The sequence below is a fragment of the Euphorbia lathyris genome, chromosome 5, assembly GCF_963576675.1.
Source record: "Euphorbia lathyris chromosome 5, ddEupLath1.1, whole genome shotgun sequence".
Classification (NCBI taxonomy): domain Eukaryota; kingdom Viridiplantae; phylum Streptophyta; class Magnoliopsida; order Malpighiales; family Euphorbiaceae; genus Euphorbia; species Euphorbia lathyris.
The window spans coordinates 21,719,028-21,791,116 of record NC_088914.1 but is presented as its reverse complement, the minus strand read 5'-3'; the positions used below and the strand labels follow the sequence as shown (position 1 = coordinate 21,791,116).

General features: G+C 34.7%; 3 protein-coding genes across 3 annotated transcripts; all 3 read right to left on the bottom strand.

Annotated features, from left to right (window-relative positions):
* Window positions 1–3,441: 3,441 nt before the first annotated feature.
* LOC136230669 (ethylene-response factor C3-like) lies at window positions 3,442–4,322 on the bottom strand. The gene has a single exon (XM_066019822.1). It carries the CDS (start codon window positions 4,252–4,254, stop codon window positions 3,595–3,597), a length of 660 nt encoding a protein of 219 aa, XP_065875894.1. The 5' UTR covers window positions 4,255–4,322; the 3' UTR covers window positions 3,442–3,594.
* A 31,394-nt stretch (window positions 4,323–35,716) lies between these two features.
* On the bottom strand, window positions 35,717–37,207 carry LOC136230196 (ethylene-response factor C3-like). Its single transcript, XM_066019179.1, has one exon. It carries the CDS (start codon window positions 36,472–36,474, stop codon window positions 35,845–35,847), a length of 630 nt encoding a protein of 209 aa, XP_065875251.1. The 5' UTR covers window positions 36,475–37,207; the 3' UTR covers window positions 35,717–35,844.
* Window positions 37,208–54,278: 17,071 nt separating this feature from the next.
* Window positions 54,279–55,287, bottom strand: LOC136228720 (ethylene-response factor C3-like). The gene has a single exon (XM_066017177.1). It carries the CDS (start codon window positions 55,240–55,242, stop codon window positions 54,529–54,531), a length of 714 nt encoding a protein of 237 aa, XP_065873249.1. The 5' UTR covers window positions 55,243–55,287; the 3' UTR covers window positions 54,279–54,528.
* Window positions 55,288–72,089: the final 16,802 nt, after the last annotated feature.

Genomic DNA, 72,089 nt, shown 5'->3' with positions numbered 1-72,089 from the left:
TTTGTTCTCAATTATGTTGTTGTTTTATTTTTATTAAACAATAGTTGTTATAGTTTCATCTTTCAGATTCATTTCTGTTGTTACTCAGGCTCTATACCTATCGCTATCTGATCCATGTTTTCTTTTTCTTTTTTGTCTTTTTTTTTTCCAAACTGATAGCTTCAATTGAAAAAATCCGACAGAAATAGAAGATGCATGAACAACTAAAACCGGAAAACACAAAAGTGTCAAAAATTACAAGAAATTCTTATGTTTCTCAAGGTAATTATTCGATTTTTTTCATATGTTGTAGTTATTTTTGTTCTCAATTGTGTTGTTGTTTTCTTTTTATTAAACAATAGTTGTTATAGTTTCATTTTTCAGAGATGAAATTCCATTTCTGTCGTTACCCAGGTTCCATACCTCTCGCTACCTTATCCATGTTTTCTTTTTTATTCGTCTTTTTTTTTTCAAAATGACTAAAATAAAGATTTTGTAAATTTATATTCTTTTTTAGTATATGTTGCTAGGTGTTATCGTTTCGATTGCTAACTCTTAACTAAAATTTAGATTTTCGGCTTTATATGAACTCAATTTTTGGCTTTCTCAATTGTGATGTTGTTTTATTTTTATTACACAATTGTTGTTATAGTTTCATCTTTCAGAGATGAAATTCCATTTCTGTCGTTATCCAGATTCCATACCTCTCGCTACCTTATCCATCTTTTCTTTTTTATTTATTTATTTTTCAAAATGACTAAAATAAAGATTTTGTATATTTGCATTCTTTTTTAGTATATGTTCATAGGTGTTATCGTTTTGATTGTTAACTCTAACTAAAATTTAAATTTTCGGCTTTTTATGAACTCAATTTTTAGTTTTAATTGAAGTTAGATTAATTTTTCTAATTCGGAACATGTTGAAATCCACTTTTTTTTTTTTAGTTTGAGTTTAGCTAATTGATATAAATTGTATTTTTTATTTTTATGCATTTTGGTACAAATAGATATAAAGTTTCACACGATAGTTGTTCATTGAAGTTTGAGGCATATTAAATAAAATATTAAAGAAGTTATGGGAGGTCATGGGTTCGAATCACATCCGGGTCTGGTGGGGATTTTTCTTTCTTCTTTAATATGTAAGCGCATTGCGCAAATTTAAAAAAAATATATATATTAAAGAGATATTGGAATATTATACTTACAATGAAGTTTATTTCAATATAAATTATGTTATATTATTATTGTTATTATTATTATTATCATCATCATCATCAAGAAGTTATTTTTCCCAATTTTCTAGACAATGAGATTGTAAGCGTCTAATACGCTTGATAAGATGTTTATTCTTGAAGAATGCGGATTATGCTAGATACGAATTCAAAATCAAGGTAAATAAAAATAAATTTTGATGCTCAAAATCCTAAAAATGTACATTAATTATGGATATTGAGATAATTGTTTTTGCAATATTGGCTTATATAATTTTTAACTATTATATTATGGTTCGTACAAAATTGTTTGTATTTCAAGAGTTTTTAACAGATAAAAATGAAATATGATCATAGGACAAATTATTAAAAAATATTAATTAAGAAAATATTATTATTTGAATCTCTTCAAATTCTCAAATGTTGAGCATAATGATTCTAATTAATAGAATTAATTTCACATATTAATTATAAAACGTTTTTTTTTGTACTGAGTGGTTATAATTGCGATTTAATTATATTTAACTAAAATTAATTTATGGACTTAATACTTCATTAAGAAAAAATAAAATGTTTAATTAATGGGTAAAAAATATTTTTACTCTCTGATCTTTATACGCTTATGTCTCGACATTCTATCTTATTTTCAAAAAAAAAAAAAAACCCGAGAGGAAGATGGTACTCTCCTAATTATCTTTTTCGTCCCTTCATTTTTTTTCAATTCTTTTGTTTGTTTTTCTTACTTACAAAATTCAAGAATATATAATTATTAGAAAATATTAATGAAGTCAAATAAGTGATATCTGCGAGTATGGCTGATATTCTATATAGTGAAAGAGTGAAGAACAAATTGATCGAATGTCTTGATGAGATATTACGAGATGAAAATAGAAGAAATCATCATCTTAAACTGATTCAATTAGATATATTGGGTTATTGTAGCAGAATGAATAATTGAATTCGAATACTTGGTGGTCATGAAATTCCATCAACCAAAATCATTATCATCAAGATTTGTGACTAATTCTTACGAATTTTATTTTTTTTTATATGTAACATATTGAATTGATAAAGTTTCTTCATATGCAACATTAGAAAAGTATTTATTGTAATAGTTTATAGAATAATATATTGATGTTGCTTCCATTTTAACATAGATTGTAATTCTTTTGTATCGTAGATATAATATTTAATTTTAATTGTAGTTTAATTCAATTTTTGTTTAATCTATATTGTAGTTTAATTCAATTTTTGTTTAATCTATATTGTATTTCTTTTGTATCATAAATATAATATTTAATTTTAATTATAGTTTAATTCAATTTTTGGTTTTTTATTATATTCTAATATATTTTTTAATTAATCTGCTATTTTATTATTATTGTTTCACAGAATATTTGGAATATGAAAATGTATTAAAATTCCTAAAAATACAAATCATTGAATTTTGTAAAAATAAACAAATCATTCATCTTTAGTTAAAATTCTATAAAAAAGTAGTCAATTATTTCTAAAATTAATTTAATTTGAATTATCATTAATATATAAATATATTAATTTCAAATATACATGATATAAATTTTTTTCATAGCATGATATAAAATTATTTAAAAGTAAAAATGTCAATTTATTTATTTATCTAAATTATATAAAAGTTTCATACCCCGTGCATCGCACGGGTTTTCGACTAGTGATATAAAGATAATAAAAACTTATTAACTCGTTTATTTTTTTTTCAAAAAAAAAAAAAAAACTTATTTATTCTTTTTGCTCTTACGATGTCAACTAAGCCAAAAAGGCTCTAAAACATTTCTTCTAAATTCTCTCTGCTTCCGCTATTATATATAGTATAGATATTGATACAAAAACAATTTAAAAATTGTATTTTTTTCATTTTATTTCTAAATTTTATTAGAGATAAAAAAATCCTTATATAGCTCTATGTTTTTTTTTTTTTTTGAATCTTTTATAGCTCTATTTCTAGTTTGTAATTTTTGAAATATTTAATTTCTTACAAATTAAAAAAATCTTAAAAAATCATTTAAAATAGATTAATGCTAATTAAGGCTTTAGAAACAGTTTTTATTATGATATCTTACAAGACTTACATTTTGAACTCTGGAGTCCTAAAACATTCATAAAAAGTCCTAACACTTTTGACACATATTAATCATTAGATCTCTGAATAATGCATAAATAATTTGATATATGATATAGCTAATAAATATTCTTTAATGTTAAAGGTAGCTGATTACAAATACCATCAATGGTTTTGAATTTCTTTATCTTTAGAATACAATAATTGTAGCAGACAAGACAAAACCATTACTTCAAACTTATTATTCCATCTCTTTCAACTTTACAATGGATCAAAAACTGGATTCCACCACCAAAAAATGAAGAAATTATATAATTGATGAGCATGGATTAAATTGACTACCTTCACATGATAAACTCAGAAGCTCTTCTAGAAACTCAGTTCCCAAATCCTCTAATACTACGACGTTTTTCTTTTGTATGCTATCTGTAATTACAGGTTTTCCCAATTTACTGATCGATTTTCTTCTTGATCTCATCGAGTGTTTCCTCTTCAAAGCCACCACCGGAGAACCTCCATCTTCACCGTATTTCATCTCCTCAAGCGATTCTTTCACCAACTCCACCGGAAAATTAAGTACAGCTGCTGAACCTCTCATCGAGAATGCAGCTTGATCGTATGCTAAAGCTGCTGCTTCTGCACTATCGAAAGTTCCTAACCAAACTCTAACTCCATTTCTCGTTGAATCTCGAATCTCCGCCGCATACTTCCCCCACGGTCTCTTCCTGACTCCTCTGTACGGCTTCTCTTTCTTCCTCGCCGCCGTTGAGGTACCGGAATTGACCTCCTCGTCTCTAATTCCGTTAGTATTACTAGAATTAGATTTCGATGATTCTTCATTGGCAGGTTGGGAGAGAAGAGGGTTGGAATCGAAGACGAAAGAATTTGGATCGGGATGTAAAGAATCGGGCCATGAAAATGAATCGAAAGAGATGAGTTCATGTTTTGGAAATAAAAAAGTTTTCATGTTTAGGATTTTGAGGTTTTGAATTGATTTTCGTTCCCTTTATCATATATATACATAGAAAGTATGGACCAACAAAATATCATTACTTAATGTAAATTACACCTATTACCACTCTTAAGTCTTAATGATATCTTGTTCAAAAAAAAAAAAAAGTCTTAATGATATCATACACAATTTTTCATAATACATGTAGCTCAATCAGAATTTTTTTCTTCAAATAGTAATCGCGAACACCACGTGGATTAGTGAAGTAAGACTACAGTCCTATTCAAGTCTTGCACTTTGATTTACAGAACCACGGTTACGGACGATACACCTATTTCAAGTTAACAGTGAACCCTTACCATTGAGTAGCTGTCACGTGGACTCCAGGTCATGTAGGATGCACAATCTAGTCCTCCTATAATTAAAAGATACACAATACCTCGACCTACGCATGGAAGTATGTTTGGGTTCTCTGCATCTAGAATAAAGGAAATGCATTAGCGAAAAACAACTCATCTAAAGTGTGGACTCAATTCAAGAATTGATGAACATTCTCAGGGTCGAGTATGTAATGGATATGGAAACTGTTAGATAGGAGATGAAGGAGGCAAGAGAGGCTAACAAATACCTAAACATGGAGGACTATACTGCTTGCTCTATCAGATATCACATCGTTCGTAGCTACCCACAAAAGAGAGAACTGCCCTCAGCTTCTTAATAGGAAGCACAACGGGTAGATTTAGAGGAAGAGAGACAATCATTGTAATCACATATATCATCATTGCAGGACGCCTTCTAGGGCATAAAAGAGGATATGAGGAGTCATACTCTCCTCCACCAAAACGGATAACACAATGTGTGGGCCTTTATCAAAGACGTAACTCTGAACTCGTCCCTTAAAGAAGCTCATAGGTCCTTTGTATCTCGTTAGTTTGAAATTTCTTAGTGAGGTCGTCATCGATAAACCGATAACACAATATATTGGACCTTGAGTTCACGTACAATTTTTTTTATAGCAAATCATCACTTTTCTTATAGTGACACTTGACCATGAAGTGTATACAACACATGTATATCTTACTATATGATAAGTGAAGTTGTTATGATTTATAACAAAACCTAATTTGGATCTTATCTAATAGGTTAAGGTTTTGGATTAAATGGTTGATTGACATTATATTAGAGCCTCTTAAACCAAATGACCGAGGTTCAAATCTTAGCAATTAATTTGTTAATGGAATTTCAATACGTGGTAAGACTCGTTAGAGATATAATAAAATTATATTGGACATTAACTATTAGATTAACATTTTGGTTCAAATGGTTTCTTGATATGGTACTACAACCTCTTATATAAGGTGAATGAGAGTTCGAAACCTGACAACTCCATTTATTAGTGGAATTTCAAGATATGATAGAATGAGTGTGCGTTGTACACGCTTCAAACTTAGGGAGAATTTGCATGTAGGGTGTGTCGATTATAATTAAAACTATATTTTGGTCTTAACTACTAGCTTAACCTTTTGGTTCAAATGGTTCATTGACATGCATGGTACCAGAGCCTCTTAAATCGAGCGTCGATTTCGAATCCTAGCAACACCATTTATTTGTGGAATTTCAACACATTGTAAGATGAACATATATTGCACAAGCTTGAAGCCCATGAGGTATTCGCATACAACAGTGTGTTAAAAATAATAATGAAAACTATTACTAGGTTTTAACCAGTAATATTGAACTTTTGGTTTATATGGTTCATTGACACACTCCAGAGATAATTATAAAAACTATTTTGGAGTCTTACTTATCAGTTACAGGGACTACGTAGGGTCCATCGACCTCTGGACAGTAATTCTATCGCTAAACATAAAAGTTATGTTAATATCGTTATTTATTTCCATAATTTGTGACAAATTTGACGTCACTGATAGATTTGGCAACAAATATTTTAATTGGTACTTCCTCCGCTCATATTACATGTCTTTCTAACGAGTTGTACATAAATTAATAATATTAGGAAAAAGACTTTGTTACCCCTTAATTATTGATTCTACTGTTTATTTACTTTATAATGTAATCTTCATAAATTTACGTTTTATAATAGAAAGAATGTAACTTAATATTAATCATATTAAAATGACATACATTTCGGACTAAATTTTTATCTATTAAGCCCAAATATTTTGATAGCCATGAAAGTATGCTTATTGCAAGAGAGTCCACTCTCAGCATACACCTCATTTATATAAAGCCATATTGATGTAATTATAGTATCTTAACCTTTTTTTAATCTCTTCCCATGTTGTTCTTGTCGGAAATCTAGTAAATGATCTGTTGTGTTTATCATAACTATTTAATTATTGCTTTAGATCATTTATAGCTTCCTAGGTATATGCATATGATTTCAAATTAAGGAAACATAGATAAACATTTCTTAATTCGGACAGTTTGTTATTTTGCTAAATATTTTTTTGTATACCCAATAAACAAATCCATCACAGCTACATGAAATATTAAATCAAACTTGTAAATTTGAACAACTTGAAGATATGTTTAGTAAATAGCTATGATTACCTTTTTAGTTAGTTGATTGTGTAAATTTGTTTGGTAAAACTTAAGTGATTATTAATAGCTGTTTGTGTAAAATGACAAATAAGAACATGATAAAAAATTTATTTGGGGTTAAATGTTAGTAATTAGAGGTACAAATTTCCTTCAAAAACCATGAAATAATAAGCTAATTGAAAAAGCTCTTAGAACCAATATTTTAAAAATTAGCTTTTTAGATCTAAGAGTATGTCCAATAGGAGAAATTCTACTATGGTCCCGGTCCATTGGACCTTACCAATAGAAATGTGACAATTGTACAATTTCTTTCCTTACACCAATCATCTCCCAATGAGGTAGCATGATTCTCTTTTTTCATTGGTAGGGTCCATTGCACCCGGTCCACCATAGAACTTCTCGTCCAATAGAGGGTGTCAAAAGAGTGTCAACTGATGTGGCATTTTAGTTTGGCATTTTTTAAAGGGTGCCTACTATGGGAGTGATGGTGTGGGTGCCAAAAAGGTTGTCAAACATTTTTTAATATAAAAAAATTGATTTACTTGAACACTATTGGTTTACTTTTTTGATGACTTTCTCTCTCATTTCACTATTGGTTGACAATATTTATAATTAAATAAATTATATATTAAATAATGATTTGTGGGGTCATTGTGGCAACTTTTAAAGTTGTTTTACTATTGGAACATTTTTAAATAACAGTTGACAAGAGTGATGTGGATTACTAAATTAATAAAATATTATATTTTAATATGATGTGTTAATTTTTGGCTCTTTTTGGAGCAACCTCTATTGGAGATGCTCTAATAAGTTTTTTCAAACTCTCCTCACCAAACACTACTATTAAAGGTTTGACTAGTCAAAACCTCTAAAGTGGCTCGACTCTTTCATTTTACCCCGAAAAGCTTTTTATCAAACAAGGGGTAAGTTTAGAGTTTTCACATCTTCAAATAGAATAATCTCACAGTTCATTAGAGAATGAAAAAAATATTTAAATTAATTTTTTTTTTCTGAGGAGATTTATTTCTATTTTAATAGTAAAAAAAAAGTTAAAGATTATATAAATGTATGGATCAGTGGTGTTTACGAATGACCAAATGACTTAGATAAAAATGTACATGTAATGGTTGACTATACATATTTTAATATATAGACTCTCTTAAATTTAAAGCAATGAGTTTATAAAAAAAAACAAAATTTAAAATCATTGAGATATCCAAATTTTAATATCATTTAATTTTAAGTTTTGAAATATCCGATTTTTTTGGTTGAAGGATCGTTAGGTTTCTTTCAATTAAAGCTTTTTCCTACGTACATTATGTTTGTTTAAACGACTTAAAACCCTTAACCAAATAAACTAACTTTGATGGGTATGTTTTGAACTATTTTTAATAGTTTAAAATATGAGTTTTATATAAATATAAATAATTTAATATATATTGATTAACTTAAATTTGAAGTGATAACATGTAGATGAATATACTTTAGTCAATTATTGGTTAAGAGCATTAGTGGTATGTGGTTGAATAATCATATTTAATTTTTGTCAACTGGGAAGCAGATAGATATTGATCAGGTGTCGAGTGTTGGTTGATAGACCAAAAAAAGATAAAAGGGTGGGACTACGGGGTTGGGATGGGTTCGAGCCCGACTACGTCGGAGAATTGATTTTTTTTTTTTTTAAATAATGGTGTCTGATAATATTTTAGAGAAAATTATATTGATTCAATGTTTAAAGGTAAATGAGATGGTTAATGATGCTTACTTTCTCTTTGAGAGGTCTTATGTTTAACTTTCTCCAACCTCATTTTCTTTTAAAAAGTTTTTATTTATTTTTATTTTTCAATAATTATAAAAACATGTTATCATTATTAATTAATTTAAATGAATTTTTTATTTTTATTTTGATAACACTTTTAAATTCAATTTTAACATGTCTTTACCATTAGAACTTCCTTTGGAGATTCTATTCTTTACTAACATTGACTAACCTGTCAGGACGGAAATGCGAGATTGATAACTGCTGTGTCAGATGTGGGGTGATAGAAGAGGATGAGGAGCATTTATTTCTGACCTGCCCGTTTGCAAAATCGGTATGGTCAACATTTCATGGGGATAATAGGATGAACCAAATTGGGTCTATACGGCACTGGTTAGCAACGAGAATCTCCCAAGGAACAACAGACATAAGTGAAGAAGTTATGATTTTTTGGTCGTTGTGGAAAAGCCGGAATACAATGATATGGGAAAAGAGGAAGCTCACACCTACACAATTGGTAATTGGAAATAAACAAGAAGCAAACGAATGGAAATCGGCACAAGAGCTACGGAAACATGGGGTAAAGCGAGCTGTAACCAATTCAGCAGAAAAATAGCAAAAACCATAGGAATGTCATTTCTTCTGCAATGTCGATGCGGGATTATTTGAAGAGGCGGGCTATTTCTCAATCGGCTTCATCCTAAGGGATCACCAGGGTAGGTGCGTGTATGCGCACCATTCAGGATTTGATGGGGTGTGCAAACCGATTGTTGCCGAAGCAATAGCATTCCACGAGGCTTTGTCCTGGATAAAGGCCACCAATCGATCCAATATTACAATCCTATCAGATTGTATGTCAGTGGTCCGAAACATATCACAATCAGCAACTCAACTTTCATACCTAGCTGATATTACAAATGAATGTATCTCTTTAATCCAAGATTTGAGTAATGTCTCAATATCTTTCATTAGACGATCATCGAACCATGCCGCCCATTCTTTAGCCCGGGCGGTTGATTCTAGGTCTGTTCGTGGAGAGTGAGATTACCCTCCTCCGTTCCTTAGCAATATTCTTTGTTCTGATCTCAATTAATAAAGTTATGATTATTTAAAAAAAAAAAACATATTTTTACCATTAAAAAAAGTAAACATATTTCTTTACCATTAAAAAAAGTAAACATGTTTAATTTTCTATTAGTTTAATGTTAGTTTCTAAAAAATGATAACATTTTTTACAATTTTAACGCGTTGGAGGCTAAAAAAATTTTGACCAGTCCTAACGGGCTGGACTTTGAAAATTTACCGTTAACCGCACGGTTAAAATTAGCCCCCCAAATTATTTTGTTAAAAATTATTGAATTTTACGTGATATAATATTTTTAACGTTATAAAAATTTATTATTAAATATTTAAGCCCGACTTAGTTTGAGTTCTGGTTCCGCCACTGGTATGATGCGGGCATGTAGTCGATTAGATGAAAGAAGACGAATGGTGAAAGAAGTTGGACCAAAAGGGTAATACACTAAGGGAAAGGAAAGCCCATTATGAAAAAAAAAACAAAGCTGACACGTCGTGTCAGTATGATAGAAAGTTTCTTATTCTTTTTAATCCATTGACACGCCGTGTCCACTGTTCAAAACGAAGGCCGTCTAGACGCTCAAAATCAAGAATCCGTTGCGATTTTCTCTGATTAGTCCCTATAGGCCTTTTTTTTTTGCTCATAGCCGATTTTTAGCCGCTTGAGCTCCGACCATACCATCTCGACGCCACTTAGACCGCCTAAGTGACGATGAAGAAAAATATTTTTTTTTATTTTGAATTTATTTTTTTCTTTATTATAATTCACTTTTGAGTTGTTTCAATGATATTGTTGTTGAAATGTTGATGTATGCACATTTTCGAAGATATATATTCCAAATATACATGTTTTTCTACATTAAATAGTTTTTAAATAGTATCATTTGTTAATTAACAAATCAAAAATACAAATCCGATTAATCCCCAACTAATCCATGATTAATCAGTGAGAGCTATGTCCGTCTGACAAGCGGCCAACGTTTTTTACAACGTTGGCCGTGTCGGACTCTTTAAAAAGCTTTACAAATCAGACTTGTCCCTTACTCCAGCTCCTTTCTAATTACAACTTTACCATCCCTTAATTACCATCCATGTCACCCATTTGCATATAACCCATTTTATCCCTTTAAGTTTTATATATTTAATTTTATGCATTTAGCCTTTTTGTAATTTTTCATTTTGGTTTTGAGATACTATAATTTATCTCTTTCTTTGTAATCAATTAACTTTCAATTAATAAAAAATTATAGTCTTCTCTTTGAAGCTTTGTTAAGGTTTCTATTTCCTACGGATTTAGTCTGTAAAGCATAGTATAATTAGATCATAAACATGATTAAATGTTTATCAAATGAAATAGATAAATGGTGGCATATCTAAACTGTGGCAGTGGGAAAGGGAGGGTGAGTAAGGAGACGGGGAAGATGAATCATCCCCTGAGGAGCCATGTTAGGATGATAAATCTTATTCCGGAAGCGAAACTAAGAATAAAAAGAGACATTGATTAGTGTATGTGTATACAATGTCATGTAGGTTCATTTATCTTAAGGAGAGAAGTTAATATTACTGTTGGAGGTCTATTTGAGAAATCCGGAGGGTAGCTGATTCTGATTTCAAATACACCCCTTTCATATGGGGTGTACTGTGGGCCTTTTATTCTGGTCGACCATTTGAAGAAGTTATCATCCAGAGGACCTGTTATCATTCAAGATAAGAAGAATCACTACAAGTAAACATAAGAAACCAGGAAGAGTTGAAGACAACATATGGATTGACATACCATCGATGGCCAAAAGCCACCCTGTGCTCTCAATGTACAGTTTCTCCATCTCAGCAATTATCTGTTGGAACAAGCTCAAGGTGATCTATTGTATAATGTAAGTTTTCTAGGTTGAATGGACACTGAACGATTGTGATATGCTTGTTATTTATAGTGATATGATAATGGTGGCTAAGTGAAAGGTCGTGAAAGGGGAAATATCTTAATTAGTGCGGTTAGGGTTATGTGTAATGATGCTATGTATTAATGGCCTGCATTGGGTTTTGCAGATATCAAGACTTTGGGATTATAGGTCTAATAATGACTCCAATATATGGATACATGAATTGATCGATTTTGATTCAGAATTTGGATATATATGTATTGGCTATTTTTTTAGTTTTAATTTAGGAATGTATGTTAAATATGTAAACAGATTATGAGTATTGATATCCAATAAAATTAAAACCATTGTTATACAAAATTTCACGTTCATATTTGAGTGTGTTAATTATTCAGGTAAAAACCAGAAATCTATATGAAGAAGAAGGCAAAAAGTGGCATTTTAATTTTAAAAAATGTCATATAAAGAACAATAAAAAGACATTGAAATAAACGAATCTGTCATCTGGAAATAAATACTTTGACATGATTGATTAAGACCTATGCCATCTAAAACAAGCTATGACGGCAGAAATTATTATATGAACTGTCATCTCAAATTCAATATCCAAATTTCCCACACGTAAACTTGACGGTTTTAATTATTAGTATGTCATGCGATGACATTAAAGGTGACGGTAATAATAAATAAGCTGCATCGTCATGTGTCGTACCGTCACATGACAGAACCTAACCGTCGTCTGAAGAGGCAACATACGGCAGCGAGCCCCGTGACAGATTTATATCTCGCGGGATGAGGGTTTTTAACTGTCGTCTGAAGGGGGTTTTGGCGTAGTGTTGATTGGCCCCTGAACTTTTAAAATATCCCGATAGACCCCTGAACTTGCATAAATTATTCAGTTAGCCCAATGAACTTGCGTAAAATATAATCAATTGATCACTCGCTCGCAAAAAAAAAAAGTAAGTTAAATGCAGAAAATGTATTGTACGTGTCTTAAAAAAAGTAAAACGACCAAATTAGGGGTATGCAGTTCTAATATTAGAGAAGACAAGTTATATAGTTTAGTAAGTAATAACTTTATTTTTAATTTATTTTTTAATTATGTAATAACATTCTAAGATGCGTGTAATACATCTTCCACATTTAACTTACTTTTTTGTGACCGAGTGATCAATTGATTACATTTTACGCAAATTTAGGGGGCTAACTAAACTTTTTATACAAGTTTAGGGGATTATCAGGACACTTTGAAAGCTCAGGGAGCCAATCAAACTTTTTGAACAAGTTCATGGAGCAAATGATGTATTAAGCCATATAATTTCTACCATTTGCTAACAGGAAATTTACAAATTTACATTTTTAGACTTTATCTAGACATGCTGCTAGAGTTGATTGTTCTACTACATTTTTCTAAAAATTCTTACAAACCCCTCATTTTTTCAATCATCTTCTTCTTTTTTGACTCATATTCTTCCCAATTTAATAAGCAATTTAAACTGAAAAAGAGAAAATAACACTCTAAAAGGATCATGTTTCAATTTAAGAACAACGAAGAAAACAGAAACATAAACAGAAATTAAACGCAACAAGGAAAATAGAAACTAATAGAATCGAAACTCGATTTCCGTATAATCTCAACTAAGAAGATAATGAGAAGAATTGTAATACATTTATTGGGAATACATACAAATACTTATAAAAGTTGTGTAATATTGAAAGTTTAGGATAAATTTAATGGTTCTCATTTCATAAAACGACCCAAAATTATAAAATTAGATCCAAAATAGTTTACATTTTATGATTTTGGTTGACATTTTATAAAATGAGAGCCTACATTGGATTCTCATTTTATGATTTTTGTTTGCATTTTATGAAATGAAATTTTTTTTATTACTATTAAATTACGTTTGTGTTTATATTCTAACTGTTAAATATAATTTTAAATATAAATTAAATGAATAACACATTTCTTATATAATTTAAATGAAAAGTTTTTTATTACTTATATAATTTTTTTTTTGAAGAAAAACTCAATATATTAATAACAGAAAGAAGCATTCCGAATTAGAATGCTTCGAATGAATACAGGACTAGTCCAATGAACAAAAGAATTAGTTATATAATTTTAAATAACACATTTTTAATTGTATTTGAAAATTTAATATGTGTGATTATATATACATTTAATCTGTAAAAATCTAAAAAAATAAGAACGTAGCTTTGGGAGAAACTGTATTTTACACAAAAAGTACACCAGACCTATTAAAAGAGGTTATTTATACACATTTAATTTTTAATACTAATCAACTTTTATTTATATATATATATATATATATAGTACTCTACATACTATTAGAAAAAACCTTGTATGAAACTTATAATATGCACAAAACCCAACAAAATAGTCATATGTGAATTCAACAGATATAGCTTTTATTTTTGTTAGGGGTCTCTGGTTGCTCCTTTTCACACTTATGTTTATCTTTTCACTCCCAAATGAAGAGTTTTAGATGTTTGGTAAGTAACATTCTCTTTACCTTTTACACATGAAATGTAGCATTTTACAAAAATAGTGAATCCATACTTTTTGAAAAATCAACTTTTTCCAACATGAAACAGTTCATGCTCATATTTGCATTTCCACTTCAAAAAGAAGAGTTTTAGATGCTTGGTTAGTGACATTCTGTTTGCCTTTTACATCTGGAAAGTAGTCTTTACAAAGCAGAGAATCCCTGTTTTTTGGAAAACAGCAAACATTTCATACTCATGTTTGCCTTTTCATTTAAAAAAATGAGAGTTTTAGGTGTTTGGTTAGTGACCTCATGTTTGCCTTTTACACCTGAAAAATAGCATTTTACAGAAACAGTAAATCCCTACTGTTTGGAAAATACATTTTTCCAACGACAAATAGTAGGTAAAACAAACAAATCCTTAATAAAAAAAATAATAGGAAAATAATAATTAATTGGATACTTAACAAGAAAACATTAATGTAACAAAAGAAGAGAAGAAAGAATTGGTGCATTAGTAATATTTTTGGGTGCTTTTTATGTTTATTTTGTTTTTGACAAAGTATCATTACTTGATGTGTTTTCATCATTGAATGATGGAATATAAAATTAATCTAATGGTGAAAATACACAAAATAAGGCTAGCCTTTACCATATTTTTGTTATATTAATGTAAGAAAAATATATATGTTTTATGTTCGATTTAAATTAAGAGATAAACAAAAAGTGGTAAAGAGTAGTAAACAAGTTCTGTTGTTTATTTTATTATTTTTTCAAAAACCACATCATATGTTTATTTTTTATTTTTTATTTTCCATGCACTATACCAAGGGTGAACTCATATATTAAGTTTCTTTTTCTTCTAATAAATACACTTATATTAATGAAATAAAAATTCATATACATTTTCTCCCCACAATATATTTAATATTTATATAAAAAAAGTTAAATCAACAGACAATAATGTCAGACTGAATAGATTCCACCATCTAATAAGCAAATATAAGTTGAACTTGTCTCTCAGCATTACATTACATTACGTAACATATAATGTCAGACGGAATAGATTCCTCCATCTAATAAAAAAATATAAGTTGAACTTGTCTCTCAACATTACGTAAGATGCTTAAATTTATATATCCAGTGAATATTTTGAAAAAAAAATTGGACAATGGAAAAATTCTAAACAACAATTATTTTGAAAACTACTATAACTACAATTAAAACCAACATGTTAAGCTAATATTTATCATTCTTAAATATAGGCATATTGAGTTTGATCTACTCATTAAGAAGCTTATGAAGCCTTTTTTCTTAAAGAGTAAAAGAAGACATACCAGGTAGGCTAATTAAGATTAGGAGACATTAATGCTTGGATTAGTACTTGTGGCTGCTGCTGCTGCTGCTGCTATAGGAGATGATGAAAATTAGGGTTGATATGGAACCAACCGCAGCTCCACCTTTTCAAATTATGATTCCAAGAATAGAGTAGAATAAATCAAAGGAAAATATTAGATATTCCTATCTGTGCCTCACACAAAAAGACAAAACTACGACGGCTGGTATAACCTTTTTCATAAATTACTATATAAATAAAAATTGGAAAAAGATATTTTGACTTTCTTTTATCTTAAGATTAATATAGCATTAAATTGTTTATATTTCAATTTGACTAAATTCAATATTTGAATTTGAGCAGGGGTGGATCCCTCCGGCAGTTTCGCCCCCTTAATATTAGTCTATATAGATTTTATGTAATAATATTTCATTGTTTAAAGGTAGATGAAATAGTTAAAATGATTTACTTTTTTTTAAAAGGTCCTCGGTTCAATTCCCCTCAACCTCAATTTATTTTAGAAAGTGTTTATTTATTTAAATTTTATTTTTTAATAATTATAAAACTATGTTACCATTATTAATTTATTTATTTATTTTCATTACACTTTTGAACTAATTTTTATTATGCATTTTTGATGCGTGCCGTCTAGTGGTCGTATTTCTTTACGACGAAATGTATGTATATTACGATGATTGCGTTACGACCATGGATGTGGTCTTTCTAAATGCTCTCTATTTACTAGACGTCACTACTTAGGGGCAAGTGTACCACGTCGTATCAAGTAATAATCCGGTTAAGACCGGGTATCGAATCCACGGGATTTATAACTGCAAGTATTAAACGACTCGGTTTTATACGTTATTTAAGTGGTGAATACTTTGAGGTTGGTGTGAGACACAACTACAAACTACTCCTAACTACGTGTGAGGCGAATTTATATAACGAAACTCTATAGAGTGATGTGAATGCGATAGGTTATAACTATGACAAATAATGACTTCTAATGTTTATACGGTTGATGGTCTGCTCGTGCAAAGACGACTACGTGTAGAGAAACCGACCCGTGAAGTACTTAGACTACGTGGTTCCTAGTCAAGGCGTGTCTAATGCTTGGGATCAGAAATTAGGGTCCGTAAGTTCCGTGGCTTGTCAATTCCTACGGTTTCCGGTTTGTCACTTCCGGTAAGGCAACACCTATATGAATCCCTAAAGATAGCCCGAATGGCGTCGGGAATCGCGTTCTCCTACACAATAATCAATTACAAATATCAAAACAAGTAACAAACATCAACACATATATAGAAAAGAAGATTATGAATCATAAATTATAAATATGGAAAGTGTAAATATGGATTACAAACAAGCCTAGTACATAGGATGAGATCAAGCTAATTAGCAAATGTAAAGGGAAGAATCCACCCTCGGAACTAGCTAACCAGACTCAAAAGCCGTCTCTAAGGACTTGAATGGTGGAGCTCTCGAGCTTGGTGTGCGGAGATGGAGCGAGACTTTGATGAAATGCCGGGAGCAACGGACAAGCTCTCGAGATGGAAGAGTTTAGTTACACAAAGCCTAAAAACAAATCTAAACTACAACAATCAAAACAAGTATAGTTTTTGCTCTCTCTAATCGTATCTCAAATGAGTGTTAGACACTCTTATTTATAGATCAAGCTAGGGGCAAGATTATAATTCCACAAGGTGCAAGCATGGAGGAACATTATTTTGTGTAGAAATCCCAAGATACGCCCCGCGTATGGGATGATGCGCCTCACGTATTTGAGTGGATTTTCACACCTTGCTCGTACCTGAAATACAAATTTCGGGACCGAGTTAGCTTGATGTTTTTATTTCCTAAATTACTCAAAAATAAGGGAAATTAACTGAATGCATGGAATTTATTTTTATCCCATTATTTTATTAAAACACTCTATTTTTGTAATTAAACTTATTTATTTCTTCTAAAATTAACCCGTAAATCACGCTAAAAGATAGGGGTAAAATACCCCTATCAAACCTCCTCGGACTTTAAAGTTTTACTTGTCCTCAAGTAAAAGAAATCGTAAGACAAGGGATTGAGATTATTAAGAAACAAACCGACGGTTGGTTTTACCAAGTGCATGACTTCAAAGTTAAAGTTTTATGCAAAGTTTTCGGTGAGTACCTACGCAAACAATCGAGCGACCAAAACTTGTTTGAAACCTCCATAGTTAAAATTAATAGGCAATAATAACGGGGGTTGATTATCTTTTAAGAACCCGATAATACCTCACCAAGGGATTTCACTCTTACGCTCAAACTTTGGTGGGTCGGTGTTTTAGCACTCTTCTTTGCACTTACCCGAGATCACTTTTGAGTTTGCATTTTCATCCGGGTTTTTCCTCCTATGTCATGGTTTAGACAATATTAAAAATGAACCCGGAGGGGGGTTGTAATGTGGGTGGATTTTTAGTGGTTAATTTTTGGAAACTCGAGTTTAAATACCATTTTGGTGATCGCACCGTATTTTTATTTTGGCCTTAGCGAGTTCATAAGATATACTCGAAATTGCTCGGGTGGAGCTTGAGAATGCCTTTTGCTCTTTATTGTATTTTCCTTTTCTTTTTGTTTTGAGAGCGGCCCAAAAACGATTTCGAGGGTTTAAGGTGTTTACTTATCAAGGCTTGGCTTATTTTGGGTGCGAATTGATTTTGTTGGTATTTAAACAGGAGGAAAAATAGGGTTAAAAGGGTGTTGACAAGAAAAGTCGGTTAGTAGGCTCAAGGGGGTTTCCTAGAGGTTGATAAAAACGAGAAAAATAAATTAAGAAAAGAATTAGACTAAGTGGGTTCGTTTTATCATCTATTGCCATTTTAACCAAAATAGGTGTACTTAACCCGACATTAGGTGCAAACTCTATGAGTCGAGTAAAGTCAAAGCTCTCGAAAATTGTGAAAGAAATAGAGTTCTCGTACGAACTCCTTTAGGCTCAAAATTACCTCACAAAATTTCGGGTTTAAATTGTGTATTATCGAGTCTTCGCTAAACTTTCAAACATCCCGTTTTTATTGCCTTTTTAAGTTTCATTATGGAGATGACATGTGGGTTAGGACTCAATGTTTTTGTTTGGTACAAACCTAGGCTTTGCATAAATTCTATAACTTCAAAATTAAGACTAAAATTTCTTAATAGAACCGATCCTTTGTGATCCGATAGTATTTACGTTTAAGGACAAACAACGGAACATTTAATTATTTCCGAGGAAGGTTAGTGTGTCGGGAGAAATCTTAAGAATCAGCAAATTAGTTTAATTATTTTTGTGTCTTTTTCTATTTTTATTTTTGTTTTTGTTAGTGCAAAACAAACTGAAAGTGCGGGGTTGCACGGCCCTCCGCGTTATTAAAATGACGTCTATTCCAAAGACGTCGCAAAAGAAGAAAGAAACAAAACCAAAAATGAGACATGGAATTTAAAAATTAGGCTCTTCAAAGTTTGGGTCCTACGCGAGGCGTGCCCTAGGGAGCGCCCCGCGTAGGCGTTGCGTTTTGAGCTCATTTTGGGCAGAGACCCAAATACGCGGGGCGCATGAAGTGGGGCGCCCTGCGTGTTTGAGCATTTTGTGTAAGAAAATGGGAATTACACGGGGCGTACAAGGAGGTACGCCCTGCGCAAATGGTGCAATGTAGGCCGATTTTGGCCAGAGACTCGGAAACGCGGGGCGTGACAGTGGGCACGCCCCGCGTGAGGTATTTGGATTTCTTGGGATTTGTTTTTCGTTGATTGGATGAAAATAAGAAGAGTGCCTAAAAAGAACAAACGGGTTTGACACATAAATACAAAGGGTTTGAGGGACGCAAACCGAGGCTACGTTTAGAGTCGGAGTAGCTCGACTTTTCTGGAGGAGTGCATGCTCACGGTGTTTTGAGAAATGTGGTTTCTTCGTGTTGTGGAGGAGTGCCCCCGCAATATATTTTCAGGCGGTGTCCGTTCACCCGGTGGGTTTCGTTGTCGGAACCTTGGATGTCAACCGCTCTAGATGAGTGAGCATGGACAACAGTGTACGGTCCCGACCACCGGCTTTTTAATTTTCTTGGGAATAGGCGGAGGCGAGAATTATACAGGAGGACTTAGTCCCCTTTGCTGAATTCCCTGATTTGCACGTGCTTGTCGTGCCATTTCTTCGTTCGTTCCTTGTAAAGCTTGGCATTTTCGTATGAACCGAGACGAAGTTCATCAAGGGTGTTGAGTTGGAGGAGACGTTGGTCCCCTGCGGCCTGCATATCAAAATTTAAAAATTTTAGAGCCCAATAGGCTTTATGTTCCAATTCCACAGGTAAATGACATGATTTCCCGAAAACTAAGCGATAGGGAGACATCCCGATAGGCGTTTTAAACGCCGTGAGGTAGGCCCAAAGAGCGTCATCGAGCTTTAGGCTCCAGTCCTTTCTAGAGGAACTAACCGTTTTTTCCAAGATACGTTTTAGCTCGCGGTTAGAAACCTCGACTTGTCCGCTAGTTTGCGGATGGTAGGGTGTTGAGACTCAGTGTGCAACCCTATATTTTTGTAAGAGTTGGTCGAATTGACGATTGCAAAAGTGGGAACCCCCGTCACTAATGATAGCTCGAGGGGTCCCAAACCGAGTAAAGATATTTTTCTTTATAAATTTCCCTACCACCTTGGAGTAGTTTGAGGGTAAGGCAACGACTTCCACCCATTTGGAGACATAGTCAACCGCCACAAGGATGTAGGAGTTGTTATGCGACTTAGGGAAAGGTCCCATAAAGTTTATCCCCCAAACATAAGTTCGCAAACTAGGATCCCTTGTTGGATCATTTCATGTTTACGGGAAATGTTCCCGCTCCGTTGACAAGCGTCACATGATTTGACGAAGTCTTGGGAATCCTTGGACAAGGTAGGCCAATAAAAACCACATTGTAGGACCTTTGCCATAGTCCGACTAGGGCCGAAGTGGCCCCCCGGCTCTTGGGTGTGACACATATGCAACACATGATTTACCTCATCTTCCGGTATACACCTACGAATGACATTATCAACACAAGATTTAAACAAGTAGGGCTCTTCCCAAAAATAGTTCTTAGGATCATGAAAGAATTTCCTACGCTGCTCGTAAGTAAGATGTGGGGGAAGAATATTACCGGCTTTGTAGTTTGCCATATCGGCATACCAAGGTAAAGGTGTTACCGCATAGAGAGTTTCGTCGGGAAAGGTCTCCTTAATCTCCACAACTTCCGGAGATATGGCTTGCTCGCTTTGTAACCGGGAAAGATGGTCGGCTACAACATTCTGCACTCCTTTTTTATCCCTGATTTCGATATCAAATTCTTGTAGGAGTAGAATCCACCGTATTAATCGTGGCTTGGCGTCCTGCTTAGTCATTAGGTACTTAAGAGCTGCGTGGTCAGTGTATACGACAATTTTGGATAATACGAGATATGATCTAAATTTATCGAAAGCAAAGACTACAGCAAGCATCTCTTTTTCCGTAATGGAATAATTTTGTTGGGCCTCATTGAGCGTATTGCTCGCATAATAAACAGGGCGAAAAATTTTATCCACCCGATGGCCCAAACAAGCACCTACAGCCAAGTCACTTGCATCACACATGAGTTCAAAAGGAAGACTCCAATCGGGTTTCACCATAATGGGTGCATTAACTAGTTTTTCCTTTAGCGTATTAAATGCAAGCAAACATTCGGGAGAAAAACTAAATTCCGCATCCTTTGCTAGGAGTTGGGTCAAGGGGGTTGCTATCTTAGAGAAATCTTTCATGAATCTCCTATAGAATCCCGCATGACCTAAAAAACTCTGGATTCCTTTAACATTGATTGGAGGGGGTAATTTCTCAATCACCTCAATCTTGGTCGGATCGACCGCGATTCCTTCCCCGGACACCTTGTGTCCCAAAACAATACAATCTTGAACCATGAACTGACACTTTTCCCAACTTAGAGCGAGATTAGTGTCCTCACAATGTTGAAGGACTTTATCAAGATTGTTCAAATAAATTTCAAAGGACGATCCAAAAACAGAAAAATCGTCCATGAAGACTTCCATGAAGTCCTCAATCATTTCGGAGAATATAGCCGTCATGCACCTTTGAAAGGTGGCGGGGGCGTTACAAAGCCCAAATGGCATCCGCCTATATGCAAATGTCCCATACGGACAAGTGAATGTCGTCTTTTCTTGATCCGAAGGATCAACGGGAATTTGCATATAACCGGATAGGCCATCGAGGGTGCAAAAGAAGTTATGACCCGCCATTCTTTCCAAAATTTGGTCAATGAACAGCAAGGGAAAATGATCTTTTCGGGTGGCTTCGTTAAGTTTCCTGTAATCAATGCGTACACGCCACCTGGTTACTTTTCGTGTGGAGATTAATTCCCCTTGATCATTTTCTGTCACCGTAGTGCCCCCCTTTTTGGGAACACATTGGACCGGACTAACCCATGGACTATCGGAGATAGGAAAGATTATACCTGCGTCGAGGAGTTTGATTACCTCGGTCTTCACTAACTCTTTCATATTGGGGTTAAGTCGTCGTTGCGGCTGCACGGAGGGTTTGACTTTATCCTCCATAAAGATGCGGTGTGTGCAAATGGTGGGGCTGATCCCCTTAATATCATGAATACTCCATCCAAATGCGCCCTTGTGTTTCTGTAACACCGCAATTAATGCTTCCTCCATTTCCGCTGTCAAAAGCGAAGAAATAACAACCGGTAAGAAATTAGGAGGCTGTAAAAATATGTATTTTAAATTAGGAGGCAAGGGTTTAAGTTCCAAAGTTGGAGGTTCCTCAAGAGAGGTCTTCGGCTTCGCTTTGCTATCCCGGTCTAAACCCTCGAACCGACTCCTTGCCAACAGACATTGTTCTATTTCGGAGGAGTATTCAAACGGCTTGTTCAATGGCTCCTCGTCCAAATGCTCAATACCATCTATTTCCGAAGAGGTTCCCGCAGAAGACCTATCACAAAAATCCTCAACAAAAATATCAATAGAGTCTACGGAATTTAAAAAATTGCAGTCCTCCATGGTGTTAGACGGGTATTTCATGGAGTTGTACATGTTAAACTCTACCTCTTCGTCTTGCAACCGTAGGATAAGTTTACCTTCGTGGACGTCAATGAGATTCCTACCTGTTGCGAGAAATGGTCGTCCTAGGAGGATTGGTACCGTATCGTCTTCCGCCATATCGAGCACTACAAAATCGGCGGGGAAAATGAACTTGTCCACTTTCACTAAGACATCCTCCACAACTCCTTTTGGCCGGGCAATGGATCTATCGGCCAGCTGGAGCGTCATATTGGTAGGCTTTGGTTCTCCCAAGCCGAGCTTCCTAAACACAGATAAAGGCATTAGATTGATACTAGCACCCAAATCACATAAAGCTCTCCTAAACTCAACATTACCAATCGTGCAAGGGATAGAAAAACTACCTAAATCCTTGAGTTTAGGTGGGAGTTTGTTTGTTATAATCGCGGAGCATTCCTCCGTGAGCGCTACCGTTTCATTATAATCCAACTTCCTTTTTTTGGCAAGGATTTCTTTAAGAAACTTCGCATACGTAGGCATTTGCTCCAATGCCTCCGCAAGCGGGATGTTAATGTGAAGTTTCTTAAAAATTTCCAAAAACTTGCCGTATTGGTGGTCCAATTTTTCCTTTTTAAGTCGTTGTGGAAAAGGGAGCTTTGGTACGTAAGCTCCAATTGGATCACACACATTTTTATTCTTATCCAAGGAAGTCGCGGGTTTCGGATCCGAACCGGGGTTGCTTACCACTTCCGGTTCATCACTTACCTATGGAGCGGGTGGAGTCGCCTTTGGAACCGGTGGTTCCAAACCCTTACCACTTCGGAGAGTTATTGCTTGCGCGGTCTCCCGATCTTTTGGTCTCGGGTTTTGTTCGGTGTTAATTGGGGGAGACTCGTGTTGTCTCCCTTGTCGTTGGTGACTTAATTGGGCCACTTGCTGTCCCAAGTCCCTGTAAAAAGCTTCATTGTTAGCAAGGCGGGAAGATATTTCTTTAAGGAGATCAATTACCATTGCGTCTTGTACATTGCTAGGAGGTTGCGATTTTTGCCCTCCTTGGGCATGAGGGAATTGGCCCAAACCTTGTTCCACGAATTTACCATAGGGTTCGGATGGGGGCTTCAACACATTCCGCTCGTTATCATAAGATGGAATCGGGTGTTGGTGTTGATGCCTCCATCCGTTATTATTATTGTTATGGTGGTGATAAGCATGCGTGTTAGGATAGTAGTTATAATGAGAATTATACCTTTGTTGTCCCCCTACATAACTTACGCTTTCGGTGTCGCCGGCAAAAGGGCTTCCGGCTTGACAATCCTTACCTTGGTGGTCACCACCACAATCACAGCACACTAGGACTTGTGCTGAATTCTTGAGGCTCATTTGCGCCATTAAGGCGTCCAGCTTCTTATTCATTTCGATCATGAAGATTATGGGAGCCTCGTCTTCTACGGCAAAGGTTTGATGTTGCGAGGGTCCGGCAAGCCGATATTCTTGCCATTGGACACTTTTCCTAGCAAATTCGTGAATGAGCTCATATGCCTCGCTTGCCGATTTGTGAAACAAATCCCCACCTGCGGCAGAATCCACGGTTGCACGATTAGCAAGTGTTAAACCATGATAAAAGGTACTTACTAGATCATGCTTAGGGATATCGTGATGGGGACAGCTTCGGAGCAACTTTCGAAACCTAGCCCAAGCTGAATGGAGGGCCTCGTATCCAAGTTGCCGAAAGGAGGTGATATCTTTTCTCAACTTAACCGTTTTAGAGGGCGGGAAGTAGTAAGATAGGAACTCCTTCTCAAGTTCCTCCCAAGATGTGATCGATCCCGCCTCTAACGAGTGCAACCATTCCAATGCTTGCCCTGTCAAAGAGAAAGGAAATAGTTTTAGTTGGACGGCCTCAACCGGAACACCGTTTTGCCGCGAACTTTCGGCACACATAAGAAATTTATCAAGGTGTTCGTTAGGGTTTTCATGGGGTTCCCCTCCGAATTGACCGAGTTGTTGGATTAATTGGATCATGATAGTCTTTATTTCAAATGTGTCGGTCGGAATGGTGGGGGCAACGATTTCGTGGCGGATTTGAGGGCGATGTGGAGCAAGAATCTCCAACATCGAACGTGTGTTATTGCCTCCACCATTACGGTTGTTATTCACGGGTTGTTCCGGCACCCTTTGGTTGACCTCGGGCTGGTTAGCTTCATTGTTGAGATGTGCCATTCTCTCTTTTCGAATCCTACAAAGAGTACGTTCAATTTCGAGATCAATAGGAATAAGAGAATCACTCCGAGATCGGGTGTGCATGAAAAGAATTAAATAAAATATAATATCGACAAGAAAAGAATGATGTTAGTAAAAGTATATATAAACAATTTATACAAAAAGAATGCTTAAACTAACAATAAAACGTTTTTGTCTAATATTGCAAGATGTTATAAATTCCCCGGCAACGGCACCAAAAACTTGATGCGTGCCGTCTAGTGGTCGTATTTCTTTACGACGAAATGTATGTATATTACGATGATTGCGTTACGACCATGGATGTGGTCTTTCTAAATGCTCTCTATTTACTAGACGTCACTACTTAGGGGCAAGTGTACCCCGTCGTATCAAGTAATAATCCGGTTAAGACCGAGTATCGAATCCACGGGATTTATAACTGCAAGTATTAAACGACTCGGTTTTATACGTTATTTAAGCGGTGAATACTTTGAGGTTGGTGTGAGACACAACTACAAACTACTCCTAACTACGTGTGAGGCGAATTTATATAACGAAACTCTATAGAGTGATGTGAATGCGATAGGTTATAACTATGACAAATAATGACTTCTAATGTTTATACGGTTGATGGTCTTCTCGTGCAAAGATGACTACGTGTAGAGAAACCGACCCGTGAAGTACTTAGACTACGTGGTTCCTAGTCAAGGCGTGTCTAATGCTTGGGACCAGAAATTAGGGCCCGTAAGTTCCGTGGCTTGTCAATTCCTACGGTTTTCGGTTTGTCACTTCCGGTAAGGCAACACCTATATGAATCCCTAAAGATAGCCCGAATGGCGTCGGGAATCGCGTTCTCCTACACAATAATCAATTACAAATATCAAAACAAGTAACAAACATCAACACATATATAGAAAAGAAGATTATGAATCATAAATTATAAATATGGAAAGTGTAAATATGGATTACAAACAAGCCTAGTACATAGGATGAGATCAAGCTAATTAGCAAGTGTAAAGGGAAGAATCCACCCTCGGAACTAGCTAACCGGACTCAAAAGCCGTCTCTAAGGACTTGAATGGTGGAGCTCTCGAGCTTGGTGTGCGGAGATGGAGCGGGACTTTGATGAAATGCCGGTAGCAACGGACAAGCTCTCGAGATGGAAGAGTTTAGTTACACAAAGCCTAAAAACAAATCTAAACTACAACAATCAAAACAAGTATAGTTTTTGCTCTCTCTAATCGTATCTCAAATGAGTGCTAGACACTCTTATTTATAGATCAAGCTAGGAGCAAGATTGTAATTCCACAAGGTGCAAGTATGGAGGAACATTATTTTGTGCAGAAATCCCATGATACGCCCCGCGTATGGGATGATGCGCCTCGCGTATTTGAGTGGATTTTCACTCCTTGCTCGTACTTGAAATACAAATCTCGGGACCGAGTTAGCTTGATGTTTTTATTTCCTAAATTACTCAAAAATAAGGGAAATTAACTGAACGCATGTAATTTATTTTTATTCCGTTATTTTATTAAAACACTCTATTTTTGCAATTAAACTTATTTATTTTTTCTAAAATTAACCCGTAAATCACGCTAAAAGATAGGGGTAAAATACCCCTATCAATTTTCCATTCAAAAAAATTAATATCTTATTTTTGTTAAATATATCTCATTACGTGTTAGGCTTGTCCAAAATTCAAAATCTCAATATTTTGGACCTATTAGGTACTCCCTAAATCCAAATTTCTAATTTTTTTTTACATGTTAGGTCTCTATAAATCCAAATTTCTATTTTTCTTTTGTCTATTAGGTCTTTCTAAACCCAAATTTCTAATTCTTTTGGCCTGTTAAGCCTCCATAAATCCAAATTTCTAACTTTTTTTTGGCCTCTTAAACCTCGTTAAATCCAAATTATTAATTTTTTTTTGCCTGGTAGGCCATCTAAAATCAAAATTTTAATTTTTTTACATGTTCAGCCCTCTCTAAATCTAATTTTTTTACATGTTAGGACTATTAAACGAAATCTAGCTTAATTTTGAGAAATTGTACATTAATACTTAAAATTGGTTCTTAACCATTAAAATTATAACACACATATATACAAAAAAATTAAGCAAGTTCGATTTAACAAAAAAAAATGTCCCGAGCGCACGTGTAAAATCGGTCCCCCCCAACTAAGTAATCCAGTATTCGCCATTGAATTTGAGTATAAATATTTGATTCATTTTATTGAATTGGTGTGAATTTTGTTGAATCATTTTATCATTAAATATTAAAACTGGTTGTATTTAGTAGGACTGTAAACGAGCCGAGCTTTGGCCTGCTCGAGCTCGGTTCGACATTTTCTTATCGAGCTGGAACCGAGCTTCGAGCTCGGTTCGAGCTTAATTTGCTGTTCGACTCGGTTCGAACTTAATTTGCTGTTCGAGCTCAACTCGTTTAGCAGTTCGACTATTCGCGAGCTGCTCATGAGCCGAGCTCGTTTATCGAGCCCATGAGCTTGCTCACGAATAGGAGAGAGAGGCGGACAAAGAGAGAGAGAGAGAGAGAGAGAGAGAGGCGGACAGAGAGAGAGAGAGAAAGGTAGCCGGAGAGAGGTAGAGAATCACCGGAAGAATGGAGACATGGAAGATCTGATTTTGCGCTCTCGATAGGAAGAGAGGAGATGGGTGGGTGGCTGTTCTGTTCTGTATACAAAATGAGGTCAAAAACCCTAAAATCCAAATTTATATTCTGCATTTTTAGTTTGACCCCAAATTTTATCATTGTTTTTAAAACTAACCTCTTTTATTTTATTTCGTTCAATTAAATCCCCCCTCATTCTAATAAGCCATAATGTTTTAAATAAAGTTCAATTAAATCGTTCCATATTACATATTACCATTACTAAACTTTATTTTTTTTAAATATATAAATATTATAAATTGAGTTAACTCACGAGCTTTTATCAAGCTTGTTCACGAGCCTCTAATCGAGCTTCCTCGCGAGCTTTCGAACCGAGCTTTGGTCTGCTCAAGCTCGGCTCATTTACAAACTGAGCCTGAAAATCATGCTCACGAACGGCTCATTAAAAAATCGAGCCGAACACTGAGCCGCTCATGAGCGGCTCGGCTCATTTACAGCCATAGTATTTAGATCAGTTTATCAAAATTTTACTTTTTTTTAATAATCAAAAGCTCTATTAAATGATAGGAGAAGCATCCTGAATCACACTGCTTCTAATGAATACATGAATAGAATAATGAATAAAAGAATTAGTATAGGAACGTGCATTTCGTGCCAGAATATGGGCTGCACCATTCGCTAACCTTGGAATAAAATTCACCAAGAACCTAGGGTGATTACGAAGTAACAATCTCACATCACTAATAACTTGAACAAACTCTGTAAGATTTTTTCTCTGTACCAAGATAGAGTCAGCTACTATTTCTGCATCAGTCTCAAAAGCTATAGAGTTGTAGCCTAAAGACCGTGCCCATTCCATGCTCTCCTTCAAAGTGATAACTTCTGCCATTTTAACCGAAACCATACCCTTCAAGTGCATAATGTATCCTTGAATAAAATTACCCGAGCAATCACGTAATATTTCTCCTGCATCGAATGCTCCATCGTCGTGAAAGAAGACGACAACCACTTTACATTTCACGAAACCTAACACGGGTTTTATCCATCGAATTGCATTAGATGTTCTACTGGTTTGCCTGCTGCTGTTTCTAGCAGTAATAACGTGATGTTCATCAGTTGCTTCATCAGCCCTTGCCGCTCCACGCCTGCCTCTATGAGCATCATCACGGGTTGAATCGTCTCTACTGGAATGATCCACGGGAGTCACGTCTTCTATCAGCATGCGAGTCACAGCTGCACCACCTGCTTGCTTCGGGTCGATACCTGCAAAAAAAAAACCCGCCAATTCTAGTTGAAGTACCCTACAGCCTTCCCATTTCGCCATCTCCCTCCGCCATCAATCTATCACGTCTTCCATCAGCATGCAAGGCAGCATTATACTCAACACCTGGGAATAAAACGCAGGTCGCAGCACTAACGCCAACTGACCTTTATTTTTGGTTGTTTAGAAGGGTCTGTCCCTAACTTAGTCCCACTCGATGTTTCTTCAGTACCCTATACTGCCTCCTTTTTCCTTTCTGCACGTCTTCTTTTTTGGGCTTCGACCAATTCCAACTCCACTTCCTCATTAAGCTCCTTATCTGTTTCCCTCACATTCGAGCTATTACCTTGGGTAGTCAACTGACTTCCCCTTCTCCAAAGGCTCCATGTATCAGACATGATTACACTGCCTCTTGTGCTGCTGCTACCACTAGGTTCCCGCAACCATTTAGAACCACTAGCATCATTACTCCGGCGTATAGGAGCTCTGAGCCAGTCCCCCCCCCATTCCTTTGTAATCTCTACTGGTGTTAGCCAAAAAATAAATTTCACAAAACCTACCAGTGTGGCCCAGATGGCCATAAATATAGCAAAAGTTGAAAGTCGTTCATACTTGAATCGAAAAAAGAACCATTCTATCGCAGAATTTTTAATCTTTTCACATCATTTTAATGGGAGCCTCGAATCCAACACCACCGTAATACGGATAAATTGTCTTCGCATTCCACTATTATTATTGAGGTCATATTCCAAGAACGTGCCAATGAAGTCTCCTATTTGTTTACCAATGCCCTCCGCCATACAACCAATTGGTAAATCGTGAACCTGAACCTAGATATCCACATGGTGCAGTGCAACTTCTTTACGTAGTTTTCCACACTTCCATTATGCTAAAACAATCATGTTATTATCGAAGGACCATGGTCCTCCAGCCAGTAGCCGGTCTCTTTCAACCTTATGGAAAAATTAAAAAATAAACAAGTTTGTTTGCACTTCAGTTAAGGCAACACCACGCCCTGGTCTCCATAGGTATGCCAACTTTGTTTTCATAGCCATGAAATTAACCGGTCTATCAATGAGAAACTTACCTATCATAGATAGGCCATTATCATTCGTCAATCCCCTTATATAGTCTCAGAAAGATCAAAAGACTCATCTTCTCCGTGTGTCAATGCCAAACCAGCAAACTCTATCTCCATTAAGAAAGTACTTAAATGATGCAATAAGAGGCAAATCAGCAGCCAATGCTTCAATTCGTAGGGAAACCAAAGAAGAGAATGGAAAACTACCGCAGTAGCCAAGAGCACCGAGCGATAAAAAAATTCACAGCCACCAAAAGCTTCCAGCAATGGGGAAGAAACTGAGAACAGACCAAAACCTATGCTACAACACAAGATAACAAAAAACACGAACAGGCTAAACCAACAACTCATCATCGTCTAGGGAGGAAAACCGGCGCCGACACACTCTTACACCGAAAGTCAGTGAAAAGACGCTCCCACGCCCGTTTCTTTGCGTAGGGTACGGAGATATAGCTACTTTATCAAAAAATTTAAAATTTTACTTAGTTAAAAACTGAATTAATACTTAAATTTTGATTTCGACAAACTTATTTTGATTACCAATTTTAAGGATAAAAATTTCATCGTTAATTTGATTGCAGCAACTCTATATATTAAACGTGTGATTTTTCACAACATATAACTGTAGTTAAAAAAGGTAATTTAAAATAACTAGGATTGGTTTAAAAGATTTTTTTTTAACTCAATATATTCTTTAAATGGACAATTTTTTCCGATGTAGTTTGGCCATTTTCTAAGGACATGAGTCATCTAATTTTGTGCTTAAAGAAGAACATATCCCATTAATTTTGGTCATACACTCTAATTGGTGTGTTAGAGCATCTCCAACACCACTAGCCAAATGGCTCTTCAAAATATTATAAAATATTACAAAGCTAAATTTAACTTTCTTGAAATGTGTGTGTGCTCCAACACTACTAGTTATCCTACTCTCTATTTCATTATTTTACTCGTAAACTTTAATGAGATTATTTTTAAATGTTATATTCCAACGGCTATATTTTAACAGTCATATTTCAACGGCTATATTCTAACGGCTATATTTTGATTTTATAAATAGATGATACATTTGGTGAAACAATTAAACTCAGCACCACTCTAATTTGAGTCATTCTATACAAGTTGTCATGTCTAACAACATACGAATAATGATTGAAATGTTTGATGCGGAAGAGGAAGAAGATGAAACAACAATGAATATTGCTATAGCTGATGTGGAACGTCGTTGACGTAGGTGTCAAAATCATGAAACATACCATGATGGATCAGTAATGCATCATCGCATCATTGATCGTAATAGAGCTGAAGGTCATGATAGACTTTTTCGTGATTATTTCTCCAACAATCCTACATACCCCGAGTCATTTTTTCGTAGAAGGTTTCGAATGCGTCGATCACTATTTTCACGAATCCAAGCAGCTGTGGAAGCACATGATCGATATTTTGTTCAAAAAGCTAATGTCGTAGGAGTTCTTGGCTTATCCTCACTACAAAAAATAATAGCTGCAATGAGGATGCTTGCGTATGGAACACCTGCAGATGATGTGGATGATTAAGTTAGAATCGGCGAAAGCACGACAATAGAGAGCCTTCGAAGATTTGTGAAAGGAGTCGTTGAAAATTTTAGTAATCGAAGAAAAACCCAAAAATTAATTGAGCAGCAAAATAAATCCCAAAAATTAGTTAATAATCCAAGAAAAACCCTAACCTTTATCAATTGCAATCTGCTGTGACCAAGCCTCTCGGCAACTTCTCCAATTTCGACCGTGGAGCTCTGGTGCAGACTGTTCTTGTAGAGCTCTACCGTTCTTGTATACAACAAAGAAAGAAAGTAATCAAGAGAGAGAATTTAATATTAAACAATAGAAATAGAGAGCGAACAGAGCTCGATAAAAGAAGCGAGCAAAACACCTCTCGTCAAAATAATAGCCAGCCAGGTCACTCTGTTGGAGTTCCTCTCTCGCTATTCTACTCGCTAATTTTGACGATATAGTGGTTTGAAGAGCAGTGTTGGAGATGCTCTTAGCATTAGTGAAGTCTGACATTTTACCTTTTTAACATAACAAACCCTTCTCTCTCCATTTATATATTTATATATATATATATAATAATAATTTAGATAAGTAGCTCTCTGTTGCAGACTGTTGTCTAAAAACGGTAACCTTTTGCATTACTTTTCATATATTTATATTGTTTATTTTTTTTATTCTTCTAAACTTTATCTTTTTCAACCTTGAGAACCGGAGATAGAAAACTTAGGACCTGCAAGTTGCAAAAATGGAGATTTGAGGGTGCAAGTTTCAAATTGTAGAAATGTTTTACATGACTCTAAAAATTACCAGATTTCAGTAGGGGTAAGTGCCCATATTACCTCCATTGTAGATCTGTCTCTGATTACAATTAAAGGTTGATCTTATGTATACTACAAGGACTCCAATCACAATCTTTAATAAAACATTATAGATTCACTTTATTTCTTGCACGGCAACTTGAAAAGTTGATTAAATTAAGTTCAACACTTTGTTATGCTACTTCGATTAACATGTTCATGTTCCCTAATCATTTATCGTATAACGTCGAAGTAAGCAAACTTAATAAAATCAATTAAAACACATCTTCAAAAAAATTTCATAATTTCATTAAAAATTTAATATTGAATACATTAACAGAAAAAGGCTCGATTAACATGTTCATGTTGCTTTTCCCTTTCTATTGCTCGGAATTGCAAGAATCTTCGTTCCATATGGTATCGAATGGAATCCATATGCATACAAGTCATCCTTAATTTTATGACTCCTCTTTAGCCAAAACCACTTCAGTTTGAAGCCTTTGATGGTTTAAAGTTTCCTAGTCAATGGTCTCTTTAATATGGACGCTAACAAGTATACTAGGTCTATTGTAGTTGGGTAAAGCCAAATGTCATTTCCACATGGATTGAGTTAAGATTAAGAACAGTTACCTTAATCACTAGATAGAATAAAGTTGATTGTAGTATAATGAACATGTAGTAAAATAAGGAAACAAGAACGATTTAAATTAAATATCAAATGGGAAATAGCTGCTGGTCTAGCACTACGCCGAACATCAATTGTTCATATAACTAATCTAGTAATATAGGCATCTTTAAAGTTCCTGGCTTGAGTCTCTCCTTCTAAAGTCACTAAGGTCAGGTGTCCTTTTTTCCATAGGTTCTAAGAACAGTGCTTAACCAGGTATCCTAGTGTTAAGTTGTTCCAGCGTTAAGAACAAGGAGCATTCATAAAAGAAACCTCAACATATGGTTATTTTCGTTTCCATCCAAAACAATATGCATCAAATGGTTGTTTCTATGAATCAAGAGCAAGGTCATGTCATCCCTTTTCACTAGCATTTAGACTTGATCAATATCTAAAACATTCCATACACCATTTGAAAGCCATTCATTGATAAAGATGCTTCATTCATAGATTAGAGATACTTACAATCACCATTTATGGTTGGCTAGACCGACAACAAGTGTAATACTCACTCATTTCCATGAGTGAACAAGATGTCCGTGCCAAAAAATACTTAAAAACAGAAACTTGAAAAGAAAGTTAAAAGAGTGGCTACTGGTAATGATAATCCTCACCTACCAAAAAGCATACTATTTATAAGGTGAAGATTTTAACCCTAAACGGTAAGGGCAAAATAGTACTTAAAAGAGTGGCTACTGGCAATGATAATCCTCACAACCATCTATTTCATCTTGGTACAAAACGTAGTCTCCCACATTTCATTCTCTCATTGGTCCATGCTCAACCCGCGTGTTTATCCGAAACAAACCAGTCCAACCCGTTTCGTTGCTGAATGTGTATTTTCGCTCTACTCTATAGCTGTTCAAGAGGAATCCTTGTGAACTATTATTTCTTGTTGTTTCCTTCCATTCTTGGTGGAAACTTGGGTCTTGTTAGCTCTTTTCCATGAATGATCTGCCTCACAATCTTGTCTATCTTTCTCGCATCAGTCAAGAAGGAATTCTAGCGGGAGTTCATCAACCAGTAGGATACTTCATCCACGTACATCTTCGTAGTTTCCAACATGACTAAAACAAAGTTCCGATAAGCTTAACCCCAAGGTCTTGACATTCTTTAGCGAAGGCCAACATCTCGAGCTAGGGAATCCACATGCATACAAGTCGTCCTTAATTTTAGGACTCCTCTTTAGCCAAAACCACTTTAGTTTGAAGCCTTTGATGGTTTGAAGTTCCTAGTCAAGAAGGAATTCTAGCGGGAGTTCATCAACCAGTAGGATACATCATCTACCTACATCTTCGTAGGTTTCCAACATGACTGAAACAAAGGTCCGATAAGGTTAACCCCAAGGTCTTGGCATTCTTTAGCGAAGGCCAACATCTTGAGCCAAGCATTTGGAGAACGGGAAAAGGTTATACTCTTTTAGAACATTCACCAACATGTCTGAATAAGGAAACCTTAGCCCTCATTTTATTAGTAAGGTAAATATCCCAGGTGACCATCAATGCTGGAATCAGCCCGATGTTCTTAGGAAGTAGACTTGTCTCCATCAGATTAACTCATGAAGCAACCATATCTACAAGCTCGTTGCAAGTCATGGTGGACGACTACTCCTAAAATTTGGGGATTCGTTTGTTTAGGAGCAGTTATTTTTTTCGCATATGTATAGGTTATCAATTTTCTAAAGGTCATGGTTGTCTTATGAATGTTAACAAATGCAATATATTCTTTTAAACTCTCAATGATAGGGGATTTATTGGATTTTTTTAGGCGCAACGCTTCTATACAATGAAAGAAACAAAAGGAAAAAGAATAAGCAAGGAAATAAGTACTTATTACATTTTGAAGAAGGCTCGAGAAAACAAATAATCCAGAAAAAAAAATATATTCACAAAGTCCTCCCTTCTCCTTTTATAGGCCCTATATAAGGAATGTAAAGTGACTGATTTGAAAAGGTAGTCAGCAATTAATATCATGTCGTTTCGAAGAAAACTCAAGAATCGAAATGGCGTCTGAAACAAGCCCATCAATTACGTTTAAAGAGAAAGAGCACGCTGATTTGCCATCTGTCAGGAATTAAGAGCGGTGTGCTAGCATTGAAATACCACTTTCCTATGCCTCCATCATTTAACTCACCTATTTTATATCAGAAGTAAAGCATACACCCCAGCACAATCCTGAAAATTTCAAATGCAGCCTGTCATATATTTTATATGAATTCTTTCACTATTAGTTTGAACTTTTAGTTCAATGCATTTAGTTTGAACTTTTAGTTCAATGCATTCCATGACATGGTATCAGAGCCAGTTTGACCAAGTGGTTTAGGGTTCAACTCCTGACAGCCCCATTTGATGATTTAATTGCAGGACATAATAATATAGGTCTGTATTGTGCATGCTTCAAACCTAGTGGGCATTCGCATGTGGGGTGTGTCAGATATTAATATGAAGTGGATCTTTAACTATTAGCTACATGAAAAACTCAATGATAGATAATTATATCATTCTGTAAATAGAAAGATACACAATGCTTAAAATTCATCTTTTTCCTCATTTATCTTCTCTCGCCTAAGCATCAGAGTAGGGTAGTTTGCCCCTGCCTTCGCCTCCTCGTTCTCAAGTATTGGAAGTACTCCAGAGAGCTCATCTCAGATTATCCACATCACTAGTAAACTCCTAAAAAAATATTGCTATTTTCGAAAAAAAAAATTACTATATGTTTCGACGCAACACGTCATCTATTTGAAGATTTATAAATTATGGTCTAGGGTTTATATTCGCATACTTAAGGTTTCCTATAGTGAGATGTTTTTTGCTATAGTATGTGAATGTTTTGTGTACTTGTGAATTTTATAAAATTTAAAAAACTTGTCAAAAAATCATTTAAAATAAGTTTAAGCTAATTAAGGTTTTAGAAACAGTTTTTATTATGACATCTCACATACTAAAACTTTTGACACATAATCATTAAATCTCATAAATATTTTTCAATATAACTTCATCATGATAGCTCATATATATATATATTCATTTTAATGCTAAAGCTAGCTGATTAGAATATAATTAATTGAGGTTTTATTTGCTTTATTTGTTAGCTAGGTCATAGCTTTTATAGAATACAATAATTGGAGCAGATAAGACAAAACCATTGCTTCAAACTTATTATTCCATCTTTTTCAACTTTACAATGGATCTAAAACTGGATTCCACCACCAAAAAATGAAGAAATTATATAATTGATGAGCATGGATTAAATGGACTTCATTCATTCACATGATAAACTCAGAAGTTCTTCTAGAAACTCGGTTCCCAAATCCTCCAATACTACGACGTTTTTGGGTTCTCTGGTATTTGTAGTACTTACTTGTTTTCCCAATTTACTGATAGATTTTCTTCTTGATCTCATGGAGTGCTTCCTCTTCAAAGCGATCACCGGCGAGCTACCGTCTTCCCAGCCGTATTTCATCTCTTGAAACGATTCTTTGACCATCTCCACCGGAAAATTAAGTATAGCCATTGATCCTCTCATCGAGAATGCAGCTTGATCGTAAGCTAAAGCTGCAGCTTCAGCACTATCGAAAGTTCCTAACCAAACTCTGACTCCATTTCTTGTTGAATCTCGAATCTCCGCCGCATACTTCCCCCATGGTCTCTTCCTCACTCCTCTGTATGACTTCTCTTTCTTCCCGGCCGCCGTTGATGAACAGGAATTGACTTCCTCGTCTTTAATTCCGTTGCTAGAATTTGATTTTGATGATTCTTCATTGGCAGGGTGGGAGAGAAGAGGGTTGGAATCGAAGAGGAAAGAATTAGGGTCGGAAAGAAGAGAATCGGGCCATGAAAATGAATCGAAAGAGATTATTGTTTCAGGTATTGGAAAGAAAAATGTTTCCATGTTTAGGATTTGGAGGTTTTGAATTGATTTTGGTGCCCTTTATCTCATATATATATATATATATGCTGCCTTCTATGGTTACTTTATTTTTGACAAAGTACCATTACTTGGTGTGTTTTCACCATTAGATGATGGAGTATAAAATTAATCCAATGGTGAAAACACACAAAATAAGACTTACTTTGTAAAAAAACAAAGTAAGCATAGCCTTTACCATATATAAAGTATGGACCAACAAAATATCATTACATGTAATTACATCAAATGATCCCTCACCTTTTGGTCTTATTTTCGCAACGTTTAAATACGGCCTAATTGATTAACAGCTCTCTGAATTTGTCAATAAAAATATATTAGCTTCCTAAACTTTACAAGTGTTTACTAGGTCATTGAACTTGCTTATTCCATAACAAATAAATACAAAAACAATAATACTAACTTCGAATCCTCATCTATTCAATCTCCCAAACCTGCAACACTAACTGTTATAATAAGTTGAAAGGTATGAGAAGAGAAAAAATTACCTCTCAAATAGATGAAGATGTATTTTTATAATTTAGGTTTAATAAGTTTTTGTATTTAGTTGTTACGAAATAAGCAAATTTAGAGAGCCAGTGAGACACTTGCAAAGTTGATGGAGCTTATATATTTTTATGGAAAAGTTCAGGGAGCTGGTAATACGAAATAAGCAAGTTTAGGGTGCTGGTGATACGAAATAAGCATGTTTAGGGAGCTCATGAGACATTAATAATATTCAGAGAGTCAGTCTATTTTTAAGGACAAATTCAGATTAAACCTTTGAACGCTTTAGATAACTCTTAAATGTATGATGAAATTTTAATTCTAAATTTTTATTTTGTGAATCATTTAAGTATTATTTGATTACGTGAGAGATAATTATTTAGAAAAATGATACTAAAAATAAACCTTACTTTGTTTTTTTTACCATTGGATGATGGAGTGTAAAATTCATCCAATGGTGAAAACACACAAAATAAGGCTTACTTTGTTAACATAGCCAAACCTAAAATAATGACTTTTAAAATTAAATTGTTAATTTTATGAAAAATATGGCTCCAATAAATTTAAATCTTAAAATATTCTATGTTAATTTCCCTTACTAACGTAAGAATTTTATGTTAGTATAAAAGGAAAAATTCATTGACTTTATACCCGGTTTTGAATGTGAAAACTGTAAAAGCAAGATATAAGTTGAGGGGCCATGGGTTATAAAAAAAAAAGTTGAGGGGTCATGGTACAATTTAGGAAAAGTACCAAGACTTTTTGTGGTTTTATTGATATGAAGTATAGAAATGTAATATTTTTTTAAATATCTGATGGCGATATTTTGGAAAATTACCCCCCAATAATATCATATAAAGTTAACAAAAAGAAAATTGACTAACATGGTTTATAATGCGTCAAATTAACATATCACATTATCAATAATGTGCATTTCATTGTGCCGTATCAAAATAATCAATACATGAATGTGTTACTTCATTAATATTAATGTGTCGTGTCATGGAAAACTAACAATATGAGTAGTGGCGAATGTAGGATTATTCGGTTGGAAGATCGATTTTACACATGCGTTCGCAAAAAAAAAAAAAAAAAAAAAAATTGCTAAATTGAACTTGCTCAATTTTATATATATATATATGTTTGTTATAATTTAAATAGGCACGAACCAATTTTTCAAAATTAAGTTAGATTTCGTTTAAGAGTCCTAACATTTAAAACATTCTGGGTTTAGGGAGTGCCGAACAGGTAAAAAAAATTAAAAATTTTGATTTAAGAGGGCCTAACATGCCAAAAAAATTAATAATTTGGATTTAAGAAGGGCCTAATAGACCAAAAAAAATTAGAAATTTGGTTTTAAGAAGGGTTAACAGGTCCAAAAAATTAGAATTTTGGATTTAGAGAGTACCTAATAGGACCAAAATATTGAAATTTGGAATTTAGGACAAGCCTAACACTTAATGGGCCATTTTAGAAAGGGGGCTAAATCAACACCCTGATAAAAAAAAAAATAGACAGATAGACCGAAACTATACGGGATCAACGTGGTTCCAGCAGCCAGAAGGTTCCAGGCCTCCCAGACCTCCCTGTCTATGCCCCTGAAGATGAGTCAAATTTCTTTTTCTTCTAACCGTGTAAAACAATGTTCTATTAAAAAAAAAGTAGGGTTAATTATAAATAACAACCCTATGGTTTGGCCTATTTGTGATATGGTACCTGTGGTTTTTTTTTTTTTTTTTTTTGCAAACACAATCCTATGGTTGCAAAATTTTACATGTTTTTCAAGAATTAAACTTGTTTGGTATCATATTTGCTATGAAACCATATTCTATTAATTTTTCAAAATCATCATTTTGGAGTTTTCTCTCTCTAAACATTATCTTTCTCTCTTATAAAAAACAACACCTAAATGACCTCAAACCTAAAAATTTGAAGAATTAAAGTTGCTTAAAATATCATTTAACTCTTGAAAATTTTCATTTCGAATTATCGATCAAATTCTGACAAAGTGAACTCAAATTTAAAATTTTACAAACCATAGGGTTGCATTTGCAAAAAAAAAAAACAGTGGCAAAAGTTTGCAAATCGGTCAAACCACTAATTAAACCAAAAATACCTATATTCATCTAATTACAAATTGATAAATTATGTAAAAAATCTATTAATTTTCATGTATAAGTTACCCTTAATTGTCTGACCTCATAAAATAAATTAACAAATAAAATTAGTACAATAGTTTTAAAGTATCGTTTATAATCATCATATAAATAAACGGTGTAAATTATATGAAACTTTTATTTTGGTTATTTTATCTTCTGAATTTAAGAGACAACATATTAATCACTTTAACTTCCTGGAAGTAACATAACGCACCTATTATTTTTCCTTCATCACATAAGATTTTTAAAAAGAGCTGTGAGTGACAAGCCTTAATATTATAATAGAACTTATTTCTGAATTTTATGTATTAGCTTAAGTTTTTGGTCAATTTGTTCATTTCTAAGTAATCAGATGCTTGGTGTTGTTAAACCCAGCCCCATTTTTCCACCCCTAGCCCTGTGAAAGGACGAAAATGCTCTTTCATGGGTTTTGGGAGGGGAATTGCTATTTTTTTTGCCAATCCGACACGCGGGCGTGTGGCCATCACGCCTCACCTCGCGGTCGGACGTGATAGCCGCACGCCTCACCGTGTGGTAGGACGTGATAGCCTCACGCCTGACTGCAAGGTCGGGCATGTGGCTGTCACGTCCGACCACGCGGTGAGGCGTGAGGCTATCACGTCCGACCGCAAGGTGAAGCGTGATGGCCACACGCCCGCGTGTCGGAATGGCAAAAAAAATAGCTTTTTTTATCCCGTAAATAGTTCGTTAAACCCGTAAATAGGCCGTTAAACCCGTAAATAGTCCGTTAAACCCGTAACTACAGAATTATACTTAAAACCAAAAAATAATATAAGTTAATTAATAAATATTATTAATCACAACATATAAAACTAATATAATCTAGTCCAAGCATCTCTCCTTTCAGCGTATAGATTCTCCAAGTGACGAACACTCTGATGACAAAATAATCGCCATTGGGTGGCAATGGGAGGCACTAAAAATGCAGGATGTAAATAAAGACGTATGTAGTGACGATAACTCCCCAAATGACAAATCACAATCTCTCGCTCTGGTGGTCTTCCATCGTCCGAACGCATCAGCAGTATAGTGCAACATCCTAATTGTTCTGTAGTAAAGAGGAAAATTAATGCGTTCAATACAGATGCAGCAGCAAATAAGTCATCCGGACTCACCATCCAGTGGGACTCACCACAACCCGCTCCTGCCCATTTAATACGTGTGAGGGCAGCATCAAATCCGTTCCCGTACACTGGCGCATACAGATCACGGTTTGCCCGCATCTCATTCTCTATGAGCACTCTCATCAGCTTCCACTCCTATTGGTTATAAATGATGGCATCGGCTAAAACACGAAATCCACAGTTACCATCTGCTACAACATCATGGAATCCAGTAATAAATGGTACGATGAGACGTTGAACCCGATGCAAATGGTGGTAACTGGCGATATCCGCATCAAATCCGACTGAAAATATTAATATATGAAATTTATCAATAAAAATGTATTTACTTTAACTTCAACATATATATAAATGAAATAAAATATATCCGGCATCTGGCTGTTATGCACAGATGAGGATGAAGAACGGCCTCGACTACGACTACTCCTCGAATCTGAGGACCGTGCTCGACCTCGTGGTGACTGACTGTACTCCCATGCACTCGGATTTCGTTTTGTTGATGAATTTCCCTTTGGTCTACCCCTAAAGGTGTCTTTGACCTCAGGTTCTTTAAAGCAACTTCGTTCCGGGTTTATCTGATCATGAATCATCATCGATATGCTACGCACCATTGAAGGATCTAATTTTTCAACCTTTTCCACAAGAGATTGAAAAAAGGGTAAAGTTCAAATAAAACCCATGTGGTTTCACTAATTTTCAGATAAAGGACTGTGGTTTACTTTTTGTCAAAACGAGGATTGAGGTTTCAAACTTGGATTAATGCTATTAAAACCATCTTTAACGACTTGAAAATGAAAATTTTCAAGAATTAAAGTTGTTCAATGTCATATTTTCTATGGAACTACATTTTCGATTTTCGAAAATCATCTTTTTTGGAACTTTCTCTCTCTAAACACTAACTTTCTCTCTCTTTACCAAACATCATCTAAACAATCTCAAAATAAAAAGGTTGAAGAATTAAAGTTGCTTAAAATATTAGTAGTTCTTAAAATATGTCATTTTCGAAGTCGTCAAATGTGATTTTAATAGTATCAATTGAAAAAGTCCTTATTTTGTTAAAGTTAAAAACCTCAATCCTCGTTTTGACAAAAAGTAAACCACAGTCCTTTATCTGAAAATTAGTGAAACCACAGGGGTTTTATTTGAAATTTACTCTTGAAAAAATCGGTGATCCTCAGACCCGTCAGCATATACTGGAGCAGTAACTGGTATGTCACTCAACCCTTCAAACACAAGAGATCTCCAAAAAGGATGGATGCGGTCAACACGGACCGATTCATTTGTGTCAATATATGTTTGAAGCTCACATGCACACGGAATGCCATGAGTTATGGGCAACACGCATCCGCATTCACTTACCACATCCATACTCAATCCGTGCATACGCTTGAGCTCATCATTTAGTACAGCCAAGTAGTAATGTGAAACGTGTAAGTCGAGATACGTGAAAGGTTCTCCACATTGATTCACCGCAGATCTTCTTCTCGAGTCCTCGAGTGAGTATCTGATTATATACAATGAAGGATTACAAAACTAATGTATTAAATTTTAAAAGATTAAAGCAAATAACAGAATAAATGTCTTACTTGATCGCCTCGATCTGAGCCTCAATGTCCTTGTGCACCTTCGCCCACACTGTATCAAGTGCACCAGTAGATGAATTCAATAATTGTTTCAACTGTGCATGTGAACTCTCCACTCGACAGGTTGTGGTGTTTCCTAAGTGCAACACCTTGTTCGTCCATGCTCGACAAAACTTCTCTTTATGCACTAGCCACGTGGTCTCCACATACTAAATCACACCAGGCCAGTTGCCAGTAGTATTCTTCATGGCTACCACTGCCGCCTCATATTCAGCTTCTGTCGGGGCTTCAATTATACGTTTCCATTTGGAATTCTTAAAAATTTCACCAAACTTCTTCATTCCACTCAACTTGCCAACTCTATCCTCCACATCTTTATTAATATGCTATGTGCACAATAAATGATGAGAATGAGGAAATACCTCACGAATCGGCCGCATCAGTCCTAACTCCCGGTCTGTAGCAATGGCTGTCGGATGCACATCAGGTTGGAGCAAAAGCTTCAATTTTTGTAACACCCACATGTAACTACCCTCGGTTTCATCCTTCATGATTGCATAGGCGATCAAGAAGTTTTTGTTTGAAGGCGTCATTCCAATGATTTCAAAGAATGGCATCTTATACTTGTTTGTTTTATATGTTGAATCCATACCAACAAACAAGTAATAAGATCGGAACAGTGTGATCGATGTTGGATGTGCCATAAATAAGTGAGTCACGACATTGCTGCTCGGCACCGCTTGCGTCCAATGTATATAGTCCTTATCTATAGCAAGCCGATAAAACTGACCGATTACATCCCGACCCTCAAAGCTCTCAGTCCTGATTTTCTCCCTGTAGTTATAGATATGTCTTTGTGTCGGGCAATCCTCCGGATGTTTTTCTTTGATTGCAGCAAAAATAGCACAAGGCTTAGCTTGAGCTGAACTCATTTCACGAACAAGTTTTTTGGAAGCCGGACTTAGTCCGCTCATCTGTCTGTAGCCCTGACGATATACAGCCAACTGATGACAGTGTTGTCCTCTATCTCCAGGAATCCCATTCACCACCCAACCGCTCAATTCGCCGATTTCCATAACCTTTATCTGGAATTTGCAACCATAGTACTTTGTTTTTGTATTCTTCCGTAGTATAACATCCATATCCACATCCTTTTTCCTTTTATAATTCTTAACACCACGAGCACATTTAACCAATATCCACTTTGACTTGCGCCCCATCTTGTGCGACGCTGTGGTTAACTCAAACCTGATCCCAATTGCCGTCTGTTTTGCCCAGTTAACAGCTTCATGATATGTTTGAAATGTTTGTTTGGGAAAAAACTGCGAGCTGTAATCTATGCCGTTTCCGTCAAATTCTTCCCACGAAACCTCCTGTAAATGATTAATAACGAACATTACATTCCAAAACGTGACATTTCTACAGCGTTTCGGTGTCTAAACCCGAAAAACAGCCACAAATATGCTCGGGCGTGTGAGCTTCACGCCCCACCACATGGTGGGGCGTATAAGTATCATGCCCCACCTCATGGTGGGACGTATGAACATCACGCCCCACCTCATGGTGGGACGTATGAGTATCGCGTCCCACCTCATGGTGAGGCGTGTGGCTATCACGCCCCACCACATGGTGGGACGTGATACTCATACGCCCCACCATGAGGTGGGGCGTGATGCTCACACGCTCGAGTGCCGAACCAGATTTTTTTTTCCAATTCAAATTACAGAAATGCAAGGAAGTTAAATCGGAAAAATACCTCGAATTCGAACGTAGCATCACTCCCGTCTACTCTCGGTGATAACGGATTGTCTTCCATCAAACGTGTTGTCTTTGATTCTTATGAAAATGACTTTGAGAGAGTTTGGGAGGGATTCAAATTTTCAGTTTTTGTTCAAAGGGCGGGTAGGTCTTTTTTCGGGGCTGGAAGTGTGAATATGGGGTTGGGTTTAGTAACCCACTTTTATATCCAGAAATTAATTTATTAACTCAAACTTTTAAATCAATTGATTACTTAGTAACAATAAATAAATAAATGGTTCATTTCAAATAAATACATAGTGGTTTCACTTTTTTTCTTCAGATCATTATATGTGGTTGGCAAAATTTTCATTTTTCTAAATTTGGATAATACCGACCTCAAAATGAAAAATTTTAAGAATTAAAGTTGTTCAGTATCATATTGAATATGGAACCACATTTTCTATTTTTCAAAATCATCATTTTTGGAGTTTTCATTCTCTAAACTTTAACTTTCTCTCTCATAAAAAACAACACTTAAATAACCTCAAACCTAAAATGTTAAAAAATTAAAATTGCTTAAAATATTATTTAATTCTTGAAAATTTTCATTTTGAGATCACTATCGGCAAAATTTGGCAAAATAAAAATTTGTCAACCACAAGTACCATGAGGAAAAAAAAATAGAGGGTTTTATTTGAAATTATCTCATAAATAAATTATGCAAAACCTATAACAATTTGTCAACGTTAATTAGGAGAGAAGAGAACATAATGTTTGTGTAACAGTCAAAAGTACAGTTGGAAATTGCAAAATGTATAAAATATGACAAGGTTGAATTTGGAAATTTTCTAAACATGTATTAAATTTGTAATTGTGTATATATACTTAGTCCATTAATATTAAGAAGTTAAATGTCGCATCAAACAGATTTGGAGGGCAGATATGACTAAGACTATCTTAATTACTATTGTTGTCCAAGTTAAATTATAGGAAACATCAGTATTATAATATCATATATACGAATTTGACTTCATTATAATTACAATTAATTAATAATAATAGAAACTAACTAATGTAGAAAAACCCTGTGTTCACTTAATGTAGTCTCATCGTTACTAATTAGGGTGAAATCAAATTCAACCAAACTAAAAAAAACAAAACGGGTCAATGTGGTTCTTAATTGAAAAACGAAATTTGGTTTGGAAGTGTAATAATAAGTGAGGGTTAATTAATAAGTTAATGTGTTTTTTTATTATTATTAGTATTAAGGGTCCATTTATTTTATCTGCTGTTTGCTGTTGCTGTTTACTGTTTCCTGTTACGGTTTGCTGTTTGTTGTTTGAAAAGGCTGCTGTTCCAAAAAGCAGGGATTCCCTGCTTTTATAAAAAGCTACTTTTCGGCTACAAAAGGTAAACAGGAGGTGTCTAACCAAACACCTTAAACTCTACTTTTCAAAGTGAAAAGGCAAACAGGAGATCGAAAAGCAGCTACCAAACACCCTCTAAATTAGGTAATGTGTTTGAACTTTGAACCAAAAGAGTGCGACTCAAGTGCCTTTTTTTTTATTATTAGAAGATGAAAATTTTCGGTTTCAAAAAACACAATTTGGATGCTTGATTAGATGCAACCTAAAAACTTAATGAAAGAAGAAATAAATGTTCTTTTTTCTATAAGTCTTTGCGTTTTTATCCTATATGCAAATTTATGCCAACAATTGCCTGCAGGGGCGAAGACACGGCCCTTCGGCCACTGGAACCCACCATAGTCAGGAATAGTTTTGGGGTCCATATCTCCACAAAATTTAAGGTATTGTGATATTCTGATCTCTCTGTTTCCAAAAAAAAAAAAAAATTAAATCGGGTGAATTAGCACTCCAAAATGAGGCCAAGTCCTGTTAAGCCCTCTTTAAATCTAAAATTCTAATTTTTTTTTTTGTCCATTGGACCAACTCTAAATCAAAATTTCTAATTTTTTTGATCAATTAGGCCCTTATTAAATCCAAATTTTTAATTTTTTTTCCTTGTTACGCCCTTCTTAAACCTAAATTTCTAATTTTTTTTGGCCTATTAGGCCCTGTCGAAAACAGGCTAATACTGGGTTGTTCGGTTGGGAGGCCGATTTTACACGTGGTGTGTAATTTTGTTCGGTTGTGCGGTTGGTCAATTAGGCCCTTATTAAATCCAAATTTCTAATTTTTTTTTTACTTGTTACGCCCTTCTTAAACCTAAATTTCTAATTTTTTTGGCCTATTAGGCCCTTTCGAAATCTGGATTTTTTCTATTAGACACCAATTTAGCAAAAAAAAAAATAAAATTACACACCACGTGTAAAACCGGCCTCCCAACCAAACAACCCAATATTAGCCTGTTTGCAGTGTCACCAAAGGACTCCATTTTTCATACCCTGATATCTTATCCTTATTACAAACCGTATAAAAGACATCTATATTGTGTTTATTTCCATTATCAACCATATAAATGGGGTCGATAAGCAAAATATTCTAATCATGTGTATGCATAGTTGTAGAGTGCTTACACAATTACAGGTGTTTGGTATTCTATTGGAATGAGAATAAGGATAAATGTTGGGATAGAAATAAAGATAAATGGTTGGGATAATGATACAAATATGATAGTCGGAAATTATTATTCAATATTTAGTATGTGGGATAAGAATATGGATAAAATAATGCATACCATTAATTTGAAGTACATACCATTAATTTGAGGGTTAAGATGGACTTTTCCATCCTATTAAAATCTTATGAGTTTATCCCAACTTCTTATACCAACCTCCTCGTGGGTTTAGGATTTGAAGGATAAGACTCATCTCTCTTATCTCCCTAACATATCTCTAAAACAAACATGAAATAATTCATTTCAGTTTTTTATCTCTATTCTCGTGTATTTATCTCCTCAAACAAATGCCTCGTTAGCGTAAACATTTTGCGGTCATTGTGAGATACATTTGAGAAGCATTGTGGTTAGTCAATTTTAAAGCACCCATTCTAGTTTTGTAAGTATTGCGTGGAGATCAAAGTTCCTTGCATCCTAACAAGTTCTCAATTATGCTTCTTCCTAGCTTGAAGCTTCTATGAATCTCATCAGAATAAATGCATTGTAAGTTGATACAGATCGGATTTATCTGAAATAGTAACGTGTTAGTTTTAATCGTAAACTAACAAAGAATACCAACTTCTCCAGCTAAACTAGAAGGAGTGAATCCCAATTCATGGACTAAATCCATAGGAATAGTGAAATCCCCATTGTTGAAGGTGAAAACCTTAACAAACTTCACAAGGAAGAAGATATATATTTGATTTGATAAAAGTTGTGTTACAAAGAAGAAAGAGATGAATTTATATCATCTCAAAAACCCTAAAGGTTAATTACATAAAAGGGTAATCATATAACTAACTAACAATACAAGGGTAAAGGGTAAAGTGGGGTTAATGTAAAAGGGGTGGCATGGTTGTAATTAGGGAGTGGTAGAGTTGTAAATATGGAGTGGTCCCAAGTATGGAGAACTTGGGGAGGCAGTATTCTTCAGCTGAAACACGCCCCGCGTATCACGTCCTACACCCCGCGTGAATGCGTCTCTGAGTTTGAATGCTCCGAAAGTGGTCTTGCACGCCCCGCGCCTTGGAGGTACGCCCGTGTAAATGACCTCCTGAGCTGTCCTTCGGACTCAGCTTCCTCCACGCCCCGCGCATAGCCTGATACGCCCCGCGTGGAGTGTTTAAAGAACTCCCTTCCGCGTGTCTTTCCCCTTTCTCTGCGGCCCTCGGGTCCACGCCCCGCGTGCCCTAAATTACGCCCCGCGTAGAGTGAGCTGCCCTCATCATTCTCCTCTTCTTCAAAAGAGTTGGACCCCAACTCAACTTATGGAATAAGAATGGTGCTCGGTAGGTGCTATCCACTCCACATGTTGTTGGCTTCTTCCTTTCATTATGAACTCTACCCACACCTCAACTCGTGTCTTGATCCCGGTGCTTATCCCCCGTAATGCTCGCCTCAATATCCGCCCGACATCGAATGGAATATCCCGGCGGAATTGATCAAACCAATCCTCCACAATGTCTTGGAAGCTCCCCCACACTCCCATGACATGTTGAACCGACCAATCCCGGTCCTCCTCAATCTCCACTTCACAAGCACGGACATTGATCACCACTTCACAACCCAAACATGGCTTTGGCTTGAATAGGCCCGGACCTTGCTATCAATCATTTCACTAACCCGACTACAATGCTCAATCTCTCCGTGCCTATGGCCCACATCAAACGGAATATCCCGACGACATTTGTCAACCCACATCATAGTGATCCCAAGATCACTCATATCGGCTACTTCAATGTCTTGGGCTAACAATCTCTCGGCTTCTTGAGTCGCCTCTCCACTAACTCGGCTACTATCAATAGGCTCCGTAGAACGACCTTCCTCCTTCTCTCTAGAGCTCAACTCACCATATGTAGGGGTAGGTGCACTATCTCCTGGATCCCATGCTATGTCTCGTGGTAGCTTCCTCAAAGGTGGGAGCCCTTTAAGAAGCCCTTTAGGTGGCTCGTTGAAAGACATGTGAGTGTTACTCTCGGACATCGGCTCAACTACCTCACTTCCAACTTCGCTACCCCCTTTCTCAACCTCATTCCCCTCTTGGAATTTGGCTTCACTAGGAGAACTCTTCAAAGGTGCAAGAACATATCGGATTCCGCCTTTGCGTATGGTGTAGGTGTTGCTCCGTCCGGCATGTAAGGCATCACAATCGAATTGCCATGGCCTACCAAGTAGCACATCACAAACACTCATCTCCACAACATCACACATAGCTTCATCCCCATAAGCTCTAATAGTGAAAGGAACTTTACACCAATGAGTAACTTATAGCTTGTCCACTTCGTTGACCCAACCAAGGCGGTAAGGTCTAGGATGTGGCTCGGAAACCAACCCGAACTTGTTCATAGCGGGACGACTAATGATATTCACTTGGCTTCCCCCATCGATCACTATCTCACACTTCTTCCCAAGGACTAAGCATCGAGTTCTAAACAATCGATGACGTTGTCTATGCTCCTCTTCACTAGGCATTGACTCCATAGTCATCAAATACACATTGTGTTCATTGCCACCATCATCAACTTCATAGGTGTCCCCATACTCAATGCTTGCCGACTCATTATCATCTAGGAACCGTTTTTCTTCTTCATCATAAGCTCCTAACTCCTCTTCCTCATGGTCATGTTCAAATTCATTTCCATATCCGTTCCCAATCTGTTTTATTTTCCCACGACCTATCATTTCCTTCGGCTCCTCTCTATAGTTCAAGCCGACTAACTCACGTGCTAAGCCGTTTGACTCACAAGACCTACTACAACCCCACATGGTTGAACCACCGACATCTCTCCCATCTCCATAGCCATCCACCTTCACACATGGTGTGATTTTCTCACTCCCACCAAGCATATCATTGAAGTTATGTTCAAGGGGCATTTCATCAAACACCAAAGGAGCATCCCTTGCAACATGGGTTTCCCCAACAACCTCACCTACAAACAACCTCTCCTCCTCATCCACAAATGACTCTAAATCCTCCTCCACAAGTTCATTATCAATAATTTCACAAGAAGAATTTAAATCCATTTCATCCCCACAAACAACATCACCAACATCTTCCATAGCAATAGGAATATCCAAAACTTCAATATTAGAGATTGGAAGCTTATGAGTTACCTTTACCACATGTGATGGAGAAAAGATTAGTGATGGATCTTTAGGAGGGACCTCCATGGTAGGTTGAGAAGGTTTTCGGTATTCTTGCTTGAGACTCTCTACGGATGTCGCCATCTCTCTTATTAGCCCGTTCATCACCCGAAAATCCTCTTTAAAACCCGCATGATGGCTTCTCATGGTGGCGTTGAGTCTCTCCAACATTTTGATGGTTTCTTCATATCTTGGAGATAAGTTTGGTTGAACCATAGTCGAAAGAAGTCTCCGGTCAAGGAAAACGATCATCTCTGATACCAACTGATACATGTCGGATTTATATGAAATAGTGACGTGTTAGTTTTAATCGTAAACTAACAAAGAATACCAACTTCTCCAGCTAAACTAGAAGGAGTGAATCCCAATTCATGGACTAAATCCATAGGAATAGTGAAATCCCCATTGTTGAAGGTGAAAACCTTAACAAACTTCACAAGGAAGAAGATATATATTTGATTTGATAAAAGTTGTGTTACAAAGAAGAAAGAGATGAATTTATATCATCTCAAAAACCCTAAAGGTTAATTACATAAAAGGGTAATCATATAACTAACTAACAATACAAGGGTAAAGGGTAAAGTGGGGTTAATGTAAAAGGGGTGGCATGGTTGTAATTAGGGAGTGGTAGAGTTGTAAATATGGAGTGGTCCCAAGTATGGAGAACTTGGGGAGGAAGTATTCTTCAGCTGAAACATGCCCCGCGTATCACGTCCTACGCCCCGCGTGAATGCGTCTTTGAGTTTGAATGCGCTGAAAGTGGTCTTGCACGCCCCGCGCCTTGGAGGTACGCCCGCGTAAATGACCTCCTGAGCTGTCCTTCGGACTCAGCTTCCTCCACGCCCCGCGCATAGCCTGATACGCCCCGCGTGGAGTGTTTAGAACTCCCTTCCGCGTGTCTTTCCCCTTTATCTGCGGCCCTCGGGTCCATGCCCCGCGTGCCCTAAATTACGCCCCGCGTAGAGTGAGCTGCCCTCATCATAAGTTTTAGGTTTTCTATTTGTTTCATGCTTCTTTGTGTCATTATTATCGCGGAACCATTTGAACTAAAAGTTCAAGCTAATAGTTAAAGTTCAATCATAGATCTCATATTCATTTCTGATACACCCCCATATGTAAATATCCCTTGAACTTGCAGCGTGCACAACACAAGTTCATCCCACCATGTATTTATTGATACAGATTGGTCTCGGGACGTGTTAGTTTCTTAAACTAACAAAGAGGTTCTTCTCAAGCTAAACTTGAAGGAGTGAATCCCCGGTTTTATGGACTAAATCGTAGGAATAATAAAATCCCTCGTTGTTGAAGGTTAAAACCTTAACAAAAGCTTCATAAAGAAGATGATTTAAGAAAGATCAGAAGCTTTCCGTCAGATCGACACGGCGTGTCAGTTCTGTTTTTCACATAAAGAGTCTTCTATTCGCTCCTGTGTGTCCCCTTTTAACCCGGCTTCTTCCACCACTCGTCCCCTCTCGTCTAGTCGGCTCGAGGCCCGCAATATAATCAGCATCCCATGTGCTAGCTTGGGGCGTGTCGTTGGCTCCACATCATTTATGGAAACTGGAAACCAAACCAACATGATACTTTCCTTAAACTAAATACTTGTTCTTTCTACAAATATATGTATGTTCTTGACTTCTTTCTAAAATTCTTTCAATTATTAACGTTTTCTACTTTTCTTTCAAGAACAGCTTCAAAAATTTCCAGCCGAAGCATGTCTTCTTCATGTCCAATGCATGTGAATTGATGCAGCTTTTTGTTTGACGATTCATAAGTTTTGAATTAATTAAACAAACGTTATTATTGACAAATTTACTGAATTAGGGGTTGTTTATTTCAATTTTTCAGTGTTTAATATTTTATTCAAACTGGCAAGAAATACAATTTTTGAAGTTTATACAACTAACTTTTAACTTTTTTTTTTTTTTTAAGGGGAACAATAACTTGAAGCTTTAAAAAAAAATTCATTTTTGAGCTTTTTGTTAAAAGATTGCATTTATTTGATATTTATAAAATTATTTTTTTTTATTTTTATTAAACACATGGATTTTTTTTAACGTTATTCATATCTTTATAATAAGATTGTAAGAAATGTTAGGCGCTAACCAAACGAAGAGGATCCTCGATGATTAGTCAGCATTAGTCAGAGATTAATAAGAGATTAATCGGATTTGTATTTTTTTATTTATTAATCAATAAATTTTTATATAAATTCAATTAAAATATGTATTGTACTATTTAAAAATAATAATAATTATTTAATATAGAAAAACAAGTATATTTGTAACATATATCTTTAAAAATATAGAAATATCAACATTTCAATAATAATATTACTCAAACAACTCAAAAGTGAATTATAATAAAGCAACATTTTAACAATAATAACTTAGCTTTAAAAAAAACTCATTTTTTTGAGCTTTTCATTAAAATATGTTTGTATTTATTTGATATTTATAAAATCGTCTCTTTATTTTTATAAAGGTGCCTTCTATGCTTACTTTATTTTTGACAAAGTAAGCTTTACTTTGTTTTTTCTACCATTGGACGAGCTTACTTTGTCAAAGTTCATCATCATCCAATGGTGGAAAAAACAAAGTAACGCTTACTTTGTTAAAAACAAAGTAAGCATAGCCTAACCCTTTTATAAAACATGTCCTGTTTAATATTATTCATATCTTTATAATAATGTTGTAAAAAATATTAGGAGCTAGTCGGACGAACATGGCCTTCGAAGATTAATGGGGATTAGTCAGGAATTAATTAGGGAGTCAAATTTATATTTTTATATTTTTTATTTGTTAATCTAACAATTTGTTATATAAATTCAATTAAAATATGTATTATACTATCTAAAAATAATAATATAAAACTTTTTAATATAGAAAAACATGTATATTTGTAACATATATCTTTAAAAATGTTTAGACATCAACACTTTAATAACAATATCATTGAAACAACTCAAAAGTTAATTATAATAAAGCAAAAAAAAATCACAATAAAAAAACACTTAAGTTAATCGTCACTTAGCCGGTCTAGGTACCTAAAAATCACCTAAGAGTAAAAAAAATCAGAGAAAAAATCGGAACAGATTCTCCATTTTGAATACCTAAATGGTCTGGATGGCTTTGTTTTTCAATAGTGCTTTATAATATTATCAACGAAAGAACAAATTTTACTCATCTCAATAAATTATTATTTTTAATTTTTAATGTTTAGTAATTTGTGTATGACAATTTTTGTTTTTGTTGATTGATTTAAAACATGAACATATTAGACATTTTACATATTAACCGAAACAGTTGATCCTAATTTACCAAATAATAATAATTAAATCAACTAATAACAAATAACTATAAAAAAAATAATAAATAGCTAATTGCAATAACAAACAATAACTGAATCTAAGAGCATCTCCAATAGAAATTGCTTTAAAAAGTGTCAAAACTTAACACATTATACTAAAATATAATATTTTATTAATTTAATCATTCACATCACATTTGACAACTTTTATTAAAAAATGCTACAATAGTAAGCAACTTTTAAAGTTGTCACAATGACCCAATTACTTTATATATAGTTTTTTTTTTTGCATGAAAGATTGGGACGCGATTAAGTGGCTAGACATCCCAACTAGGTTGGCACCCCTAACACACCAAATCAACCCGAAATATTATTAATAAAAAAAAAGAAAAATTACAAAGGGAGAAAAAGGAAAATAAAAAAGGTTCAAAACAGAAAAATTAAGGAAAACGAACATGAGAAACATTACATATATCGTAAAAAACAGACGATTGACAAAAATGAGGAGCCGAATGCCACCATGTAAGAGCCGTAGTCGTCTTGCCAAAACGGGCAAGTTGGTCCGCCGCCTGATTGCCCTCTCGATAGATATGAGTGATTCTGCAATTCATATTCGAGAATCTAAATAAACACTGAAGCCAGTCTTGTCTAATTTTCCAGGGAACCATGGTAATCCTTCTGTTTAGCATATCCACCGCATATGCAGAATCTGATTCAATCCAAAGATTGTGCCACCCCCGTTCCCAGGCAGATTCTACTGCAAAAATAATGGCAGACAGCTCGGCAATGTGCGCATAGGAACTAGAGAGGTTAATAGCATAGCAGCTAATAACAAAACCACAAGAATTTCTGAAAATTCCACCAGCTCCGGTGATACCCGGCGCATCGTCTGCCGCGATATCAGTAAATTACTTTATATATAATTTATTTTAATTATAAATATTGTAGAGATTCAAAAATTGGCGATCTTCTAGGTACCCATTATCACTATAATAATAATAATAAGCACATCCTTTAAAAATTGTCAAATCGAATGTTATATCAAGTTGACACTCTTTTAAACACTTGTTGTTGGAAATGCTTTACATCCTTAATATATACAATACATATAATTAAAAGTCAACAATAATGGTGATGAGTTTCTTTTTAAAAAAAATAATGGTGATGAGTTATATACGTATTACTGTAAGAAAAGAAAAAACCTTAACTCTATCTACATTTAGAACTAGATCTTCTTACGTCACCTGATATATACATATATCTGCAGAGGAATTGTAGATTGCTCTTAGCTTTATTTATTTTTCTAAAGAATTACATTAATTCATGTACTATTATTTATTTGAATGCCGACTTGCGCATGATAATATAGTTACTTTTATTATACGAATATTTTAATACTCAACTTGATCAATTTTAATTATAATGATTGAGATGCTTCATTTATAACTCTATTTTCATTTCTGTATTGAACTGATTAGACTTCAATTATTTCTTCTTATTTATCTCTTCAACTTCAACTTGTTTATAATTAATTAAAAATATATTCATCTTTGTCACCTTACAAACAACCAAAAACAAAAACAAGATTGACAAATAAATAGTTAGCCTTGTCCCAAGGCTAGCTATTTTTTTTTTTTATGTAAATTACTAATCGAAGTTTAATTACAATTAAGACTTTTTGTTATACCGAGTTGATATATTTAATAAAAATTGACGTACTGCATTTCCAATCGAGCTACAACCCGATAAGTAGACTAGCTAACTAATTAATTCACAGGCAAGAAATGAAGAAAGGAATAAAAGAAAAAATAAAAAATAAACATGTAAGTATATGATTTAATAGGACCCTTCACAAGATGAACTCAAAAGCTCTTCCAAAAACTCAGCTCCCAAATCCTCAAATACGACGACGTTTTTCGTTTGTCTGGTACTCTTTGTAGTAATTACTTCCTTTTCCAATTTACAAATCTTTTTATTACTGCTGGATTTTCTTCTTCTCATCGAGTGCTTTCTCTTTAAAGCGATGACCGGCGAACCACCGTCTTCCCAGCCGTATTTCATCTCCTGAAGCGATTCTCTGACCATCTCCACCGGAAAATTAAGTATAGCCATTGAACCTCTCATGGAGAATGCAGCTTGATCGTAAGCTAAAGCTGCAGCTTCAGCACTATCGAAAGTTCCTAACCAAACTCTGACTCCATTTCTGGTTGAATCTCGAATCTCCGCCGCATACTTTCCCCAAGGTCTCTTCCTAACTCCTCTGTATGACTTTTCTAATTTCTTCCCCGGCGCCGCCGTTGTGGAAGCGGAATTGACTTCCTCTTCTTTGATTATAATTCCGGTAGAATTATTACTGGAATTGGATTCCGATGATTGATTCAGGTTGTTTGCTTGGGATAAGACATCGAAGAGGATGATCTGATCGGAATCGTTGGAATCGAAAGGGAAAGAAGTCGGATCGGAAAGAAAAGATTGATCCCAAGAAGAAGAAAAGGAATCGAAAGAGAGGTCTGATTTTAGATCGGTTTGGTAGAAGAAAGAAGATTCCATTGTTATGAAGACTTTTTTTGGGGAGGTTTTGGATTGAAAAGGTTTAGTGGTAACTAACCCCTTTATATACTGCAAAAAAAAGGACTAAAACGACAACATAACTAAGAGGAAAAGGATAGTATGAGGTGCAATAATGAAAGTAAGAAAGAACAAAGAAGAGGAAATTTAGGGGTTCCTGTTAGTGGGGACCACATTAACCACGTGGGTCAAATGACGCACGGCGGCGAGTTTGGACCCATTTGATTCATGACTTTTATCATCACCTTGCTTACGTCATATTTATATTTATTTTCCTTCATTTATTTCTTTTTAAATCTCTCTAAAACGACCATAACTTCTATAATACTTTGAAAGGGATACCCGTAAAATTTAGTCGACATCTTAAGAAATCAAAGATTTTTATTTTTTTATCCTACCTATAAAAATGGTAACGTTTTCAAGTAAATACATTCAGTGACGGATCCAGGATTTGAGGAAATGGGGCAAAACTCTATATAAAATTTTTAGACAAAATAGCATTAAAAAAAGGGCGGCCCGGTCGCATTACGCGTCCCCGCTGAGCGAGGGTCCGGGGAGGGGTCCCACCACAAGGGTGTATTGGGGGCAAGCCTTCCTTTGCCAATTTAATTGGCAAGAGGCCGCTCCTAAGACTCGAACCCGTGACCTCTGGTCACACGGCAACAACGTTTTACCGTTGCGCCAAGGCTCGCCCTCTTAGACAAAATAGCATTAATTGAAAAAAAAAAAAAAAAAAAAAAAAAATAGCATTAATTGAAAAAAATATATAACTTAATACATAATTACTATTCGATACAAAATGTCTTAAAATAAAAAAAAAACTTCTAATGCTAAGTAGATCGACGATTACGAAGTGGCAATTGATATCTACGTTCTGTCATAGCTTGAAAACGATCTGCTGTCTCTTCCTATACTGCTTCTTTTTAGGGTTAAGGTGTAAAAATACGTCTCACTTTTTGGGCAATGAGCAATTTTACCCCTAACGTCTAAAATGGTGCAATTTTACCTCTAACGTTGATAAATTAGATCAATTTCACACACTATTATAAAATACAGTTTTTTTTATTTTGCACCAATTGCATATCAATTTGTTTTAAAAAAAGGATATAATGTTTTTTTGTAATTTAATAATAAAATTGGAGATTAATATTTATAAATTCGGTGAATTTTTTGAATTTTTTTTCTAATTTGTACAAAAGATAATATATTTTTTTCTTATTTTTTTCACATCCCAACATATGTTTGTGATTTGTTACTGATAAAATAACGCATTCGTTGTAGATGACAAGATTCATGACCGAGAAGACAATTTGATGAATTATTTCTCAAATTGACCCAATTTATCAACGTTAGGGGTAAAACTGCTCTTGGCTTCTAACATTAGGGATAAAATTACATCATTTTAGACGTTAGGAGTAAAATTGGTCCTGACCCAAAACGTTAGAGATATTTTTGTAAATTAACCCTTCTTTATTGACTAATTTTTTTTTTTTGGATGAGGGGGGCCTTTGACCCCTACATCCGCCCCTGAATAATGTTAAAATAATGTTATTAAAATATCACATTGTAGCTTCTAAATAAGTTTTTCAAAATTTCGGTTATGTACAAAAAAAATTTATCTTAAAAAAAAGTTAAATTTAAATTATTTCGTAGATTATAATCAAATCTACATTTTAAAAAACGTTAGTGTTAAATTTTACATTTATATTAATAAATTCAACAAATTAAAAGAGTTATCCATATTATGTCTGTGTTTAGCATTAGTTTTCCAAGCACTAAAAACAACTTTTTCAACTAAACTGTATTTGGTACATATGTAACATTTTATAGCTTTGGAAGTAACATAGTATCTATTATTAAGATTTTTATCATGGATTTACTAAACACTTATCCGTCCTGATCTATCCTATTAGTTCATATTGACGTTTTTCAGCCTCTAGGTGATTTTTAACCGCCTTAACTTTATCTAGACCGTCTCGATCCCGTCTAGACTGTCTAGACAATGCCTGAACCATGATCAACAAAAGCATTTTTATTGTTTTTTTTTTGCTTTAATTCATTTTTGAGTTGTTTCAATGATATTATTATTGAAATTTTAATGTTTGCATATTTTTTTAAAGATATATATTACAGATATATGTGTTTTTCTATACATTAAATAATTTTATATTATTATTTTTAAATAGTATAAGATATATTTTAATTGAATTTATATAACAATTTATAATAAATAACAAATACGAAAGTACCAATCCGATTAATCCTTGAGCGCCCTGCTATCCGACGAGCATTAGACGTTTTTTACAACCTTGATTCTAATAGAGTTTTATTGTATATCTTAAAAAAAAATTTATTGTATATCTATATATACATGTTAATAATATAAGTATATAAAATAAGTTTCTCTAATCCTCATTACTGCAGTTTTATATGAATTTATTGTCATTAAAATATCAGATATATATATATATATATATATATATATATATATATATATATATATATATATATATGTAATTTGAATAAACCAGAATGATCCGAAATTTTCTGAGGCCATGACATGAGTAGCTTAGGTAGGTGTATTTCCAACCTCAAAAATAAGGGTTGGATGTAAGGGACTTGAATGTCTCCCTCATAAACTTTTATTCACATCATCCTTTTTTTTCAAAGCTTGTCTTATTATATCCATCTATACTTTGTTTTTCATTTGCCTGTCTTATAATGCTCTTATTCATAATCACCCTCTTAGAATTCGTATGATGCGGTTGTTAGCTAATAGTTGTTGTTGTTGCTAGCTATTTATTGTTACAGTTAGTTGTTTACAGTTGTTAACTGTTTATTATTAACGGATTGATTATTAGTGTTTGGTAAAATTGTGATTAACTGTTACTATTAGTATGTAAAATTTCTAGGATAAATAATTTATTAGTCCTTATATGTTTACCTAACACACTGTTTAGTCATCTTATATTAATAATACATTATTTAGTCCTTAAGTTTTGTGCTATTCTATAGTTTAGAGGGACTAAACTGTTGAATAGAACAAAAGTTAAAGACTAAACAATGTATTATTAAAATATGAGGATTAAATAACGTGTTAGTTAAAACGTAGGGACTAATAAATTATTTATCCAAATGTCTAATATTGACATGTTTTAAATTAATCAACAAATAAATTATAAAAATAAAAATTATAATACACAAATTTATAAAAATAACCTAAATAACTAAATAAAAATTAAAAATAATTGATTCAAAAAAAATTAAAAAAAATTATCTATTAAACAAAGTAAAATCTTATTGTTTCGGCGATAAAATTAAATAAATAGAAATAAACATATTAAAGGAGAAATATGTTTTGTGGAAATTAAAAAAAATTTGTCAATATTAAATAAATACAAACAGCTGTTCACGAAAAGCTCCAAAAAACTGTTATTATATAAGCCTAATCTAATGTTACATTACATGCGATTTGAAGTGAAGCGCTAAACGCTCATCCGAAAAATCTAAAACACACATCTCCTTAATTCTTATTTTGGAGCTATTATTATTGATTGTAAGTGTTTAGCTAGAGTTTTTCCTAAAATTTGCGGTTTATTAACATATAAGCTTTATAAAAGTAAACCATATCAAAATGACATTTGAGGATTTCAAAATCAAAATGACCGCGATTTTTTAATTATCTTTCAAATTCACAATTTTTAGACATTTTTTCTTTCTAAAAAAACATTTTCTCTTTCATAACCAAATAACCTATAAATAATATCAAAACAAAAAAAAAACAATATTAATGAAAAATGTTAAAAGAAAATTATATTAGTAAAAAGGAGAAATTCTACCATATAACGAAAGCAATACACATGATCTATTAATAAATGTCATTTATATATTTATTTTTTAATACCAATCAATTCTCATTTAAGGATATGTATTTTTTTTTTAATTAGTGGATCAATGTATTGTTTGCAATGTATAATAGAAAATCTCTAGTAAAACAAAATTCAGTAACTTTTGCATCCAGTTTTGAAGGTGAGAAGACATAATCGCCGGGCAATGATATATTTTGGAGTAAATTTCAAATAAAATCTCTGTGGTTTCACTAATTTTCAGATAAAGGACTGTGGTTTACTTTTTGTCAAAACGAGGATTAAGGTTTACAACTTTAGCAAAATAAAGACTTTTTCGATTGATACTATTAAAATCACCATTGACGACTTCAAAAATGACATATTTTAAGAACTACTAATATTCTAAGCAACTTTAATTCTTCAACTTTTTTATTTTGAGATGATTTAGATGATGTTTGGTAAAGAGAGAGAAAGTTCCAAAAAGATGATTTTCGAAAATAAAAAATGTAGTTCCATAAAAAAATATGACATTGAACAACTTTAATTCTTGAAATTTTTTATTTTCAGGTCGTTAAAGATGGTTTTAATAGTATTAATCCAAGTGCAAAACCTCAATCCTCGTTTTAACAAAAAGTGAACCACAGTCCTTTATCTGAAAATTAATGAAACCACGAAGGTTTTATTTGAAATTTACCCTATATTTTATCCCAAAAAGAAATAAAGGTAAAAAAAAAACAGTGTAAATATCACATGGAAAAACATACTTACAAATAAAAAGAAGATTTCATGTGAAACAGATACGTGTTCGGAAAGAATAGGCAAATATAAATATATATATCAAGTCTGTGTTTCTTGTGACAAAAAGTGGAAACCATTCAACAAAATCAAAACAGGGACTTATTAATGCATTCAATGAAAATAAAGATAGACACATAAAATAATTTTAAGATTTTTTTTTTCAGAAGTAACAATTTAGTTATAACATGAACAATGGTATGATGGAAAGAAAACAACGTAACTAGCACTTCAACTTCCAGTCACTTGTGAAATTGTGCAATTATAGCTTAAAGTAACGAAATTCCACGCCTCAATCATAGTAAAAAATGGTGATATTTTGTAAGTTTGAGTTAAATTATCATTTTTCCAAAAAATCTCTAGGTTATTTTGGTATCTCTAAAATGAATTTATTATATGTAATATTTTATATATATATATATATATTTATTTATTTATTTGAGGAAAATAATAAATATATTATTAAGAAAAGTAGTATGCATATCATGAATTGATGGTAACATTGGGGATACAGCCCCCTTTTATGATTTCCTTGAAAATGGAGTATAAATTTCAAAGTCTAATAGAAAGAAGACACTAGTTTTGGAGGGGTATATGTTGCAATTTTTCCAAAATCTTCCAAAAGTTAAGAATGGGTTTGCTGTATATGTTGTAACCTAGATATATCATGCATAATTATAATTTTTCGTTGCAATTATGAATTATGTGTTTTTTTTTAATGTAATGAATTCCAAGTATATATATATGGTGAAGGCTATGCTTACTTTGTTTTTTACAAAGTAAGCATTACTTTGTGTGTTTTCACCATTGGATTGATTTTATACTCCATCATCCAATGGTGAAAACACACCAAGTAACGGTACTTTGTAAAAAACAAAGTAACCATAGCGGGCACCTATATATATATATATATATATATTATCAAGGCCACCTTAATATTTACTTGATTGGTTTTCATCAAAAAAAAAAAAAAATTACTTGATTGGAGTGGACATCAAATTGAGGAAGAAGAGTAAAATAGAGAATGAATCAGAGCATCGTGAGGTTGAAAACACAGTCTTGATCACATGCACCTTAATAAGTAGGTAGAATTTAGTCATCACCGTTACATCTAGACTTATCAGAATCCTAAAGTGGAGGTTCAAAGCATTATGAGACTTAGATTTAATAAGCTTAGATCTAACGGCGAATAATCAAATTCACTTCATTAAGGTGCATATGTGAACATTCCTGTTGAAAACAAGTCGAATGAGTCAAAATACACTCTGACTTATCGAGTTAAGAACTTGACTCGCTGACTCACACAACAGGAGAAAAACAAAATATTTCCAGCAACTTTTCAATTCAACATCCTTCATATTTTGGACATAACTTCTTCATACGAGATCATATTGATGCAATTAAAGTTTCAATGGAAATTTAAGACATAGAGCTTCAACTTCAATGTTTTTCACTTTTCGAGATTCGGACAGAAACATGCTCGAAATCGATTCGCAAAGCGAGCCATCTACTGAAATAAGGGGAATTATGGGTTTACGTGTTAGTTCTTTGCATGTTCAACATTTTTCACCTTTCTATTCGTATTTCTTTATCTTTAATTAGTCAGGACTTTAAGGTAATATGTCGTTTGGGATTAAAAAGGTATAAATTCATCTATTTGTAAGATGTGGCCAACTTTTATCATCTTTATCAAATCTATTTTAGATTTTCTCTTTGAAAGTTAGGGTTCTTCACTCAAAATTGGGGGTCTTCCATTCCTTCAAGTTAAGTTTGAGAATTCTTTGTTCCTTTAGGGTTTAAACATTCACAAACTTCTTTCTCTCAACCTCTCTCTGCATCATTTGGTATTAGAGTCTTCATCGTCTAATAAGACGAGATTTCTTTGAGCATTTGATTCCATCCAAGTTGAAAGCACGTTAATGGAGTACTAAAGAAATTATTCGAAATGATTAACCATGAATTGAGATTTGCCTTGGAAGATAGGAGAAAAGAGGTTGAGCAAAAGTACCAACAAATCTTGAGGGAAAGAAATTGAGGAGCAAAGAAAGTTATCTCCTCGTAACAAGAAGACCCAGATGATTCTCCAAAAGAGTCATCATCAATTTCTCCTCCATTACATTCCAAAGCTGATATTGTGTAGATTTAGCAACACCATAAAGCGTCCCTGTGAGGCGCTATTAGGATCGGCCGGGGGCACTCCGATGCCTAAGTCAGTAAACTTCTTAAGAGAATAAACTGTAATGACAAAGCAAAGCTAAGAAGAGTGTGTAAGTGTACCTCTGTTGTCATGTTACAAGGGTATTTATACAGGTTTGAGTGATAACTGTAATAACCTTCTCTTAATGCTCTTTTAATGAAGAGTAATGCTCTTTTAATGAAGAGTAATGCTCCTTTAATACGGTCCAACTCTCTCCTCTAACCTCCAAGCTTTGGCATGTTTTGAGATATCTTTAATGCTAGTTGAATGCTAGTGAGTTACGCCGTATAGTCATTCGTTTCTTCCAAAGGCGGATCGCCATATGAGGCGGATCCCTTCCTCCTCTTGCCGGGCGGATCTTTGTAAAAACCTGTGGCACGACACCGTATTTCCAACTATGAGCTGCATGGCGGATCATGAGTGGAACTCTATGAGACGACACCGTATTTCTCGTTATGCGCTATGTGGCGGATCGTAAGGAGGAATCCATGAGACGACACCGTATTCCTATTTGTACGCCATATACATCTTAGAGGCGGGCCTTTTCCGTTTAAGCCCTCTTTGCGAGGGAATATCTTCAGTTTAGTCCTCCATATTTCATGGCGAGTGTTATCAAAAGCTAAAGAGGTAAACTCAAAATTTTCAATTTATCATGTTGAAATTATAGGTGTAGAAACTACTAGTGAGGAGTTGAATGTTTGTGATATTGAAGAGGATTTAAATTTTCATTTTGAGATATAGATAGTGAAAATGTTAGTGGGGGTTTGGATACTTTTATGGATAAGGAGAAAGAAATTCAAGTAGATGAAGAAATGGGAGACATTGATATTATATGTAGACCTCGCCATGGGCCGATGAGCCCGCCCCGGCCTGAGCCCAGGCCCATTTAGTCGGGCCTGGACATATAAAATTAGTGTCAGGTCCAGCCCGGCCCAAGCCCGAATAAGCCCGCCTAGAAAATGGGCGGGCTTGGGCTATATAAATACCCGTCGGGTCTGGTCATGCCCGACCCGTTATCTATATATACATTTATAAATTTAATTATATATGATGAATGGTATTTTAGATTCTGGTGTTAGTATATGAAATTTCTTTTCCTCCCTTTGTTTAAACATACTCTTCATTCTTGAATGGTACATGAAATTTGTTTTCCTCCCCTGGAATTCTATTTCTAGAAAATTGCATTACATAGTTTAAAATTGGTTCCTCATGGAGCAGTTTTCAATTAGTTCACTACGTGTATATTTATAATTGTCTTGGTATGCAAATTTGAATTCAAAATGAAGAGTATCAGTAACCAAACTGAAAGAATATGCAAGTAAAAGAGATTGTAGATGCTTCCCTTAGTATTTTATTTTAATCGGATTTTTTTTAAGGGCGAGCTTGGGATTCCTTTTTTAGGCCCGAGCCCGTCCGAGCCTGAGCCCGACTCTAATAAAGGTTTATTAGTGGGGTCAAATACATGAATATCATAATTAAGTATAAAATTACAACTAAGTCATATCACTAAACTTAATTCTTAATATGTCATTATTCTCTATATATTATGATTTTACACTCTAATTTAAGAAATTTAGACTCCAATTCATAAATCATAAACCCTAGAAAATATATTCTAGACTTCTAATTTAAAAATTCTAATCTTTAAAATACATTAAAGGTACTGATTTTACTAGTTTGACATAATCCAAAATTATGATTTGATATAGTTGTAAATAGTTTTTAAAAGATGAATTTCTCTGTAATTTTCCCTTATTATAGTGGATATAAAAGGATATGGTGATGAAATAGATGTTGGTGGGTAGTAAATCGAATGGAACCAATGACTTGGGAAAATGAATAAAGAATTTGGGACATGAAGAGAGTTTTATATTTGAATGTACCACTACAAGGGGTGTAGAAATATATATAAAAGGGAATCTTAATCCTACTCTTTTGGAGTATGTTGTCTGTCATGCGAAGTACCTTGATGAAAAGGAAGTTATAGATCTAAAGGAGAGTCGTAAAGAAGTTGAGACTATAATGTGTTTCATGACTAATGTATTCTTGGCTAAAGGGGGTAATGGCGTGCTTCAAGAGATAATCTCATGAAGAATAACCTGTGAAAAATGAGATTAGGTTGAGTAGGAGAAGAGCGAGTTTGAGAATGAGTTAGATGGTGATGATGGATTTGATAATATGAGGATGATGGGAGTAATCAAGTTAGATGAGGTAGGGAATGTTAAAATGATCCAATATGAAGGTAATGCTTTTAGGAGAAATGCTTATAGTCGAATGGATTTGAGACGCATTAATGTGGTTTTTTGAGTAATATATGCAATTGAGAACCGGGTGTTACAAATAAAGCATTCACTAGATAGATTCGTGGATTATCAAAATGAGAACTCTGAAACCTTCATCATTCTACACAACACCCCGTTCTTGCTCCTCTTGCAGATTCTTAAAATGATTATTGTTTTTTTCTCACCATAGTTTTGATACCATATGAAAAGAAGAATAGAATGAGAAAGAATGAACATTAATATACTAATGCTTACAACATTCAACCATGTGAAGTAAGATACACAATTTTCTCACTTATTTATATTGAAAATAGAAAATCGTTGCATCAATAACAAATTTTGGTGCCAAATCTAGTAGCTTTTGACCCACCTTTGTTGACCATTCAACTAAAACTTACCTTCTAGAAGTCTCTCAATCAACTAAGCGACCCATCATACCTAGTTACTTCAAACTACATCAGTGATTTTACAGCAGATAAGGGATAAGTGTACCTCATCACTATCAAGTAATAATCTAGAGAAGTCCAAGTATCGAATCCATAAGATTTATACCGCAAGTATCAGACTACTCAGTTGATATAGGCGGTGATATGTTGATTTGAGTTGTTTTTATACTAATCTACTCCTAAACTGATCCAGAGCTTTCATAAATTCCCAAGAATGAAAATGGTGTGATACGATAAAATAAGTATTCAAAAAAGTGTACGGTTATAATTACAAGTTGAATTAATATTGCATAGACATAGAGTGATTGAACTGACTTATCCTATGAAAGTGCTTAGCACGTGATTCCCTCGTAAGGCAGTAACTAACTCTAAGGGTTCAAAAACTTGAGGCAAAAGTGGGCTACTTATGATAATGAGTTCTATGACATAGTGAGGGCTTTGAAGACGTGGGAGCACTACCTAGTTGGGAAAGAGTTTGTTTTATACATGGATCTCCAAGCGTTAAAGTACTTAGGAAGCCAAAAGGAACTTAGGAGTTCCATGTATGCTAGATGGTCCGCATTTATGGATAAGTTCCCTTATAAACTTATCTATAAAGTTGGGTAAAATTACCGAGTTGTGGATACTTTGAGCCGAAGGGTATCACTACTCAAGACCATAACACTTGAAATATAGTCATTTGAGCACGTGAGAGGTGATTACAAAGAAGATCCGAACTTTGAAACCATTTGGGAGAAGTGTACGAACAAAGTTGGTGAGAGTGACTACAATTTGCAGATGACTATCTCATGAAGGGGGACCAATTGTGCTTATCGTGTACCTCCATCCGGGAGATGGTGATTCAGGACATGCATATGGGAAGTTTATGGGGAATTTTGGGAGAGAGAAGACCTATGAGGCGGTGAGTCTGCGTTATTTTTGGCCAAAGATGAGAAGAGATGTAGTGTATTTAGTGGCGCATTATTATGTTTGCCAAACCACCAAGGGGCATGCCACTAACTTGGGGCTCTACATGCCACTGCTAGTGTCGAGTACCGTTTGGGAGGATCTCTCTATGGCCTTCTTCTTGGGCTTATCTATGACTCAAAAGGGGAGGGACTTTATATTTGTGGTTGTGGACAAAATTTTGAATATGGGGCACTTCATTCCACGCCAAAAGACCAATGATGCCTCTGTTGGTCCCGTGTGATTAGTTCCAAAGGGGGGGTTAGGAACTAATATAACTTTTTCGCTTTATTGTATGCTGACTTAGTTATTTTGCGAGTTTGTCAACTCAGCTTTTGGTCAGCTTGGCCAGATATGCTATAAGACAGCTTTGGCTGGATATTGACTAAAGTTGTTTTATTTATAAGTTAAATATTGACACTCTTGGAGGTCAGCTTCTAACTTAGCACTTGAAATTACTCAGAGTCAACTTTAAACAATTTTATATGCTGAGTAAACTTCACACATAACACATGCACATATATATATTGAGAGAGAGTTTAGAGATTACTCAGTATCACTTATCCTGGTTCGGCCTCTCTGCCTACGTCCAGTCCCCAGAGTCCTCCGGGCTTTTAGAATCCAATACTGAGCTCTTTAAAGGTAGAGCACAAAACAATTACAAGGCAGTTGAATATGCAAGAGTACCTTCCTCTATTCGTCTACTCAACTCGTACTAAGTGCTACAGCCCAACACCTAGATTTCTCTACCACTGAATGTTTACAACCAAACACTCAGCACTACACTCTCAATTTTACAATTGATAAACACTTGTTCCTTTTCAAATAAAGAACACTTTAGAAGATTACAAGTAATCACTCTAGCATTTACACAAGGAATAGAAGATGGGTGTAAGATCTCTTTTTGAATCTAAGTGCTTTTGTATCTTTTCTCTCTTGTATTTTTCTTCTTGTAATTCGACCATGATCCAAGAAGTTTGATTGTCCTTAAATAGGAAAAATCTGTGATGGATCATTTTGAAATGATGTAGCCGTTAATGTCAAAACGGCTCTTTTAGGGGACAGATTCTGGTCAGCTTCAGACTATTCCAGCCATTCCCTTCCTCTGCATTCCTTCAGACGTCAGGCTTGTCTTTTTGCGTCTGGCTTGTCTTTTTTGTGTCAGTTGTCCTTTACCAATAATCCATTGACCCATACATCTCGGAATGTGTCTTCTGTGTATTTTCCAAGGATTCAATTATTGGTGCAGAGGGGCGGTAATCATTGTCTTTTAGCAAACGACTTTTTCATTCTGTCCTGAAGAATTACTCAGCTTCTACTGCGTAAATCATTGTCATCGGCAATTTCCAAGCTGAGTATATTTTTAGTCAGCTCATCTTCGTGAGACATTTGTTGTGGGCGTGTATGTCCTTGTCTTTTGATGCTAAGTTTGACTCCACTCAGCTTGATACTTTAGGCTTCTATGCTGACCTCTTCCTGTCTTACTTTTTATATTTATCTTTATTTATATTTATACTCAACATTGAACAAACGGATTAGTACAATTAAAATAAAGCACTTAAATTTAATTGTCTCTTAATCATGGATGATTTTGTCAAATCAAAATCTTGTGGAAAGGTGTTTCAACAGCCTCATCCAAAGCCAAGCTTTTCTTCCGAGAGGTTGTGAGGTTACATAGGGTACCGAAAAGCATTGTGTTCGACCGGGATACCAAGTTCTTAAGTCACTTTTGGAAGACCCATTGGGTTTTGTTCGACATGTCCTTTAAGTTTAGTACTACCGATCACCCTCAAATCGACGATCAAATCGAGGTGGTGAACTTAACCTTGGGGAATCTTTTGAGAAGTAAGTGTAATGGTAAGCCAAAGATGTAGGACTTGGTGATAGCTCAAGCAAAGTTTGCATACAATATGGTCATTCATTTGGGAACCGATAAGTCGCCTTTTGAAATAGTCTACTTTAAGGTAGCCAACCACACCTTTGACATTGTGAGCATACCAGAAAGGGACTAGGTTAGCATTCCCGCTCAAAGGCTAGCTCATGAATTCCAACAAATGCATGATGAAGTGAAAGAGAATCTCAGAGAGCGGAATGTCAAGTTGAAGGCCAAGGTCGATAAGCACCAAATGAATGTGCAATTTGAAGTCGGGGATGAACTCATGTTGTATTTGAGAAAGGGGCGTTAGCTGGTGCCCCGAGTAGGAAGCTTCAACCTCGGAAATATGGCGCTTACAAAGGTTACCAAGAGAGTCCACTATAATGCTTACTATATAGCACAACCGAATTGGTTGGGAAAGACGTCTGTCTCATTTAATGTGTGTGATTTGAGTCCTTACAAGACGAATGTGTCTCTTGAGTACACCACTCAAGACTTGGGGTCCAAATCCTTTTGGGAAGGAGAGACTGATGAGAGGATCAATGTGAAGGAAGTGGAGGAACCCCAAAAACAAGGCCCACATGTCGTGTTAGTCAAGTGCATCAGTGAGGAAATAGGGCAAAGTCAGACACACGACGTGTGGTCCCAAACAGGAGTTCCTGATCTTCCGGGAGTTAATTCACACGGTGTGTGGATCTTGCAACACGTCATGTGGAATATCGAAGCTCTAGCCCACATGACGTGTCCCTAAGTCCGCACGACATGTGGACTAATTTGCCAGCAAATTCTACTTATTTATTATTCTACCATTTAATCTATTTACTAGAAAATAGTAGTATTTTTCTATTAGTTTAAGATCAAAACTATCAACATCGTTACAAATTCGTATCATATCGATTTACATCAAACAATACATATTGAAGTTGTGGTAACTTTATATATTTGTGTTCAAGAATTTCACTCAAATATCATAGATTTTCCGAAGAAAATTACACAATTGTGAGGTTTTCGAAATTGATTCGGTCTGGGCCTAGGGCTATAATCGAGTCGAGCGATGCTTAAGCTTGGCTCGCTATAAAATTAACGAGCCTAAGCCGAGGTTTGACTTGCTCAATCTCGGCTCAGTTCATTAGAAAATAAACGAGCTCGAGCTGAGCATCGAGCCCAAAATCCTATTTGAACTTGGACCATTAAGAAAATTATTTAACCATGAATTGTTTGTGAGTAATTCATTACTTATATTTATGAAGTTTTTTCGCAAATAGCTATTTAATTGTGTACATAAAAAAAACTCACAAGTAAAGTTCCTGAATAAATAAACAAGATACTGACAAATAGTTCGTCTATTACTCATTTATTATATTTGTGAACGAACACATCTAATAGAAAATTGTGAACTAACACAAAACTATATAGTTTTCTACAAAACTAAAATTTGTTCATAAATGTTCTAATTGAGCCTGCTCGCGAGCTTTCGAGCCGAGCTTTGGCCTGCTCAAGCTCGTCTCGTTTAAGAACCGAGCCAGTAAATCGTGCTCTCGAGCGGTTCATTTACAAATCGAATCGAATCGAACCGAACTTTTATCGAGCCGATCACCGAATCGCTCATGAGCGGCTCGGCTCATTTAGAGCCCTATGTGGGCTGATTGAGTTTTGTTGTTTCTGTTTTTCTTTTTTCCTTACAAAAAAACAAAAAAGAGCTCTAAATTTGGTTGTGTCATGAAGTAACTAGGAAATTTCAAATTAAACTAAAAACAAAAGAGAGAGAGAGAGAGAAAAAGATTGAGTCACGTGATCAGCAGTCATCAATGATCACAAATCATAATTATATTTACCAAAGTCATAGTATTAAGTAATTTGACAAATCTGCTTTTTAAAAAAAAAGTAATTAGAGAATTAATTAATTGAATTAACAAAAAAGCCTAACAATTCAATGCACATAGTCACTTCCAATATCACTTACTATGCTAATTACATAATTAACAACTACTACTAATTTTTTAATTTTAGGAGTAAGACTAGATTATAGGGTGATGTGGTGCACAAGCACACCTTCAATTTAACTTTAGTGAGCCACCCTTACCTTATCTATCTATTTCATTTTTTCAATATATTTTTTCACAATTGTTCGGTCCGGCGCCGGCTCCATCTCCATCAACTGTTTTTTTTTTTAAAATTAAGGATGAATTTGGCTTTTGAATTGTGCTATGTAATAAGATCCGTGTAGTAAAAGATTATGAGGGTGTTTGGATGCTACTTTTCGTGCTCCAATTTACCTTTTCAGTTCGAAAAGGAGAGTTTTATGTTTTTGGTTAGTGGCATTGTTGTTTGCCTTTTACACTTGAAAATCAGTATTAGGTGTTTAGTTAGTGACACCCTGTTTGCTTTTTACACTTGAAAAACAGCCTTTTACAAAAACAGAGAATCTCTGTTTTTTGAAAAAACAGTTTTTTCCAACAGCAAACAGCAAATCGTAACAGCAAACAGTAACTAGCAACAGCAAATAGCAATAACAAACAACAAACACTAGGTAAAACAAAGAATCAATTTCACCGTTTCACTTTTTACTTAGAATCAAATTAGTCTAAAATAATACGTGTTCAAATATGATTGGTAGCTATTCCATAAATCTAGAGGTAAAATTGCATCATTTTAGACGTAATGAGTAAAAATTGCATCATTTTAGACGTTAGGAGTAAAATTACTCATGATCCAAAATGTTAGGGGTGTTTTTACCCTAACCCTTTTTTTATATTTATCAAGCAGTTACTACATTATTTACTTTCAGCAAGATTGTTAAAATCGAACCTATCAAAAAATTTGTAAGAATAAAAGATTAAGGATTTAAGGTTCAATTGAAAGTTGAATAGGGATTCAAAAGATCCTATAAAGCTAATATTTTTAGTTTCATTTAACTTTTTAACCTAAGACAATATTAATAACATCGATAAAAATGTATACTAATAATTGTAATAATTTCTTTAATACATGGATATTAAAATTGTCCATTTAAATCCTGTGCTGATTGATAAATTCTATTAAGCATTAACATGAAATTTGAAAGCACAACAAGATGAAGAAAATAATTTATAAATAAAAACTAAATTGGAAATTATAAGGATAACCTCTTTAATCCCCATAACTTATCTATATTTAGGGTCCGTTTGTTTGCTCATTTTCATGTTCTTGTTTGTCTTTTTATTTCAAAAGGGAGAGTTTTAAGTGTTTGATTAGTGAATTCCTATTTGTTTTTTAAATCTGAAAAGCAGTATTAGGTGTTTGGTTAGTGACATCATGTTTGCCTTTCACACCTGAAAAGTAGCCTTTTACAAAAGCAGAGAATCTCTGCTTTTTGGAAAAACAGCTTTTTCCAACAGCAAACAGCAAAAGTAAACAGTACGTTAGTCAAATAATTACATATACAACATCGTGGTTGATTCGAAGAAGATTAAAGATGACGAAGGAGATGTCAGGACTCATGCCTTTTCGATCTCTCTGGTTTCCATAAAAACAAGGGTAAAGTTTACGAAAAACCTTTGTGCTTTCACGTTTTGTGAAACTGTTACCTGTAAAAAAAATTGTCCCAACAAGGGCTGAAATTTTCATTTTACTAAAAACGATGATCATTTAGTTTGACACAATGAAAATGATCGTTAACGACCTCAAAATAGAAAATTTCAAGAATTAAAGTCATTTAGTACCACATTTATATGGAACTAAATTTTTTTATTTCCAAAATCATAATTTTATGAGATTTCTCTCTCTAAACATTGATTTTCTCCATCCTCACCAACCAAACAACACATAAATGAACCTTAAAACTAAAATGCTAAAGAATTAAAGTTGCTTAGAATATCATCAAGTCTTTGAATTTTACAATTTTGATGTCAGAAATGCTCATTTTTAATTTTGAAGTCATCAACGGTCATTTTAATTTTGTGCTTGTTTTTAGTAAAGGGAAAAATCTGAGTCATCTTCTAATCGCAAATGAAAATCTCAGTCCCTATTTGGACAAATTTTTTTTTTTACAGATACCATTTTGATAAAAAGTGAAAACACACGAGTTTTTTTTTACTTTACCCTGAAAACGATCAACAATCAAAACACCATAGGAAGACATGAAACTTGGTTAATCTAAATGAGCAACACATGTCGCAACATCCAACTCAACCTCAATCTCTTCCAAACTCTTAAGATTGAACGAGCTCAAGATCTCTCGAATACTCATAGTTTTTCCATCGCAATGTTGAAACTTCCTAAGAAGATGACGAGAAAACGCTCCAAAAACTCACACTTATCATTTTGCGTAACAACACTAATCATTACGATCCCAAAACCTGCAAACACTGAATCATCGACATTCAACTTTAGCTAAAGTAGGTCACCTGAAAGACTATGTAGCATATTCGAAGAAGCAGACCGACGAGCACGCTCATGAAT

Excerpts from the sequence above, each read along its gene's own strand:
- LOC136230196 (XM_066019179.1), bottom strand. The coding sequence starts at position 36,474 with ATGGAAACATTTTTCTTTCCAATACCTGAAACAATAATCTCTTTCGAT.
- LOC136228720 (XM_066017177.1), bottom strand. The coding sequence starts at position 55,242 with ATGGAATCTTCTTTCTTCTACCAAACCGATCTAAAATCAGACCTCTCT.
- LOC136230669 (XM_066019822.1), bottom strand. The coding sequence starts at position 4,254 with ATGAAAACTTTTTTATTTCCAAAACATGAACTCATCTCTTTCGATTCA.